This window comes from Lynx rufus, unplaced genomic scaffold (assembly GCF_022079265.1).
Source record: "Lynx rufus isolate CCGP_SWC_20201006 ecotype Redwood Valley unplaced genomic scaffold, mLynRuf1.p SCAF_1, whole genome shotgun sequence".
Taxonomy (NCBI): domain Eukaryota; kingdom Metazoa; phylum Chordata; class Mammalia; order Carnivora; family Felidae; genus Lynx; species Lynx rufus.
Genome location: NW_025814823.1, coordinates 106,483,259 through 106,555,347, shown reverse-complemented (window position 1 = coordinate 106,555,347; position 72,089 = coordinate 106,483,259). Strand labels below are relative to the sequence as shown.

The 72,089-nt window shown below is 38.6% G+C and overlaps 1 pseudogene; it reads left to right on the top strand.

The window, feature by feature from the left end:
• Window positions 1-40,530: 40,530 nt before the first annotated feature.
• Window positions 40,531-46,826, top strand: LOC124509408 (40S ribosomal protein S7-like; annotated as a pseudogene).
• Window positions 46,827-72,089: the final 25,263 nt, after the last annotated feature.

Sequence of the window (72,089 nt, the reverse complement as noted above, 5' to 3'; positions counted from 1 at the left end):
TGACATGTTGATTAAGGATAAACACACAGATCAAAAGAACACAATGGAGAGTTCAGAAAAAGACCCATGGGGAAAAAATCAAGGCCTCAATCATACTTCACACCATATACAAAAGGTATCTAACTATAAAGCTTAAGTTTCATTCGCTGAAATTTTAAAATACCATTAAACCAAACATGACATATGAGGGATATACTTAAAATATGTATGAACTTTACAATTTAAACTACAAATATTGTACAGTTATTAAAGGTGATCTAAGTGATTACACAGGTCTATCATGTTCAGTTTGGAACACTTATATTATTAAGATGTCATTTCCCTTCAATCTGACATGTAAGTTTTAAAAATTTGCAAATTCCAGCATAGTGATTCATATAACAAGCTCATTCTTAAATTCATATAAAAATGCAAAGGATTTAATACAACCTGCACAAATTTTTCAAGAATAAAGTTGTGGGCTGGGGACTGGGGAAGATAGCCACGTTGGAGGACGCTGGGCTCATTACAGGGGACTTTAATACTCCACTTACAACAATGGATAGATCATCTAGACACAGGATCAATAAAGAAACAAGGGCCCTGAATGATACATTGGATCAGATGGACTTGACAGATATATTTAGGACTCTGCATCCCAAAGCAAAAGAATATACTTTCTTCTTGAGATCACATGGAACATTCTCCAAGATAGATCACATACTGGTCACAAAACAGCCCTTCACCAGTATAAAAGAATTGAGATCATACCATGCACACTTTCAGACCACAAGGCTATGAAACTTGAAATCAACCACAGGAAAAGTCTGGAAAACCTTCAAAAGCATAGAGGTTAAAGAACACCCTACTAAAGAAGGAATGGGTCAACCAGGGAATTAGAGAAGAAATTTAAAAATATATGGAAACAAATGAAAATGAAAATACAATAATCCAAACACTTTGGGATGCAGCGAAGGCAGTTCTGTGACGAAAATACATTGCAATCCAGGCCTATCTCAAGAAACAAGAAAAATCCCAAATACAAAATCTAACAGCACACCTAAAGGAAATAGAAGCAGAACAGCAAAGACACCCCAAGTCCAGCAAAAGAAGAGATATATAAAGATCAGAGCAGAAATAAGCAATATAGAATCTAAAAAAACTGTAGAACAGATCAATGAAACCTAGAGTTGGTTTTTTAAAAAAATAAACAAAATTGATAAACCTCTATCCAGGATTCTCAAAAAGAAAAGGGAGAGGACACAAACAGATAAAAACATGAATGAAAATGGAATTATTACAACCAACCCCTCAGAAATACAAGCAATTATCAGGGAATACTATGAAAAATTATATGCCAACAAATTGGACAACCTGGAAGAAATGGACAAATTCCTAAGCACCCACACACTTCCAAAACTCAAACAGGAAGAAATAGAAAATTTGAACAGACCCATAACCAGAAAAGAAATTGAATCAGTTATCAAAAATCTCCCAACAAATAAGAGTCCAGGACCAGATGGCTTCCCTGGGGAAGTCTACCAGACATTTAAAGCAGAGATAATACCTATCCTTCCTCAAGCTGTTCCAAGAAGTAGAAAGGGAAGGAAAACTTCCAGACTTACTATATGAAGCCAGCATTAGTCTGATTCCTAAATCACACAGAGACCCAGCAAAAAAAGAGAACTACAGGCCAATATCCCTGATAAATACGGATGCAAAAATTCTCAATAAGATACTAGCAAGTCGAATTCTACAGCATATAAAAAGAATTATTCACCATGATCAAGTGGGATTCATTCCTGGTTCAGCATTCACAAATCAATCAATGTGATACATCACATTAATAAAAGAAAAGAACCATATGATCCTGTCAATCGATGCAGAAAAAGCATTTGACAAAATTCAGCATCCTTTCTTAATAAAAACCCTCAAGAAAGTCGGGATAGAAGGAACATACTTAAACATCATAAAAGCCATTTATGAAAAGCTCACAGCTAATATCCTCAATGGGGAAAAACTGACAGCTTTCCCCCGGAGATCACGAACACGACAGGGATGTCCACTCTCACTGATGTTGTTTAACATAGTGTTGGAAGTTCTCGTATCAGCAATCAGACAACAAAAGGAAATCAAAGGCATCAAAATTGGCAAAGATGAAGTCAAGCTTTCACTTTTTGCAGATGACATGATATTATACATGGAAAATCCAATAGACTCCACCAAAAGTCTGCTACAACTGATACATGAATTCAGCAAAGTCGCAGGATACAAAATCAATGTACAGAAATCAGTTGCATTCTTATACACTAATAATGAAACAACAGAAAGACAAATAAAGAAACTGATCCCATTCACAATTGCACCAAGAAGCATAAAATACCTAGGAATAAACCTAACCAAAGATGTAAAAGATCTGAATGCTGAAAACTACAGAAAGCTGATGAAGGAAATTGAAGAAGATATAAAGAAATGAAAAAACATTCTGTGCTCATGGATTGGAAGAATAAATATTGTTAAAATGTCAATACCACCCAAAGCTATCTACACATTTAATGCAATCCCAATCAAAATTGCACCAGCATTCTTCTCGAAGCTAGAACAAGCAATCCTAAAATTTATATGGAACCACAAAAGACCCCGAATAGCCAAAGTAATTTTGAAGAAGACGACCAAAGGGGGAGGCATCACAATCCCAAACTTTAGCCTCTACTACAAAGCTGTCATCATCAAGACAGCATGGTATTGGCACAAAACTAGACACATAGACCAATGGAGTAGAATAGAGACTCCAGAATTGGACCCACAAAAGTATGGCCAACTAATCTTTGACAAAGCAGGAAAGAACATCCAATGGAAAAAAGACAGTCTCTTTAACAAATGGTTCTGGGAGAACTGGACAGCAACATGCAGAAGGATGAAACTAGACTACTTTTTTACACCATTCACAAAAATAAACTCAAAATGGATAAAGAACCTGAATGTGAGAACAGGAAACCATCAAAACCCTCAAGGAGAAAGCAGGCAAAAACCTCTCTGACCTCAGCCACAGCAATTTCTTACTTGACACATCTCCAAAGGCAAGGGAATTAAAAGCAAAAATGAACTATTGGGACCTCATGAAGATAAAAAGCTTCTGCACTGCAAAGGAAACAATCAACAAAACTAAAAGGCACCCGACGGAATGGGAAAAGATATTTGCAAATGACATATCAGACAAAGGGCTAGTATCTAAAATGTATAAAGAACTCACCAAACTCCACACCCAAAAAACAAATAATCCAGTGAAGAAATGGGCAGAAAACATGAATAGACACTTCTCTGAAGAAAACATCCAGATGGCCAACAGGCACACGAAAAGATGCTCAACATTGCTCCTCATCAGGGAAATACAAATCAAAACCACACTCACATATCACTTCACGCCACTCAGAGTGGCTAAAATGAACAAATCAGGAGACTATAGATGCTGGTGAGGATGTGGAGAAACGGGACCCTCTTGCCCTGTTGGTGGCAATGCAAACTGGTACAGCCACTCTGGAAAACAGTGTGGAGGTTCCTCAAACAATTAAAAATCGATCTACCCTATGACCCAGCAATAGCACTGCTAGGAACTTGCCCAAGTGATACAGGAGTGCTGATGCCTAGGGGCACTGGTACCCCAATGTTTATAGCAGCACTCTCAACAATAGCCAAATTATGGAAAGAGCCTAAATGTCCATCAACTGATGAATGGATAAAGAAATTGTGGTTTATATACACAATGGAATACTACGTGGCAATGAGAAAGAATGAAATATGGCCTTTTGTAGTGATGTGGATGGAATTGGAGAGTGTTATGCTAAGTGAAAGAAGTCATACAGAGAAAGACAGATACCATATGTTTTCACTCTTACGTGGATCTTGAGAAACTTAACAGAAGACCATGGGGGAGGGGAAGGAAAAAAAAAAGTTAGAGAAGGAGGGTGCCAAACCACAAGAGACTCTTTAAAATCTGAGAACAATCTGAGGGTTGGTGGGGAGTGGGAGGGAGAGGAGAGTGGGTGATGGGTACTGAGGAGGGCACCTGTAGGGATGAGCAGTGGGTGTTGTATGGAAACCAATTTGACAATAAATTTCGTATGGAAACCAATTTGACAATAAATTTCGTATTAAAAATATTTTTAAAAATTAAATTTCAAAAAGCTTAAAAATAAATAAATAAATAAATAAATAAATAAATAAATAAAGTGTTTTTGCTCAATTAAAAAAAAGAAAAAAGTTGTGGGAATTACATTATGTCATCCCAAAACTTATGATTATAGTATAGTAGTCAAAACTTCCTATAGATACCTATAGAGATCAACTGAACAAAATAGGAAGGTCAGAAATTCATCCACATATATATCAATTGACTTTCTATTATATTTTCAAGAAAATTCAATGTATTAAGGAAAACATTCTGAGCAAATGGGACTAGAATAACCAGATATTTCTATGTACAAACACATTAAACCTTGACCTTTTCCCCACAACACACATGAAAATCAACTTTAAGAGCATCATTAACGTGAAGGCTAAAACTATAAAAGATAGGTTTGCTTTTTCAAAGTCACTGTTAAGAAAATGAAATGTCAGGACACAGATAAGGAAAAAATATTTCAATGCATATGTGTATATTCAAGTTTTATGTCAGGAAAAATTTATAGAAATCTAAATAAACACTGACAACATAAGAGTAATCCATAATAATAATGTCTTGTTTAGTTATTAAAACAAGGCTTAAAGGCACAGCAACTCTGAGCTCTTAAATAGGTAAGGAAATGAATAAACTCAACATTTTCTAGTATCCTTATGTCATCTGCAATGGATTCTTAAAACTTGACTTTTGATCTTGTTATATATTAAGATAGAAGCATAATGACTAATTTTCAAGAACCAGAGTTTATAACTTCCAAATTAAATAGTTATAGTTATAATTATGTAATTAATTATATTAGCAGAATTAAAATAAGTGAGAAAAAACATTTAATCATCCCAGAAGTCAAGAAAGGAAAGAAATAGAAATGCACAACCTGGAGGAAAAAGCATATGAAATAAGTCTAAGATTGTCTGACTTGATATTTCGAAAATCAACTTTAACATACTTATAAGATGACACATCAAAACATAAGGGTCAAGGTAAATTGATGGAATGAGTTACACCATGCAAAGTGTCACCAAGAAACAGTTCCACTATTAATAGGAACTTAAAGTAGACATCAAGGAGTGGTGCCTGGGTGACTCAGACCATTGAGCATCCAACCCTTGATTTCACCTCAGGTCATGACCTCAAGGGTTGGTGGGATCAAGCCACGGATCAGGCTCTGCACTGACAGTGAGGAGCCTGCTTGAGATTCTCTCACTCCATCTCACGGTGTTCCTTCCCAGATCTCTCACATATGTGCGTGCTCGCTCTCTCTCTCTCTCAATAAAAAATAATCATAAAAAAGTAGACATCAAGGAGAAAAGCATTATAAAGAGAAACATAATCACTTCATGAAAGAAATTCTATTCCCTAAGAAGAGTTCAGTTCTAAGTTTTAAATCTAGATGAACCTAAGAATATATCAAAATATATGAAAACCTAGTGAAAGGGAAGTAGGATTTATGTTCTTAACAAGTTGGCCAGGGTTCAATGCTCCCAAAATAGAAAATATTTTCTAAAAAATGCCAACTACATCCTGATGGAATCCAATTCTCTGATTTAAGGATATTCCCTATTCACACCATGACTAAAGCATCTTGTGTCCAGTTGGCCCCAGTAACCAGTCAGTCTCCTTTTCACAAAAGTCCCACAGATGCAAAGTCTACAGAGTGGGTATGTTTCACTCCATTCATTACTCCTACTAACTGTTTAGCACAGCACATTCCTCAACTAAATCCCTCTTTAACTGATGTTGCAAAAAAACCGTGACCTAAAATGATCAATGCTGCACCACTGAAGTCTAAAGATGAAAAATGAGAGTTGAAATGTTTATTCTGGATTCAATACTGAATACACTGAAAAAGATTTAAAACATTGATAAAAATAATTTTTCTTCATCTCTCCACTCCCATTTCTGTAACATGGTGATCCCCTCCTATAAAACATACAATCTGCCAGGGTCCATACCATGTGTCAATCCTAAATTAAAGAAACTTGCTGCTGTTTGGGTGGTAGATAATCTTTAATAAATGTCCTGTGATGTAAACCTGGAAACATATGCAACTTTGTTTGTTCTAAATTTTCTATGGTTACAATTTTTTCAAGAAGCAGAACAACATTCTGCATGATTACAAAATTCAAGTACGGCAATAGTCTAAGGAATTTTATGCCCTTTATAAGGGCAAATACTGATGAAAAATTGAACAGTTTTAAATAAACTAAGTCTTCTAAAGCAACCTTTATGTTAAAATTTCTCTGGCAGATCTTTTGGGGAACCGAATATTTTTTAAACAGAAATAACTATTCACAATACATACAATTTTGATGCTCCTATTTTTACATTTTACATACATACACTAATGCCACACTGGTTGCTGTAAGCTATCAAAGGTTTAAAGAATTATAAAAACAAATTTTAACATGAAAGTTCTTATATTTAGTGATTTTAACATTTTTCTGCATATGTCTTGGTTTTGATGTGGTGAAAACACAGCTTAACATGTGAATCATGACAATGTCTTTCAAGTGTATATACATAGGCCTTATATCTCAGACCTTCCTCTACTTTTCCTGGAAAACATTTGGAAAAATGTTGATTAAATACAACTTTCAGCCTTTGGGCAGGAATAGAGCTAAATTATCTCCAAATAATTTACATTATTTTCCCTTTAAGGACACTGAGAATGCCGATTTCAGTTTCCTCCATAAGGTCTTACAAATTAAAAATCCCCAGAGTCCTGAAATTAATACCAAGCAAGATTCTCTCAAACAATAATCTCTTCTCTTAAATGTTGGTCACTTACTGGGGGAACAAGAGTTTCTCAACCATGGCTAGATATCAAAGAGTCAAGGGGATTTTAATAAAATTACATGATCTCTGAAAACAAATAGCCCAAATCAGAGTGGCTGCTTCTCCATGTTTCAGCAATATGCCCTGTAGTATACAAACTCATTTTAGAGTTATGAAAGAAACACAAATCAAACTGCATCAATCAAAATGTAACTCAGTCAAAATCTCCCTATCAATGGAGGGAAAAACACTTCCAGGAACCACAGGAATAACCCAGACTTGGAGGTACAAGTGGTTAGGACTGCCTACTCGTTTCTAATCTTTTCTTCTTTTACACATGGACTTTATCCTCTTCTACTATATGTCAGCTTTTTCTGTATTATCAGAGTTATGCCAATAGATGTCTGGGTTCATGTCTCAATCACAGAAGCGATTGACCAAGGTAGCAAAATAACAGCAACGGCACCTGACAGAGAAAGTGAAAGTCTTCCTCTGAGGTTTTGGGGGAAATACGCTGGCAATTTTTTTCTGAACTAAAGGACAAGGGTCTCAAAATTGTAACTCATCATCAAGTGCCTAGCAAAACAGATGGAAGAAAAAAATGACATCATCTTAATGAAAAATAAAGATCCCTACATCTCCGGGGCATGGAGAGGATCCATAAAGAGAATGAGCATGAGAAAATATTTTGGCTTCTCCAACACTGCATACTAGGAGGCAATACATAGTACCAAGCGTGTCATTCCATATGCATCCAAACTTTCCCTCATGAGAAGAGATAGAATCAAAGTATTTTTCAGTCAAGCAAGGATTCCAATGTATTATCTTTCATGTTCTCTTAAATACTTACCAGAAAAAAATAAATCAATCAAGTGACAGAGCAAACTAAGAAAAAGGAAGGCATAGATCTACAAAACACTTAATCTAATTCCCCTCCTTGTTTCCAAATTATAGATATCTTATTGGAAATTGGTTTGGTGCTTCTCCAGCTCTCCAAGAATAGGACAGGAGAGAGCAAGAAAGGGGATCCGAAGGGAAGACTAGACCAATAGGGTTAGTTTGGAGCACAACAATGTAGGACTACACAAAGGTAGCCCTCAGTGGGAAGAATTAAAAGCTGATAGAGATTTTCCAACTGTAAGCAAACATTTGGATTTATAACTATAAGATGTATTACTCAGCTATGTGTATATATGGGGTGGGGGGGAATGCACTAAGCATAGAAAGCAATCATTAAGCTAAAAAAGCACAAGGGTACAGCACATTCCCTGAATCAGCAAAGAGCAGTATTTCCATAAACATGTAAATGCTGAGTAACTGACTTAGGTAATATCCAAAAATAGCAGTGTGCACCTACAATTTAGAAAAATTGAGTTAAATGCGAATAAAGAGAAGTGGAAGTTCAAAGTAAGTGCCTTTATAAAATTTATAGAATGGTTCTGTGTATAGTTGTTTGATAAAAATAAAAGTTTAAAACAAACAAAAGTAGTGTTCCCTAGCCCATCTACACTTTCTACAGGACCACTGATAACAAGGTCTATTTTAATTCATTCTGATACTTACTATTCAATTTCAAATAATATACTTACTTTGTATGTTTGGATTTATCAAAATATGAGCTGATATATTAATGCCCATATGTGAAATAAGAGGAATTTGTGCACTTAAGCTAGCTTCTAATTCTTCTGCTCCTTCTCTTCTCAGTTATTAGTAGTTACATTACTATTTGTTCACATATTTTAAAAGTATTTATAGAATCCCTACTATCTTCTGGCCATTTATGATATATAAATGAGCAAAACAAGTATCTGACATTGTGTAGTGTACATTCTAAAAGATGACAATTAAACATATACTGAATGTAAAAAAATAATCTACTCATGTCAGAAAATGATAGGCCTGTGTCCTTGTCAGGCCATGAATGTGGCAACAGTTTAATCACCATTATCACTGGGCAAAATGCACCAAATGCCCCCATCGCCTCTCTGCCTACAGCTAGAGCAATATGCTAATTCAGTTCTTGGCCTGATAGTCTATTGGCAGTGACCTCAAGTTTAAAGTGTCCAGGTTGTAGTCATAGTCATACCTTCAAGTTCAGTAGAACCCATATTTTATCCCCTGAGAGCATTCTTCTGAAAATCCACAAATGCCCCTAAGTGTAGGCACAGAAACGGCAGTTTCAGAGTGGGTCACCCCCAGGGGATAATAAGAGGGGCCAATCTTGCTTCTTCCCTTTTAGTTCCTAAAGCAATGCGTTATAGCTGATGGGAAAAGGCTGATGGGATGGGAAAAGGCTACTGCATACTGGTGACTGGTTCAGTGCATGTACCACAGCTTGCAGTACAGCAATCTAAACCCTCAGTTTGGTCCTCAAGCTAGTTTCTTACCTGAGCCTGTACTATAGGCCATTCCACAATCGTACCTTTGGGTCATGATGTAGATAGAAAGACAGATTCCATAGTATGAGCCATTTATAATACTTATTGACACAGAATGGTCAGAGGCACTGTAGGCAGTCAAGAAAAATACATATCCTTATAATGATGAACTGCTGCCCCCTCCAGGATGGAATATCAAATAAAATCAACCTACCCCTAAGTGGGTAGGTTGGGTCTTTGAAGGACAGTGCTATAGTGAGGAATCAGTATGGGCTACGACACTGGCACGCTGAACCCGTAAGCGGATGTTGCTAGTTCCATTGTGTCAAGACCAAGTCCCTGCTCTGAGCCATCACCAGTACTCAGGTCATGGGTAGCACAATGCACCAGCACTGGAGAGGCAAGGTTTTCTGAAGAAGACTTTCTATCTCCCCACTTACTGATGACTTCTTACCAGTGAGGCTTTTTGTTGGACATTAACGTGAAGCACTAAAATTTACATCTTACAACTACTCCCAAAAGACCATCCAGTGTCCAATTTCCTCTATATTTATAACTCTCATATTTTAATTTTATTCCTTCAGGACTCCTAACCAAGCAGCTCAGCCACTATTCGCTCCTCAGGTGTCCACATATATCCATACCTCTTCTTCACCTATGCAAAGTGAATTTCCATGAATTCAGGTCACAGCTTTGCCTCCTAGGGAAATTTCCCTTTTCCAATGGTCTGAGTGCAGCCAGAGTTCACTTCTGACAAGGACTCAAGTGTTTCCCTCTGTTTCAGTTGATCATAGGGTATCAGCCCTAAGTAGGATAACCTTACACCCAGTTAACTTATAATAATTCTAGTGTATGCCAGGTATCCCATAGTAATTATTAGTAACAGTAGATATATTTACCTTGGGCTTTGTTCTTTTTCTGATTCTTTAGGTCTAAGTTTAGATTGTTCATTTGAGCTTTTAATTATTTCTTGAGGTAGGCCTATATTGTCTTCTACTTCCCTCTTAGAACTGCTTTTGCTGTGTCCCAAAGATCTTTGACCATTGTATTTTCATTTTCATTTGGCTCCCTGGTATTTTTGTTTCTTCTTTCATTGTTTCATTGACCCACTAGTTTTGGTTGGCAAAGATGCATGGTGTAATTTCCATCTTCTTAAATTTATCAGGGCTTGTTTAATTCCCTATATGTCACCTGTTGTGGAGAATGTTCCATGTGCTCTTGAAAACAACAGGTATTCTGTTGTTTTGGGAAGGAATGTTCTATTCTATATATATGTTATGTGCATCTGATCCAATGTGTCATGCAAAGACATTGTTTCCTTATTGATTTTCTTCAAGAATGGTCTAGCCGTTGGTTTAAATGGAGTGCTCAAGTCTCCTACTATTACTCAAAAAATATATACTACATTACTACTGGAAGAAAAAGGAAATACAATTTGTCAAGGCTTTTAGTATAAACAAATTATGTGAAAGATCTTGATTATGACCACATAGTGACTTTGCTAAAATGAAGGCTAGAAAATACTATTATTGTTATTATTATTATTATTATTATTATTATTATTATTATTATTATTTAATGAAACTCAAGTCACAGTAAGTAATAGCAGCTGCATAGTCATTTGGCATTGCATGGTCAAGCACTAAGTCTACCAACATCCCATAAAAGGCCAGGAGCTATTTTTGAAATGGTAAATAGTTATCCACTGCAGAAGAAAAGGCCTTCCTTTAAATTCTTAAAGTCTGTGCTACATCTCTCTACTGGGATTACCAAAGATACTCAAGCATCCTTTTCTATCAAGGAAACTTCTAGCACAATCACCTATTTTATGGTAGCAAACCGTTGTAGACCCTCCTCCTTACTGCAAGCCCCTAACTTAATAGTCTTCTAAATCACCCAAAAAGTGGGACTGCACATTACTGCCAAGCACTGTGTACCCTGCCAGCTGATTAGTTTTAAGTAGTAGGGATGATCTGCAAAGCCATAGACTTCATGGATGTTGCTGACCCTGAGCCTTCACGGGGCTTATTATGCATGTAATAGCATGAGCCTTCTTGCTAGTTTTGGAATACTTGTGCAATACTTGTCACCTCCCACTACCTGATCTATTTAGCATGATGCCATCAATATACTTCACCAGCATGATGTCCTATAGAATAGCAAGATGACAAAGGTCCCTGCAAATTTTGCTGTGACACAAATCCATGAGAACATACCCAAAGCAAGAAAACAAGTATCTCCTGCTTCTCTTTCCATATGAATGTAAATTATTATTGACTCCCCTTATAGGAATTGAAAAGAAAGCACTTAACAAATAGCACATTCCAAATGTCAGAGCTGTTCTCAGTCTGTTTCAGTAAAAACATCAGGTCCAGTACAGCATCATGATGGGCATCAAATCACCTATGGGTGGGCCATACCAAAAGGTGAATTTGAAGGATATCATATTGGGAACCCCTGTTCCTAAGTCCTTTAAGTCTGTGAAGATGGGGATTATCTCAAAATTTTGGGTGGCGTGTGATGTTACTTCAGACTTAATTTTTGAAAGGATGGAACGTTTCCCATTTGGCACTTTTTATTTGGCTTTTATTGACTGTTACTTTATAGGTCAGTTAAAAAAAAAAGTGACTCTTCTGTTGGTCAGTGTGTAGATCCTTATTACCCTACGCACAGGTACCCACCAGAAGCACTGTAAAATTATCTTGGCAGGGAAGTCCAGCATCTCCATAGCTTCCTTTCTACATGGAGAACCATGATGGTGTTTCAGACTGTCCAAGAGCAGCAGCAGCTCAAGAAATTCTATCTGAGAATCTGCAGTCACTTTAAATATTGCACTCATTCTAGTGCATGGTTAACCTGGCAAAAACCAGTGCATTCCTTTGGGAAAGGATCAGAGGAATGTTTATCACATGTACTTGAGGTTTTGCAAGGTCCTTCCAGAAGGATCTTTAATCAGTGGGTTCTGGGTCAGTGAACTGGCTTTGATCTGGAAACTGGGTGAAGAACTGATTTTTCCATTGCAACAGCTGACATCAACCTCCTGCTTGCCAAGACTGGATTTTTTGGGGGCGGGGGGAAAGGGGTGTTTCATACAAGCCAAGTTACATCCGAATTAGTCATTTACAAATCTTGCCATTTATACAACAGAATTTATTGGCCATCTGCAGGTATCTGTGGGTCAAGGAACTCTTGAAATAATTATGTCCACTTTGCCTCATAGAGTTAAGCAGCACCATCTGGCCTCTACAATTCCTGAATAACATTATCCCTCCCCTTCATACTAAAAAAGCCATGCATCCCTAAGAGTCAGCCCAGACTGCACAGGAAAGCCATCTCCAGATTCCTCAAAGATGCTGATGTTTCCCTCAAACATTCCACTGCCTTAGTGAATCACATCTGTACAACGTGGTACAGCAGAAGGCGGTTGGGCTTCGTAATTACTTGGCTCATGATTCAATACCGGCTCTGCTATTTACTGTGACATTAACTTTTCTGAGCTTCAGTTTTCTCAGAGTCAAATAAGGAGGCAAAAATACCTTGCACGGTTGCTTTTACAGTTCAAAAAACTCTAGCAAAGCAAGAGCCTGAATTTAATATTCAAAACAAGGAAAAGTCTCAGTAAAAGTTTTACTATGACAAATTCTGTTTACAAAACATCAACAGCAAGAACAAACAACTGTAGCACAATGCCCAAGACTTATACACTCTTCCCCTTCCTTATTCCTTTCCTGTCCTAAGGAGATGTCACATCTCCTTCTTTCCCATACCCACCATTCACCACTTAGACACAATCTACACACTCTGCCTGCAAATTTTACCTACCATTTTTTTCAAACATAGTAAAGGCAATAAGTAATGTCAGGGATGCCTTCCCTTTCTCTGCTGGTATCTCCCCGCTTTTCCACTGCAGGACAATATACCCATTTTGTACTAAAGCCTTGTCCTATTTTTTAAACAAACTGAAATAAGGAAATTAAGATATGGTTAGGACTTGCACAAATGGCATAAGCTTATATGTAGTACATATTGTAGAAAACAAATCATGTTTTTCCTGGCTAAGAAATAGATAATAGGGGCACCTGGGTGACTGAGTCGTTTCATCGTCTGACTTCGGCTCGAGTCATGATCTCCTGGTTTGTGGGCTCAAGCCCTGCATCAGGCTCTGTGCTGACTCTCAGAGCCTGGAGCCTGCTTTGGATTCTATGATTCCTTCTCCCTCTGGCCCTCCCCTGCTCATTCCCGGTGTCTCTCAGTCTTTCAAAAATAAATAAGCATTAAAAAAAAAAGTTTTAAAATAAAAAAAATAGATAATATTAAGATTTTTAAAAATTAAGAGTTTTATTCTCATAGAATTATTAATTCCAATGGAGGCTTTTTCAAAATAATATAAATAATTCATGCTGGTTTTTTTTTTTAATTTTTTTTTTCAACGTTTATTTATTTTTGGGACAGAGAGAGACAGAGCATGAACAGGGGAGGGGCAGAGAGAGAGGGAGACACAGAATCGGAAACAGGCTCCAGGCTCCGAGCCATCAGCCCAGAGCCCGACGCGGGGCTCGAACTCACGGACCGCAAGATCGTGACCTGGCTGAAGTCGGGCGCTTATCCGACTGCGCCACCCAGGCGCCCCTGGGTTTTTTAATCCTATCAATGTCACACTAAGAATAGAAAAGTGTAATGTCAACTATGGCCTGAAGTTATGAAATAGCCAATTCTCTACTTCTTTCACTTTGTTCTCTATTTGAGGTCCTCTTAACATAAGGATCAGGGTCAACAAACTGGTCTGGGAAAATTGGGCCCACCACCTGTTTTTGTCAAGTTTTCCTGAGCACATTCACATCCCTTGGTACGTAATATCCATGGCTGCTCTTAGGCTACAGAAACAGAGCTGAGCGGTTTTTACAGAGACCATCTATCCCTTCTGGAAAGCACAAATTATTTACTATCTGGCTTTATACAGAAAAAGATTGCCAATCTCTAACAGAGATCAGGAGGAATGCCATGGATAACCTTGCTCAAATTCACGTTACAGATGGTTAAACCAACAGAAACACGATGTAGACCTTTCTTTGTTTAGGGAATAAAACCCGAGATAAAATGGTCAGATTTCTTGTTTTCTTCTTTTTATTTCTAACATTATGAATCTGTGGGAATGAACAGTCACCTTGCTAAGGGGGAACCAAAATGGTGTCTTTTCTAACACTCACAACTAAAATTACAGGTATTATAAGGGCACCTGAGTGGCTCAGTCGGTTAAGCATCCAGCTCTCAGTTTTGGGTCAGGTCATGATCTCACGAGTTCAAGCCCCACCAAGCACTGTCAGCATGGAGGCTGCTTAGGATTCTCTCTTTTCTCTCTCTCTCTCTCTCTCTCTCTCTCTCCTCTGCACTTCCCCTACTTGTGTCCTCCCTCCCACTCTCTCGCTCTCTCTCTCAAAATAAACAAACTTTAAAAAATAAAATTAAAATAAATAAATAAAAATAAAATTACAAGTATTATAGATCATGTCTTCCAACAGACTAAAAAGTTACCTTAAACATTTCTTTTCTGTACTAAATACTATATTTGAAAACTAGGCATAAATGGCCAATTCTATAAAATTTCTAAAGCACACTCAAAGCTGTAAAACACAACTTGCCCTTTTGGGATTGCCACAAGTAATCCAGGCAACCGCAGATTAAAAACTCTACTACCTGGGTTTCAGCCTCCTCCCTTTCCAGCCCAAGTTCTGGAATTTAATATAAGACCTAAGGCAAGTCATTTTCAAGTTTCAGCACTGCAATAATCAAGCAGAGAAGCTGATCACACATACTGTTTTGCTACAAGAGGACTTCAGCAATTTATGGAAAATGCTTATCCCCATTCTCATCAGTTATGCTTGGCAATTTACTAGTCAGATTCTCAATATGTGAAGAATCAATAAAAACGTTGAAGCAGGGCCCTGTCACTTTGATTTTCCTGGATGAACTTGGGTTCTAGTGTCTTTTTTTTTTTTTTTTTTTTGTAGGGAGGGTGATCTTGTTCTTTCCATGGTCATCATTTTGTCAATCTCTTAGAAATTCTAAATCATATTTTGATTTCTAGGTATATGTCACTGGTGCTTATCTCATTTTCACAAGTACTGGAACAGATGCATCTCCTGAATTCAAAGCAACTTGCTCTTATCATCATTTGCTATGCCTTTTCCTACTCCCTTAATAATTCAGTTCCTCTCTGGCCTCCACAGAGAATAAAATAAAAATATTATTTTCAGTAATATTTGAGAAAAGCATCTGTAAAGCAGAGATTATTACTCAACGAGTCAAAAACCACACCTAACACTGACTAGAGACAACATCCCTGGTTTTTATTGTAAACTGATTAATGAATGAACTGATTCAACTCAGACATTTGAAGCTTCAGTTGTTTGGACAGTGGTCCCTCACATGAGTGGCAGAAAGCTCTCTGTTTTAAGGAGAAATTTTCACCCCTATAACGCAGCCCCATTCCACCTTGCAGCCTCTGCGAAGATGCTGCCCACTGTTGTCCAGTTCAATCACACTGTTGAGATTCCAGGAGCACCATGACCTATGACGTCCTTCCTCATTCCTTCAAACCCCCACAGCCCTTATGCACTGTACTCCCTCTCTGGGTTTCTCTTCATCCTTCCCCATGTTACCTGTTCTTCAAATGTCAGCATTGCCATAATGCTCTCTCTGACCCTCCTAGTCCGTATCACTGTCTGTCAAAGTCCTATAGCACTATTTCTTCTATTTCCCAGACAACACACAGCTACTTTACAACCCAACTCTTTTCCTGTATGTTGTCCTATCTCCCCCAACCAAATTAAAGGCTCTTGGAAGACCAAGGATGTGCCTTTTCTTCCCTTCCATTTTCCTACTGTGCACACATCATCTGCTGCCCACACTCTATGCTCAGTAAATGATGGCTGATTCACTCCTAGGCGTATTTACCTGATGAGTGCACCCCTGATCTCATCTGTCTTACGTGGAGATACAGCAAAGATGTCTGAACAATTGATACTGGCATTGATGTCAGACATTGATGTTTTGACATCGGGTTTAATTACAACTATTGTGATGCTTTCCAATAGACTAAGAAGTTACCTGAAATACTGCTTTGCTACCCTGAACACTATATATGAAAGCTATGAATGAATGGCCAATTCTATAAAATTTTAAAGCACACTTAAACTCTTTTTTAAAAAGGCAGGTATTAGAACAAAGAAAATTACAGTCTATACATTGTGTAAAGTTTAGATATAAATATGCTGATTGCAGCATTCAAGATTCCCTTCCCCCAAGCCAAAAGAGTAAGTTCTCAAAATCTAGTTTTTAAGATTAAAAAAATTTCAAAACATTTCCAAGTACATGTTCTTTTTCAATACAATACAAGATATATTTCTTATCAAGCATATAGAATAATAGTCCCAAATAAGAACATCTGGAACTAAAGAGAACACAGTGGGGGAAGAGGAGACTGAAACTATAAAATAGTATTTTATATGAGTTGAAATTTTTAGAAAATAGACAAAGGTATGATGAAACAAGAGCTAAAAAATAAAGTAATAAATTTATGGTTTTTAATTGTTTTTAATTTTTTTTTTTTATTTTGAGAGAGAGAGAGAGTGAGAGTGTGTGTGTGTGCCCCTGATATGAAGCCCGACACAGGGCTCGATCCCACAACCCTGGGATCATGACTTAGGCCAAAACCAAGAGTGGGATGCTCAACCAACTGAGCCACCCAAGTACCCCAAACTTAAGTTTTAGAAAAAGGAAGGTTGAGGATATGTACTGGTGTTATGTTATTGGAGAAAATAGAGCAGTCTAATCAAAAACCTTAAACCTGTCAAGAATACTGAGTAAAAATTTCCTCAAAAAGTAACATACGATTTTATTTTAATCATATAGATTTTCTTAGCATTTTTTATTTGCAGTAATAAAATATTCAAAGCAACCCAAAAACCCAAGAATAAGAGATTTGGGTGCTTTGTGTAATAAAAACATTAAGGGGCACCTGAGCACCTCAGTCAGTTAAGCACTTGACCACAGCCCCACTGACAGGTGCTCACTGCCGTCAGCACAGAGGCCATTTGGAATCCTCTGCCCGCACCCCCACCCCGTCTGCCTTTCCCTTGCTTGCACACATTGTCAAAAATAAATAAACATTAAAAATTAAGAGAAACATTAAAATTTATTTACTTTTACAGACTACTATGAGGCAATGCTTATACCTAAGTAGGAATTCATAAACCATAGGATGGTAAGAATATTTTATTTCTGTCTGTGCACCTTTATGTAATTTCTAATATAAGCCTCTATTTTTTTCATGAGGCATGACTAGCAGGTGGGGAGGAATAAGTCAGCTATCTCAATGCACTGGACATTATTGCAGTTCATCTGTTCAATGTCCCCTCTCCATTATGTGATTACTGACTCTCTTTTATCCTCATTCTCAATTTCCATACCCCTGTCCTACTTCACAGATAGTTGTTCTAATGAATTTATCGTGTGTCTTTCAGTTATGGTATGTTCTAAAAATTTTATTGTTCTTTGTGTGTCTATATTTAATAAATGTTATTAGGTTACCTATTTCATACTATTCTTTTTCTCCTGAGCATTATACTTCAAGGTGGACCCATAAAGCTTTGTGTGTATGTGTGTATGTATATTCCCTAAACACTTAACATATATATTATATAAGCAATATCACATTCGACTCTGGCATGGTATTATGCTTCTATATTCCACAACCACAAATTACTTATCCTATTTTCTGTTTTTTTTTTTAACATTTATTTTTGAGAGAAAGAGACAGAATGTGAGAGGAGAGGGACAGAGAGAGAAGGAGACACAGAATCGGAATCAGGCTCCAGGCTCTGAGCTGTCAGCACAGAGCCTGACGTGGGGCTCAAACTCACGAACCATGAGATAGTAAACTGAGCTGAAGTCGGACACTCAACCAAGTGAGCCACCCAGGTGCGCAGAATTTTCCTATTTTCTAACATGACCGGTAGATAAGAAGAAATACCAGCTTTAGGGGCTCCTGGGTGGTTCAGTTGGTTGAGCGACTGACTTCAGCTGGAGTCACGATGTCATGGTTGGTGGGATCCAGCCCTGCACTGGGCTCCCTGCTGACAGCATGGAGCCTGCTTGTGATTTTTTCTCTCCCTTTGCTCCTCCCCGGCTTTAAAATAAATGGATCACAATGCTGAGGGTTTAGGTGATTCAACATCGTTTGGAGTTTGAACATTTCAATAAACAACAACAAAAAAAATCAGGCAGTTAAAATTGTTCTTTCACACATCTCATGGAGGAAAATAGAAAAGGGGTTATTAAGTTCCTATTAATACACAAGAAACGTGATGTGAGGCTTAATAGGATGGCTTTCTTATTTAGACAATTTACACTAAATAGTATTTCATCTTTTGGAATGAGAAGTAGCCTGTAATATCCATCTCCTATTATAAGTAACCTAAGATAGTGGTTTAAAACCCCATTGGGACAAATATCATAATACCTCAATACACTGATTATTGTGGCATGTAGGGACCTCTATCATGTTTTCAAGGTGAACCTGAATGACAGAAAAAGAGAAACACCAAGAATAATCCATGCCCCCATATTCTGGTCTGTAATACTCCAAAGACACTTCACTGCACTGAGATATCAGCTAACAAATGTCCTTTTAAAAAGCTCATGTTACCCTACCAGGTGATGCCAGCAGATTAGTCATTTACAGGGTAGGTTATGTCAACTTACCCTGAGTGATTCTTTTTCAAATTTTTTAAATTGTTTATTTATTTTTGAGAGACAGAGAGAGACCAAGAGCATGACCAGGGGAGGGACAAAGAGAGAGGGAGACACAGAATCCGAAGCAGGCTCCAGGCTCTGAGATGTCAGCACAGAGCCCAGCACAGGGCTTGAATTCACAAACGGTGAGATCATGACCTGAGCCGAAACCGGATGCCCAAATGACTGAGCCACCCAGACGCCCCTGGCCTGCGTGATTCTAAAGGTTTTGATAATTTAGAGGAGCATGTTTCCTTCCTTCAGTTAAAGATAGCAGTATCTACGGACACCTGGGTGGGTCAGTTGGTTGAGCCTCCAACTCTCGATTTCAGTTTAGGTCATAATCTCAAGATTGGTAGGATTGAGCCCCATGTCAGTCTCTGCACTAACAGCTCAGAGCCTGCTTGGGATTCTGTCCTTTTCCTTCTGTCCTCCCCCGCCCACAGATGCAATCTCTCTCTCTCAAAATAATCTTTAAAATATTTTTAAATCTTAAAAAAAAAAAGACAACAGTATCTATTTAGTTGTACAGAGCTCAAATCCTAATCATCACTCCTGACACTTCTTCCTCCCATCCTTCATTCACATCCAACCTACCACGTAAGGTGGATTTTATCTCACAAATCTTTCCACTTTCCCCCCATCCACTCCGACTTTTACCATGACTCCATGATCTGTCCTTCCCTCACCACACCACACCACAGAGTCATCTTTTCAGTACACAAAGCAAAACACATGACCCTAGAAACTTCCATGAATTCTATATGCTCCAAGATAAACCAAACTACCCCTCACTGTGGAGTCTCTCCTCAGGCTCACGTGGCATGATGAAGCCCCCTGCCCACCATTGGTACCATCCTGGTTTTCTCTAAGTCTCTAATAAGGTAGATGGACATTCCCTTCCTTGGATCTTTGAGCATGTCCACCCTTGACCTCACATTCTCTTTCTGTCTCTCGGCCCCTCAATCCCTCCCATGCTTCCTTCAGCTTCAGTCTTCAGCCTTGTGTTACATCATCCTGACCCCTCCCTTGTCCATTCTTATTTCAGAGATGTATGTAACACATTTGGTCTCTACAATGCTTGTTGAGAAGGTGCTTTGTGTTTGTGTCTCTTTCTCCCAAGAGACTATCAGTGCATGAAGTCAAGGTTCTTATCTAATGTGTAGCATATAATAGGTCCTTAATAAATAAGAGTTCAGTAAATGAACGGAGGGATGAAAATTAGTGAATGAAAAGTCTGGAATAGAGGATGGGAAGTCTGTGAAGGTCAAATAGCAACAGGAAAAAGAAGACTGAGATTTCAAAGGATTAAGCAAGTCTTTCTTTTAACCTCTGATAATCAAGAACAAATACTTCCTCAGGTTTTATGAAGTAACATTACAGAATTGGTAAAAGAATAGGTTTTAGAGTTCTATAACCAGTAGTTACAAATCAAGGAAATTGGACAGATTTTGTTGGCAAACTCTATGAAAACATCCTGGTAAAATGTAAAATCACTCTTTTATTTTTACTATAATTGACAAATATTTCTATTTCATCTCATAAAATCCACCCTTAATACGGAAAGCATTCACTTTCTACTTAATGAATTTCACTGTTTTGTGTAAGCTAAAAATGCATGTACTACTTTGTTATCAAAAATAAAGATATTTTAGACTATTAAAAACATTAATTGCCCCTCTCTCACGTGTTCTTTCTCAATAAATAAATAAATAAATAAACAAACAAACAAACAAAGAAACAAACACAAGCTTTTGGATGTGAGCATGATTTATGCCCTGAAAATTATAACAATATTTAACTACATTAAATGGAATTCAAAAAAATTTTTTTAATGTTTATTTATTTTGGAGAGAGAGACAGACCATGAGTTGACAAGGGGCAGAGAGAGAGACAAGGAGGCACAAAATCTAAAGCAGGCTCTAAGCTCTAGCTGTCAGTACAGAGCCCGATGCAGGGCTTGAACTCATGGACCGAGAGATCATGACCTGAGCTGAAGTCAGATGCTTAACCAACTAAGGCACCCAGGTGCCCCAAATATAGTTTATCACTGAGGGCACAAAGAGCTAATAACATTTCCAGCAAGGATTTCTCATTCAGTCTGAAACACAGTATAAGAGATCCTGTTACACATCCTTGTTTCAGTAACCAAAATAGAACTCATTTCATTAGGGTAGAATTATCAGAAATGAAATCAAATATATGCAGTTTGATGGAGAAGCCAAAAACAGAAGCATTCATTATCTAGATTTCCAGATGCAAAACAAATTGTATGTGTCACAGTCATTTCACCTTCAAAGGATGGAAACCTGCCTCAAAGTAACTTCAATAACAGGCCCGCTATCTCCTTAGGGGCACCTGGGTGACTCAATCAAGTTAAACGACCTACTCTTGACTTTGGCTCAGGTCATGATCTCACAGTTCCTTGGTTCAAGCCCCAAGTCAGGCTCTGTGCTGACAGCATGGAGCTTGCTTTGGATTCTCTCTTCCCCTTTCCCACTCACGCATGTTCTCTCCCTTTCTCTTTCTCTGTCTCTCTCTCAGATGAATGTTTAAAAAAAAATAAAAAAGGAAGTCCACTATGTTCTTCGATACTGATAGCAATTTCCTAAAGGACTCTAGTCTTTCCTGAGCACATGAACACTACCACCTCCCATCACTGTTGTGGCTCCATCACACTGGCTCATGCTCCCACCCCTCTAGCAGGGGAAAAGGGGCCACATGATTGACAGTCCAATCACAATCAAGCAGAATTACACAAGCTAAACTCACACAGGCAAAAGAATGTAGGTCAGGCAAAAGATTCAAATGTTACCTACAAACATTAAATTCCATAATTAAGCAGATAACTCTTCATCTTTGAAAATAAGTAAGCAGGACCACTGGAATTAGGAACAAATTCCTAATTTTACTGCTGGTTTTCAAAACACAAGTTAATGCTCATGCATCTGCCAGGTTGCTTCAAGTAACTGATGGCTTCTTAAGAGATAAGAAAGTGCAGTAATAACATGACTCCTGCTTCTAAGTAGCTTCCCTGCCAAGTAATATATAAAATTTAAGCAACCTGAGTCCCCAACGAAGCAGACTCTTTCCTTCCCCACATCCCTCTCCCACTTCCAACTCAGAGGACAAGAAAGAGGGTCCATTTTAAGGATCCAATGAGATTTACAATTTCATTCCTTTCTTACAAATAAAAACATCTACAAGTGACATCATTTGATCCTCTTACCCAAAATCTCCCACTGCTGGCTTTGACTAATCAAGAGGCTAAAATCACAAGTCGAAAAACTGATGATGGCTCTATACAAAAGGTAGCCAGAAACACAAGTTCCTGGTCCAACAGTCTGCAAGGATTTGAGTCCTAGCAAGATAGACATTAAAATCTTACATAATGTAATCATAAAGGTAATATCCCATCATTTTTTGCTGTGCTCCATGGGTCAGATTCAAGTCAATGGACATGTTCAGATTCAAAAAGAAGGGAATTCACAAGGTCAAGAGCTCCAGGGGGTGGAGAGAAGCAGGATCCACTTTAGAATGTGTCTGCCACAGGCAGCGGAAAAAAAAGTAGAAATTTAGAAACACCTTTTACTCATCTTTCATAATAATGATTATACTAACACTGTCAAACTTAAAATACACACTTGGAAAACTAGTAACCCCAACCTAATGGCTCCTGTAACTTTTTATGATCTTAAAACACTTTTAAAAATAGCTTTCACGGTGGAGAAATACTTTGCAAACACCAACATTTGCTTTGATTTCGATTATTTAGTTACTGTCTGCCACATTTAAGGATATTAAAAATTTAAATATTGATTGAAAAACCTTAGGTGCAACATAAGGTAGGTATATTTAATAAATCAACATTGAAAATAGCTTGTTTTGCTCTTTTTATTCTTTTACTTTAAATTTTAATGAGCGTGTATCATTTTTGTTAAAAAAAATTCCCAAATTATGTCTGTATCATCATTAAACCATTTAGCCTTATCATCATTATGCTCTGTATAAGAGTATTATAAACAGTTATTTCGCCAATATTCATACATTTTATACAGCATTTGACAGTTACCAAGACTCACAAAATTGTTTTTACTCAGTTTTACCCAAAATGAATATTTAAAATTACTGTAAGAAATCCCATGGCAAAAAAGCTAAGAAAAACAAAGAGATTAGAACTATACATGACTGTTTTGGGATCACTAAAAACAGCCACTGTTATAACATATTACAGAAATCCTAATTAATTACCAAGATTCCTTGATAAGGAAACACAGCAAAGCTACTAACATGAAAATTCAGCAGTCCTGAACAGTCAAAGTTAATCTACAGGGAGTAAAAGTTTAAGAAACAGTTTTCATACTATGAAAACACACAAATTATTACTTTTGAATCTTATCCAAACTTTAAATGTTTATGTAATGGTTGGTAAATTTTAATAGATGGCTCACTACAGAATGGAACAGAATAGCTGGTATAGACCTTGAGACAGAAGTGAAAGCTCAAAGTGACAGTGTATATAAATATACTTTCCATGTGCTTTTATGTATTTTGCTAACTGGGAAGGATTCTGAAGCCAAGATGGGTAATTATCATCTCAACACATCTTAAAGTAGTATTTTCCAACTTTTAAAGTATTTTTGGAAAATTATCATCTTTGGCATATATGTTCATGTATCTACACTCAAATACATACATGTATGCCATTATATAGATGTATATACATACATGCATACGTATAATGTTATGTGGCAGACATAACATTCCGTGCTATTAAATTATTTAATAAAAATTCTCATGCTAGAATTCTTTAGTTATGAGTACGATTATAAAGTCTCCTTGCCTCTATTTGTTTTGTATCTGGGCTATAAAAAATGATGATAAGGGCACCTGTGTGGCTCAGTTGGTTTAGTGTCCGACTTCTGGTCAGGTCAGGATCTCGCAGTTCACAATTTTGAGCCCCATGTAGGACTCTGTGCTGACAGCTCGGAGCCTGGAGCCTGCTTCAGATTCTGTGTCTCCCTCTCTCTTTGACCCTCCCACACTTGCTCTCTCTCTGTCTCAAAAATAAAATAAAAACATTAAACAAACTTTAAAAAAAAATTACAATAAACTTAGTGGCTTAAAAACATTTTACATTCCTGGAGGTCAGAAGTATGAGACTGATACCAGTCTTAATGGGCTAAAAATCAAGATGTCAGGGGGCTCCTGGGTGGCTCAGATGGTTGAATGTCTGACTTGATTTTGGCTCAGGTGGTGATCTCACCATTTGTGGGACTGACCCCTGAGTAAGGCTCCATGCTGAAAGCATGGAGTTTGCTCAAGATTCTCTTTCTCTCTCTCTCTCTCTCTCTCTCTCTCTCTCTCTCTCTCTCTCTCTCTCTCTCTGTCTCTCTCCCTGGCCCTCCCCAGGTCATGCTCTCTCTCTCCCTCTCTCAAAATACATAAACTTAAAAAAAAAAAAAAAGATGTCAGCCCACCATATTCTTTTGCAGAAGCTCTAGGAGACAGTAGATCTTCCTTGTATTTTCTAATTTCTAGAGGCTACCTATATTCCTTAGATTTTGGCACCATCCCCCATTTTCAAGCCCACAGTGTCTTGAAATTGCCTTAGTATACCCTAAGAACTTTCCATGAAGTACAGTGCTTTATCCAGAATAATTCCTTCTATAGCTCTTTTTAATTTTTTTTTAATGTTTTATATTTTTTTGAGAGTGAGAGACAGAGTGTGAGTGGGGGAGGGGCAGAGAGAGAGGGAGACAGAATTCGAAGCAGGATCCAGGCTCTGAGCTGTCAGCACAGAGCCCAACACAGGGCTTGAACCCATCAACTCTGAGATCATCATGACCTGAGTCGAAGTCTGAGCCTTAACCGATGAGCCACCCAGGCGCCCCTCTTCTACAGCTCTTTATGAATGAAGCTTCTAATTTGAATATTCAAGGGAAGACAGTTTTGAGGACCCTTGTGATAAATCATCTTTATGAGGCCAGTGTTCTTGGGAGTGGGGAGACATCCTTTAATTCGAGGAAATGAGCTAGGTAGACATGTCGAGGTAAAAGTGCCAATAGCCATGTATGGGGATGATGAAACCAGCATCCAAAGAGCTATTGAGAAAATGCTTTTGTTTTGCTGAGATTAAAATTTTTTAAATTTCCCAGGGAGGGACTGGAAAACCTAATCTTAAAGGAGAGGCAGATTTAGATTGGCTGTAAGGAGACAAGGAACTGAATTAGTTGTAGAAATTGTCTCTTAAGAGCATAATCTCTTAAATCAACATGGGAGCAGGGTAAAGCTTGCTAGTCTGAAACGGGACTTAATTTACTTTTTCCAAGAGATAGCACACACTGGAGAGAATGATGAAACTTGTTGGTATTAGAATCTACCTCCACTTAACACCAGCACTGTGAAAAGGCAGAACCTGAAAAATCTCTAATAAACTAGAACAGAGTTTCAAAGTCAGAAACAATAAAGACACCTCAAAGCCTGGAGATAAGTGATAGGCTAGTACATTTAAGAAGATACAACTATTAGTGTGATGGGTGGATCCACAGGCTGCAATAAAGCAAGAAGAGTATTTTGATTATGTTACTATTTTTACGTGGCCAAAAATTTAAGTGCTTATATCATGCTTTGGGTTAAAAGATTATTACTTAACACTTTAATATCAGAGAGAAACATACTAAGAAACTTTTTAAAAGCTATTAAAAATTTAGGATATGGTCTTAACTTAGCAGGATGTGAGAAAAAGCAATGAAGTAAATGGAAATTTATCTACACATTCACATATATTTTACACAGAGGTACTATGTAGAAGGTAGAATTAGGGAAATGTGTTATCCAAGACTGACACATTTCTACAGACACTACTGACACATACTAAAAACTGCGAAGTTGTCTCAGCCTCTACCAAGTGTCAGGGAGGAAAATCATGCCTCAGAGGTAAAAGGAAGGGCTGGATGAATTGCCTGTGAAGTCTGGTCAGCTGCCCAAGGGTCCCAGTTAGGTCTGTGTGGGGTCATTCTTTGCTGAGCCTGATCAAGTATCCCCTAGAAGGAACAGAGAAGCTTTTTATCAGGAGGCGAGGAGAAAGGGAAATATAAATGTCAGTCTTTTCAAATTCAGGGCAGTCGTGTGTTTGTAAGGCACCCAGGTAGCATTCCATAGGCCACCCTCAGCTCATGTTTTCTTTTTTCTTTCCTTTATAAATAATTTGGCTCAATAGCTACACAACGGTCCAAGAACAGCGAAAATGTTCCTTGTAGCCAAATCTTGTTCTCTGGGAGAAGAGACCACAGGCAGGCAGCAGCCTCTAGTTTATGAAAGGGCTGTATTTTAAGTGTTCCTTGGAATATAAATAGTTGAGTACTTGGAATTTATTCTTATAGAAACCATGCTATAAGATTTATTTCCCTTGAAAGGCTTCAAGAATCTATTTAACTTATCTTGTTCTGTAAGCATGGTTTCAATTACACTATTTTAATTAGTTACCTATCACTTCATTTTTTACAATTATCACGCTATTTTTTCTTTCACAAAGTTGTAGATGTATATTGTGATATAAAGGTTTATACTATCTGAAATGACCTTTCCCATACGCCAAGAGACCGCCATTGCTAAAGACGATCCCGTGACAAGAGGTGAATTTATCTATAATCTATAGAACTATGCTTAAGATCTAAGAAAAGATCTATTTATCTAGATAGAGTCTTAAGACGGTAGGAGCACAAATGTGCTCAGGTATATATCCTACCCTCCATTATTCCTCCCCGATACTATCAACTTGGTATTGCACTGTAACTTTAGAATCATGTGAAACAAAGTGCTTTGATCAATCATCTTCTTCAGGGGTCCCATCAAGCAGGAAACCAGAAGATTAAGTCCAACATGGTATTTTATTTGACCTATACAGAATTTTAAAACATCTTGAGTGAATGAACTGACATTTAAAAAATGGGTGGATCTCATATACAAACCTAGATTGCCATCTGCTCTTAATAAATTGGAAGAATGGCAAGACCAGGCCTACATTTTCAATGTTCTTTAGTAGGTGAATGACTGTCTAACAATTACTGAACGGCTGTTGTGCTTTTTAATGGCAGGGACCCTAGGTACTTACCCTCCTCACTGTTCCTTCTCATCTGACAGTAGGCAGTGTTCCCTGCATTTATGTTAACAGCCTTCTCTGTAAGCTTTTGAATTCTGTTCTGAAAGGGAAAACAAGGGATAGTTCCTTTCCAAGAGGAGGTGGGACACTGGCCTCTGAATTCTGTCCTTTCAAACACAGGCATGGGCCATTTTTTAAACCAGGAGACTATACACTTGCAATGTCTTCTACCGCTCAACAATCTGTCAGTACTAAAAATTCACAACAACTTTGCTCACTTATTAACATTCTAAGAAAATTAGAAAATGCTTTAAAAATGAATACACAATATTCTTGCTTGTTGCAGAAATAAAAATACAGATAATCACAAACATTTTTCTTTGGTATCCAACATTGTGATTTGTTTACTTTGATATACTTTGTATTTTCATCTATACTCTAAAAATTTATATTTAAAATCAAAGAAAAGATAAAAAATGATTATATTTATATCTAACCCAGAAGCGGTTTCAAGCGGCCTTAGGTCTGCATGAAGTAGATCACACTTTCCAAGCCAACCCTCTGAACAAGTGTGTTCACCAGGCAAACATGCACTCAAAAGAAGCTTTCTGCACCCACATCTTCTTATGAGATCAGCATCCTAAGACTCTAGCATATCAAAAGTCTGGAGCCTCGGGGCGCCTGGGTGGCGCAGTCGGATAAGCGTCCGACTTCAGCCAGGTCACGATCTCGCGGTCCGTGAGTTCGAGCCCCACGTCAGGCTCTGGGCTGATGGCTCAGAGCCTGGAGCCTGTTTCCAATTCTGTGTCCCCCTCTCTCTCTGCCCCTCCCCCGTTCATGCTCTGTCTCTCTCTGTCCCAAATAAAATAAACAAACATTGAAAAAAAAATTAAAAAAAAAAAAGAAGTCTGGAGCCTCCTCTTTAAATGTTATATAATCAATCGAAGTGGAAGTCAATTCTCAGTTAAACGCCCAGTCCTCTTCCTGTAGGGCAACCGCTACTACCTATCTATCTATAGCTGATCTAATCTTCCCTGTCACTTTTCACCAGATGGCTATGAGGGATACACACACACACACACAAAAACTGTAGTCCAAATGGGATTTTTAGGCTACATTCCCTAATTTGAACAATCTTTTCCAGTATCTCAGACTATTAAATAAAAGCTCAATCTTTTCACTGTCATGACTGTGAGGTAAAGGTATCTTCCACGTGGGTTCTCAAACTGGAGACAATGAAGTATGACCACCCCTGGAGCCAGGTGACTACTAACATCTGCTGCTGTGATTCTTCTCATAGGTTCTCATTTATTCATTGTATTAGGAGCATACTGAGTAGGAGCATACAATACACTCAACGCTTTCATAGCAGGTGAGGATGCAGTTAACAAAAATGAAAACTCTAACATGTAAGGACTGTACATTCTAATGAGGAGTGTCTAACAACAAACAAATGAATAAAATGTGTAGGTCCTTTAACTATAAGTTCAATAGGGGAACAAAAAGAAGAGAAGGAAGTGGGGGGGGGGAAGGGTGCTGTTCTTAAAAGGAAATCAGGGAAGACCTCTACTGAGAAGGTGACATTATAGTAAAGATGAGAGGTAGTGAGCCAATCATTACCTAGAGAAGGGGTGTCAAGAAAGGCACACAGACTAAATATGGTCCCTTTCCTATTTTTGCACATTCCATGAGCTAAAAATAATTTCCACCATTTGTGCCACATCAAAGTCATAAAATTCCAGTTTCATGTACATAAATACAGTTTTCTTCAAACACATTTGTGTATTGTTCATGGCTATTTTCACAACACAATGGCAAAGGTGAGTGCTTACAATAGAAATCTGACCTGCAAAGTTGAAAATATTTACTATTTGCTTTTTGAACCCTTTACAAAAGAAATTCCTGACTGCTAATCTAGAAAGCAAGAATATTCCACGAAGAACTTTCCTCATGTTTATGCCATTTTGAAGTATCTACAGACTTTGAAGTTCGATTTTAATTATAAATTTTATCCTTTTTTATTCACCTATATTAAGCTAATTTAAGGTTTTACCTCGAATTAAAATTTTTTAATATTATGATCCATTACTTAGTTTTGTTTGTAATTACGTAGTAGGTCTTTGCCCATTGTAACTTTCATATTTCTTTTTAAAATTTATTTATTTTTGGGGCGCCTGGGTGGCTCAGTCGGTTAAGCGGCCGACTTCGGCTCAGGTCACGATTTCATGGTCCGCGAGTTCGAGCCCGGCGTCGGGCTCTGTGCTGACAGCTCAGAGCCTGGAGCCTGTTTCAGATTCTGTGTCTCCCTCTCTCTCTCTGCCCCTCCCCTGTTCATGCTCTGTCTCTCTCTGTCTCAAAACTAAATAAACGTTAAAAAAAAAATTTTTTTAAATTTATTTATTTTTGAGAGAAACAGCAAGCAGGGGAGGAGCAGAGAGAGAAGGAGAGAGAGAACCCCAATCAGGTTCCACGCTGTCAGCAAAGAGCTTGAGGTGGGGCTTGAACTCATGAACTTTGCTTAATGACCAAGTTAACCAAGTGCCCCATAACCTTCATCCTTTTTAATTCAGGTGACAATGCTCATCAGCCAAAGAGACAAGTAACTCACCTATAGTTGAACAAAGTTGGCTTTATAACCTGTTCCAATGGCAGGGGAGACCACACACCATGGGGAACCATGAAGTGTCTCAGTAAGAGGGTGTAACAGGATTTGGATGCTTTGGAAGAGGGCTCGGGGCGCCTGGGTGGCGCAGTCGGTTAAGCGTCCGACTTCAGCCAGGTCACGATCTCACGGTCCGTGAGTTCGAGCCCCGCATCAGGCTCTGGGCTGATGGCTCAGAGCCTGGAGCCTGTTTCCGATTCTGTGTCTCCCTCTCTCTCTGCCCCTCCCCCGTTCATGCTCTGTCTCTCTCTGTCCCAAAAATAAATAAACGTTGAAAAAAATAAAAAAATAAAAAAAAAAAAAGAGGGCTCAAAGAAGAGGTCTTGGCTAGGGATTACATGATGCCACACAGGGGAGGAAATTTTATGATTCTATCTTAAAAGCTCTTATCTGTGAAACAGAAAGAATGAAATGAGGCAAACCTGTACTTGATGAACAGGCAGAAGTCACTCATATTAATCATTTTAATCATGGGAAGGAAAGGTCCGGGTATTTGTGTGTTTTGGGCAATGTTCTCTTTTTTTAATATCTGTGTTCAGATATGACTACACAGTTTTGTTTTGGTCTTGATCCATATGGTAACTAATTTTATGATGCTGGTGTTCCATGCAATTGTTATGTTCAACAGAAAATTATTATAGACTACTTCTGAAAACAAGTCTAGATCCTCCTAGCAACACTTGGCCTAGATATTTTAAAAAGGGCAATTAAGAATTCTTTATTCAAACCATTATTATTATTATTATTATTATTATTATTGTTATTGTTATTAGAGAAAGAGAGAGAGATCAGCATTGAGCCCAACACGGGGCTTCATCCATGACCCTGAAATCATGATCTGAGATGAAATCAAGAGCCAGACACTTAACTGACTGAGCCACCCATGTGTCCCAAAGTATTCTTTAACAAATGGATAAATTTAGACGTTTCCAAATAACCAAATACTGAGAAAATTCATTGCTGGCAAACTTGACTTACAAGAAATACAGAAACCCTTCAGGCAAAAAGCAAATGGCATCAGAAAGTAAGTTAAATCCAGGAAGGAATTATGAGCACCAGTAAAGGTATTTGTTAGCTATATATGAAACCAAGTCTGAATATATTTTTCTCTCTTGACTGATAAGAAATGTATAATAAAAATGATCAAACTCCTTCATAACTTCTAGCCTAGTATTTTAAAATATAATATTTATGATAAGAATATTACAAAGGAGGGGCACCTTGGTGGCTCAGTTGGTTAAGTGTCTGACTCTTGATTTCAGCTCAGGTCATGATCTCACGATTTGTGGGATCAAGCCCTGCATCAGGATCTGGTCTAAGTATGTAGCCTGCTTAATATATATTCTCTCTCTATCTTTTTCTCTCCCCCCACCCTACCTGTCTGCCCATTTGCCCCTCTTCCCAGCTTGTACACTCTCTTTCTCTTTAAAAAAAAGAAAAGAAAAAAAAAAAAAGACTAGCCCAAAGGATAACTGAGGGGAGGGAGCTATATATGAACAAAGTTTATTTAATTTTACTTAGGTTAGTATTCACCTGAAGCTGATTTTAAATTAGCATGTATATTATAACTTTCAAGGAACCACTGAAAAACTAACCCCCCAAAACAATTTTTAGGTGATATCTGAAAATAGATCTACTTAATCCAACATAAAGTAGTAAAGGAGGAATAGCAAATAGCAAAATGGCTGACAGAAATTCAAACATATCGGGGCACCAGGGTGGCTCAGTCGGTTAAGCGGCCCATTCGGTTCCAGTCATGATCTAAGAATTCGTGAGTTCGAGCCACCCATTAGGCTTTGACCTGACAGCTAAGAGCCTGGAGCCTGCTTCGGATTCTGTGTTTGTGTCTTTCTCTGTCCCTCACCTGCTCACTTTGTCTCTCTCTCTCTCACAAAAATGAAAAAAAAACATTAAAAATATTTTTAAAAATTCAAACATATCAATAATTATACTCCATGTAAATGGATTAAATCTTCCAATCAAAATGCATAGATTCACAAAATTCAAACTATATAAATATGACACACTTGTACTATCTCTCCAAGAGAAATTCAGTTTTAATTACACAAAGAGACTGAAAGTAAAAAATGAAGAAAGCTCTAATAGGCTAGCAGAAACCACAATAGCTACACCAGTATCAGAAAGAAAAAAAATACAGTGTCAGACCAAAAAAAATGCTAAAATGGTCAATTTAACAAAAATACAAAAATATAAAAACCTATGAATCTAACATACTATCTCCAAAAACCAAAATAAAGAAAATGATGGAATTGAAGGAAGAGAGAGAGAGATTTCAACAACTGTAGATTGCAGTACTATACTCTCAATAATGAAGAAAGCAACTAGATAGGAAACCAGCAGGTATATAGACTTGAACAACACTATCAACCTACCTTACCTGTTATCTGTACAACACTCCATCCACCACAGAACATACAGTCTTTTCAAATCCAGATGGAGCAGTCTCCAAATAACACTATATAACAGACCACAAATCCTATCTCAAATTTTTTAAAATCAAAATGATACAAAGCTCAGTTCCAAATCAACCAAAGAAGGAAATTCAGATAATTCACAAATAGAAAATAAACCACATACTTCTAAATAACCCATTATATTTCTATTGAGAGAAAATGCCCACAAAAGTTGATTCTCTACAGACAGAATGTAGATTAGTGATTGCCAAGAGCTGGCAATAAGCACCACGATTTACTGCAAATTGACATTAGGAATCTTTTCAGACAGCAGAAAATGTGGACAAACTAGACAGTGGTGATTGTTGTGTACTACGTAAACTTAAAAAAAAACCCATTGAATTTTAAGCTTAAATGGAAGAATTTTTTAATAAATTTTTTTAACTTTTTTGAGTGAGAAAGCACAAATTAGAGATGGGCAGAGAGAGAGAGAGAGAGAGAGAGAGAGAGAGAGAGATACCAAATCTGAAGCAGGCTCCAGGCTCTGAGCTGTCAGCACAAGAGCCCAATGTAGGGCTTGAACTCACAAACCGAGATCATGACCTGAGCTGAAGTCAGACGCTTAAGTGACTGAGCCACCCAGGTGCCCCCCCAAATGGAACAATTTTATGGTACATAAGCCATGTGATATAGACCACTTCTAAATAATCCATAAGTCAGAGAAGAAATTAAAAGGGAGACTATTAAGTGTTTTTCTCTAAATCAAAATGTAAAGACAACGTATCCAAATTTGTGACAGGATACCAACACTTACCGAAGCCTTTATAGAAATAAGCTCCTACATTGGAAAAGAACAAGGTATGAAAATCAATGAATTAAGCTTCCAACTGAAGGCTAGAAAAAGAAGAGCCAATTAAACCCAAATCAGGAAGATTAAATAAAATAATATCGGAAAGGGGAAAAAATCAGTAAAAATGAAAACAAAAAAAAATAGCAAAAAATAAACCAAGATGTGGTTCTTTGAAAAGTTCACTAAAATTGATAAACATGTGGCCAGACTGAAAAAGAAAAAAGGGATATGCACCGTATCAGAAATAAGATATAGCATCAATACAGATTATATAGACATTAAAAGGATAAGAATATATGAAAACTTTATGGAGAACTGAAAAACGTATGAGAGAAATTCCTTGCAATATATACACTGAAGTTCACCCAACAAGAAATAGATACCCCGAATAGCCTTACATATGTTAAACAAATTTAGTTTATAATTAAAAAGGGAAATTCCATACCCAAATTGCTTCAATGGTGAATTCTAGTCAACATTTAAGGAAGAATTCATACCAATTTTACAGAAAAATCTTTAAAAACAATTGAAGAGAGGGAATACTTTCTTACCTTACTCTATGAGGCCTTGCTAACACCATCAGACAAAGACATTGCCAGAAAATAACAAATATTTCTCAAAGAACATAGATTTTCGGGGCACCTGGGTGGCTCAGTCGGTTAAGCAGCTGACTTCAGTTCAGGTCATGATCTCGCGGTCGGTGAGTTTGAGCCCCGCGTTGGGCTCTGTGCTGACAGCTCAAAGCCTGGAGCCTGTTTCGGATTCTGTGTCTCCCTCTCTCTGACCCTCCCCGTTCATGCTCGGTCTCCTCTCTGTCTCAAAAATAAATAAACGTTAAAGAAAAAAAAAAAAAGAACATAGATTTTCAACAAATTAAACTATAAAGATGGTTAAGTCATGACCAACCTGGGTTTCCCCAGAATGTCAGGCTGATTTAATGTTCAAGAATTTAACAGTAATTTGATAACTAAAAAGATAACTAAAAACCATCTGATCAACTCAAGTGTTAGAAGGGTATTTGATAAACTGCAATACGCATTCAAATTTTTTAACATCCCAGCAAATCTGAGATAGAAGAAAACTTCACCAAATGATAAAGCAAAAATCACACAGCCTGGTGAAATACTGTATCCCATCAAGTAAAAGAGATCCCAATTGCCAAAACTTGAACAATTTGAGTAATCGAATAACATAATATTGGGTGGGGTTAACCAAAGTATAAAAAAAAATCAAATAAGTCCATATTAATTAATAAGTGGTTATGTTGGGGCGCCTGGGTGGCGCAGTCGGTTAAGCGTCCGACTTCAGCCAGGTCACGATCTCACGGTCCGTGAGTTCGAGCCCCGCGTCAGGCTCTGGGCTGATGGCTCAGAGCCTGGAGCCTGTTTCCGATTCTGTGTCTCCCTCTCTCTCTCTGCCCCTCCCCCGTTCATGCTCTGTCTCTCTCTGTCCCAAAAATAAATAAACGTTGAAAAAAAAAAAAAATAAGTGGTTATGTAAATGAATACAGAGGAATAAGAGAGGAAGCTCCTGTACAGTAGACTTCCAAAGAATTTTACATAGATAGCCTCTCCTTAAAGAGGTAGAGCACAACACCCTGTGCAGAAGTACAGGCTACAATGACTTTCCTCTCGACCACAGTATGTCAAGGAGGAAAAAAGTGATTATTCAGAGGCAAAAAACTGAGAAACAGTCAAGATTTCAAAATTAACATTAGTGATAATACATGTTAATAACTAGGTTTCTTTTATATGCTAGATTGGAGAACCACTTCACCTCTGTGATTCTATTCTGAAAAACCTCAACTTTAGCGTAACCATGAGAAAGTCATCGCATAAACTAAAACAGGACACTGTCTAAAACACCTGATCAGTACTTATCAAAAATATCAAGGTCATCAAAACAAGTCAAGTTGAGCAAGAGTTATAGCCCAAAGGGAACCGAAAGAGATATAACCACTAAATGTAAAGTGACATTCAGTATTGGATCCTAGAAAAAACATACAGGAAAAACTAGTAAATTTTTAAAACATGGAATTTAGTTAATAAATAAAAACAAAGGGGCATCTGTGTGGCTCAGGGCATTAAGCATCCAACTCTTGATTTCAGCTCAAGTCATAATCTCACCATCCGTGAGTTTAAGTCCTACATCCAGCTCTGTGCTGACAGCAGGGAGCCTATTTGGGATTCTCTCTCTCCCTCTCTCTGCCTGTCACCCAACGGCACTCATGTGTGCATGTGTGCGCCACGCTCTCTCGCTCTCTAATTAATAAATAACAACGAACAAATTACTGATACACGCAACAATGTAAGCATGATACTAAGTGAAAGGCACAGAGAAGTATGCATTGCATCATTCCTTTTGTATGAAATTCTAGAAGTTATAACTACAGTGACAGGGGAACGACTGCCAATGGCCAGAAGTGAGGGGATAGGGCTGACAGCACAGAGACACTGTGGGTATTTTCAGTCATGGAAACGTTCTACATCATGAAACACCATAGTAGTTACTACAATACATACAGTTGACAAAATCAGTTGACAAAATCATATTATATATATGCATATTATATATTATACAGAATATACATAATATACACATTATGTGTGTATATATTGTGTGTATATACATTTATAAATCTTAAAAGGACACTCTTTTAATAGTCTTTTTATTGTCTTTAATGCTCTTTAACATTTAGTGAAGCTCATACCCTCATGTAAAAAGCTAATACCAAAAGATAATACTGGCACGACATAAGCAGCTGATAGAAATAAGGTTGCCTATTACTTCAATATTTCAGAATAGTTTCTGGACACAGTTGTAGGGATTAGGATCTTAGGGAACTCTTCCCAGAGGCACAGAAAAGGATTTTACTGTACCATCTTTTTGCAGGTTTTATGGGTGGTCAGTTTGTTCCAGAAAGACATTGCATTCTATATGGCAAACCCCAGGGAAACTAAGTTTTTTCTGAAGAACACAGTAATTTAATAGAATATGAGGTATCTGCTATTTGACCTTACTATACATGCCTCAGCCAGACGCTAAATTAGTTATTATGTGTTAGTATCAGGAATTATAATTCAATTCAAGTCATGACATTGTTAAAGGAGAATGGGGCTTTAAGGATTTGGGGGGAAATGCTGCAAAGAAAGGGGCAATTGCTATTCCAAGTTCATGTAAACAGAGTTTGGCTTGCTGTGAAGCTTTTATCACTTTCCTGAATGTTGTCAGCACCAGAAATTATCTTTCTTGGAATATACTTATGTGAGGTTTTCTTTTTTCCTTTTCCCCCTACTCCCCTTCAACCATGCTATAGCAGCTGGTTTCAATGAACAATTTGAAAGTCAGCAGATTATCTTCAAATGAAATGTTCAGCGTTGATCTTGACCCTTCTGCCTGGTGCTTTTGTGTCTTCTGACTGCTTCTTTCCCTAATAATAATTTGCTTTCCTCACACATAAAAAAAAAAAATCACCTCTTATTTTTGCCAAAGTTACAACCACCCACCAGCCTCCCAGGCTCCCTTATTAGAATCACTTTTCAATCCTTTCTCGCCCTTGATGTCATAGACAATTCATTAAGTCTTTCCAACTCCTTACCCAAATCTAAGGTCATATTGACCTCCATACTCCTGAGATGACCTTCCTTCTCCTGCCTCCATTTCCTCTGTCCTCAAACACCCTGTACACACTGATGTGAGACCTTTTAAAAGTATCTTTTAATGTTTTTTTTTTTTTTTTTTTTCTTGAGAGAGAAAGAGAGATCAAGCGGGAGGGGCAGAGAAAGAGGGAGATACAGACTCCAAAGCAGGGTCCAGGCTCGGAGCTGTCAGCACAGAGCCTGATGCGGGGCTCGAACTCATGAACCCCGAGATCACGACCTGAGCCAAAGTTAGACACTTAACTGACTGAGCCACCCAGGCACTTCAGACCTTTTAAGTATCTTTTCACTGATTCCTCCTTCTATACAAGAATCTATACTTCCCATTGCCTGCTATAAAAAAGCCACACTTTATATAAGGAACTGTATGCTGGACACTAAACTGTTCTTTTAAGTATTTTAGGTACCTCCAGAAAATTGGTTGTTTCCCCATCTGGAATTTAATGTTGACTAATTTTAACATAGGATTCTCACAATAAGCCTATACAGTAGATCTTCTTACCTCTTTTTTTTTTTTAATTTTTTTTTAACCTTTATTTATTTTTGAGACAGAGAGAGACAGAGCATGAACGGGGGAGGGTCAGAGAGAGAGGGAGACACGGAATCTGAAACAGGCTCCAGGCTCTGAGCAGTCAGCACAGAGCCTGACGCGGGGCTCGAACTCACGGACCACGAGATCACGACCTGAGCCGAAGTCGGACGCTTAACCGACTGAGCCACCCAGGCGCCCCACTTCTTACCTCTTTTTTACACAAGATGAAACCAACCATCAAAAAAACCAAAGTAACCACTCAGTTTGTAAGTGGTAGAGTTATTACTTTATTTCAGGTCATTCTGACTCCAAAGCCCATAATCATTAACCATTTATACTGCTTGCACATCAAATACCTATTTTTGTAGGTATCATTTTGTGCACCTAAAATCTCTTTTCCTACCATCTTGTCCAAGTTGGCTTTAATCTAAGTAGCAACTTGGGGGGGTGGGGGATGGTGCCTGGGTGGCTCAGTCAGGTAAGCATCCGACTCTTGGTTTCGGCTTAGAACATGAGCTAATGGTTCATGGGATCCAGCCCCATGTGGGGCTCTGCCCTCACAGTACAGAGCCTACTTGGGATTCTCTGTCTCCCTCTCTGTACGTCCCTTACTTGCGCTCTCTTTCTCCCTCTCAAACAAGAGGGAAGGAGGGAGGGAGGGAGAGAGGGAGAGAGAAAGAGAGAGGGAGAGAGAAAGAGAGAGGGAGAGAGAAAGAGAGAGGGAGAGAGAAAGAGAGAGGGAGAGAGAAAGAGAGAGGGAGAGAGAAAGAGAGAGGGAGAGAGAAAGAGAGAGGGAGAGAGAAAGAGAGAGGGAGAGAGGGAGAGAGGGAGAGAGGGAGAGAGGGAGAGAGGGAGAGAGAAAGAAAGAGAGAAAGAGAGAAAGAGAGAAAGAAAGAGAATAGTAAATAACAACCTGACTGAATTCCTTTTCCTGACTCTGGTCTCTGGCCTTACGTACTTGATCTGTTTGCTCTTGTTTACAGGTAGTCTATAATTCACCTGCACAAGATGTAACTTTGAGAATTAGGGATGTCTTGTATAGCCTATGGCCCCAGCCATTCATAGCATGTGTGGTCTATTGAATGTGATCAATAAATATCTGTCCCATCAAAAAAAAGAACCAAAGTTCTTAATTTTTGGCATCGTCTGGGCTCTTTATCTCTGAATCCCTTTAGTCATTAGTACACTTCTCAGCACAAAGTAAATACTCAGTAAACTGAATAAATAAGCAGTAAATACACAGTAAATACTATGTAACTAATACTTTGAATATTACAGGCGGGTACTTGTAGATACCATTTCCTCTGAAAAATACCTTGCAGTTGTTGGGGTTCTCTTGGACATTAGCCCTTTCTTTCATGAAGGTATAAATGTTAGATAAACAATGGTTGTGCCTGAAAAAGCATTCAGAAGCTAGAACTACTCTTAAACCCAACAAACTTCTGGGTTTGGCAACTTACACCTCACAGACATAAAACGGAATTAAAAAATAGTCAAAAAATAGTTGACTATATATCCAGTGGGAAAATAGTATCATTTATGAGTATCAACCTTTTAGGATCCAACAAGATGACCACCATTGTTGCTCTTAAGGAGCCATCCTAAAATAAATGAGAGCATAACCAACGATTGTTTAAAGGATAAGTATTTGCCATTACATAGCATTGTTTCCTTCTCAAGGATGTCACAGTCATTTTGCTTCACCCTTAAGAATAATTGTCCTGGTTTGTGATGTTTTATCTCTGTCTTACTCATGATTTTTAAGTAGAGAAGATAATTTTTGCAAAATGATGTCAGGGTTTCTGAATCACAGTTCCATATTGTGACATATTGAAATGGTGCTGCAGCCAGGAATTCATTCACAAATGCTTGTTTTGTGATCAGAGATGTATTTGTTAAACAGCGCTACCACCTGCTGGTAAGTTTTCCAATAATGCACACCATAGCAAATCTAAAAAAGGCAAAAAAAAAAAAAAAAAGTAAAAGGAAAACCAGGACAATTTCTTATTAGAACTCCATTTACCTACGACATTCTATAATTGCACTTTCTACTGTACTATCACATCCACTTAAGCACTCCTTTATAAGATAGCCCAGTGAATCTTCCAAGATTAAATGTCCAAACGTTTCTTTTCTCAAGAACCTAAAATTGGATTATTTTCACCTACTTCCTAGAGTGTGCATATTTGGGTGAACATTTTACTCAATTTTTATACAGTAGGGAATCAAATTTCTTACGGAAGAATAATGTGTACACATGAAAATCATCTGCTGAGGATTACTAAAAAAATATAGATTTCTCAGTGTGATGGTCAATTGTAGGAGTCAGTTTGGGTGGGTCAGTGGGTGTCCAAATCATACATGGTATCCAGAGGTGTCTATAACACTGTTTCCAGTTGAGGTTACTATTTCAATCAATGTACTCAGTAGATTGCCCTCCCCATTGTGGTTGGGCATCACCAATCCAGTAAGTCTTGTATAGAAGGAGGCATTCACCCCTTTATTTTCCTGCCCCACTGAGTAAACTGGGACATTTCATTTCACCTCATCTCATCCTGCCCTAGACTAGGATTTGCATCAGCAGGTCTCTTAGACCTTCAGATTCTTTTTGAATGACACAATTTGATTTTCCTGTTCTCCAGCAGGAAGGGGGCAGATCCTGAGACTTTCCAGCCTCCATTATCATGTGAGCTCATCCCTATTACATCACATATTACACGTATGTGATATATATGTATATACACACATATATATATCAGATAGAGGAGAGAGAACAGATATTTACAGATGATGAAATGATACACTCAGATATATACAAAGAATACATATATATACAATTTCCCCCATTGGTTCTTTTTGTCCAGAGAATGCTGATTACTACAGATTTAGGTATCAAGAGTGGTTTCAGAAGAAGAGAATTTTCAAGATGATTTTTCTAAATTGGTTCCAGGATTTCTAGTAACAGAGTACATGGATATCCCATGGCATGATTTGGCATTAGAGATACATAAAATAGTTGGCATTGTATACTCCTAACCAATCCCTTACAAAAAGTAGAAACCTGGGTGATACCTTTTAAACTCATATTTTCCAAAAGTATCAGTCATCTGGTTGTTCCTAATGTTTCTGGACAAAGTGGTACAAAGGAGGAGCTTAGGGATTTGAATTCCTAGCTTGAACACAGCATAAATAACCTGAGAGCACCATGTGTGTCCTAAGAAGACCCCGATCTCCTATCCCCTCAGGGTTGAAATTCCTGAAAATCCAGGGCAACATCTTATCGTATCATCAGTTGAATTACAATGAAAGTGCAGCTGGGAATACCGGACCGGTAATTCTGATGAGACTTTATGGTCAGTAGAAGTGGCCTCTCCTCACCCCCATTAGTGGTCTGCCTTCCCTCCACTTCTGGTGAGGAAAACTGTATTGTGTGATGTAACTCTAACGGCCTCCTGTGATTCTCCTCAGGACCCACTCCATCGCCCTCCTCAGCTTTTGGATCTGGAACTAGACACAAGCCCCAGCAGCTCCCTACCAGTGAAGTAAAAGGTGTGATCTTGGAGGACACGTGTTATACTCCAACAGAACTTTCAGACCTTTGTAACTTTTACAGACAGAAATCTGAGGAATGTGCATAAATGGATACTGAGTCCAGAAGCAATCACAACAATCTGACTCATGTAAAACCTATTACATTGACTAGCTACTTTTAGTGTTCTTACAAGTAAAATAGACACGAAGCTTATTAAATTCTTATTAAATCTGTGTAACCAAAAAAGTCTACGTTAAATGAACCAAAGTGTAAACCCAATCACAGAGAATCATAGCTCCTCATTCTCAGAGGTTTCTAGACCTAAAACCCACTCAAGAGGGGAGGCCAGGACCTCATTCCAGCAAGGACCTCATTATGCTACCAAAAAGTTACACGGTTCCTCTTTCACCCAGCCTTCATAAAAGGCACCTCTAGCCTTTTCACAGGGTAATAATACAAGGAAATAACCACAACTTTCAGGAACTACTAGACACTGGCTCTGAATTGGCACTAATTCCAGGAGACATGAAACATGACCATGGCCCACGAAAGTAAGGACTTAGGGAGGTCAGGAGATCAATGGAGTTTTTCCTCTGGTCCATCTCTCAGGTGACACAGTGGTCCCGAACCAATCCTATCAGTATTTCCCCACAGTTTTAGAATGTACAAATACAACAGACGTACTCAGGAACTGGTAGAAACCCCAAACCCTAGAAACGTCTGACCTACAGAGTGGCTATTCTGGGAGGTGAGTCCAAGTGAAAGCCATTACAACTGCTTCTACATAGGATAATAATGCAAAAGTAATACCACATTCCTGGAAGGACTGCAGAGACTGGTGTCCTCATCAGGGACTTGAAAGACAGATTCACACACCACATGCTTATTCAACTCTCCTATTTTCCCAGAGCCAAAGACAGATGGGCCTTGGAGAATGACAGTAGGTTACTCTAAGATTAACTAGGTACTGACTACAACCGCAGCTGCTGTACCAGATGTCATTTCATTACTTGAGCAAATTAACACATCCCCTGGTACCAAGTATTCAGCCATTCATCTGGAAAACAGCTTTTTCTCCATCTCTGTCCATAATGTCCACCAGAAATGTATTTTTTTCCAACTGGCAAGGCCAGTAATACACCTTCACTTATGTAATGCCATGATGTTAGCTGATTAATCTTGGTCCTACCTCAAGTGTTTATCCCAACTCTCCAGTCATATGTCATAATTTAATTGAGAGATACTGACCACCTTTACCTTCTGTAAGTACATATACAATGGTCTAGTATATTGATGACAATAAGCTGCTTACAGCTAGTGAGCAAAAATAGCAACTAATTTAGAATGGTGATACCTGATCACCAAGCCATTAAGTTGGGTGTGCACAGCAATAGTCCATCATCAAATGGAACAAGTACACATGACCAGCCCTGAGCAGCTTCTTAAGGCACAAATAAGTTCCGAGAAGTGGCTCAAAAGCCCCTGATCACTGTTCCTGTTAAAGTGCCTTCTCTTTCCCAGCCCCCATCTAGGGCCTTATACATATTTTCTTACAATCACTGAGAGAAGATGACAGTCTAGTTTAAAAATGATTCTGCAGGATATGCAGCTCTCACCTTAAAGTTGACAGCTGTAGCACTATAACCCTCTGTGGGAAATCTCTGAAGGAAAACAGGGAAGGGAATCTTCTCCATGGGGGGTGCGCGTGGTTTTTCACTTTGCTTGGAAGGAGAAATGGGCAGATGTACAATTATATACCAATTCATGGACTGTAGCTAATTGTTTTGCTGAATGTCCAGGGATATCGAAGGATTATAATTAGAAAACTCAAGATAAAAAAATTTTATGATGAAGTCTGGGGCTTATCAATCAGCATAGTATTCCACAAAGCAATGCTTTAGATCAAGCAAAGTTTTTTATAGCAAAAGAAGGACAGTGATGGACCCAGGCTCATAGAATTCACTGGTCTTACTATGTTCTTCACCACCCCAAGGCAACTAGCTAGATAAAACAGAGTAATGGCGTTTTGATGACTCAGTTACAGTGCCATTTAAGTAGCAATTCTTTGTAGGTCCTCAACAAGATACCCTAGAATGCTACATACACTCTCAATCAGTATCCAATATATGATGCTATTCTTCTAATAGCCAGAATAAATAGCTCCAAGTATCAAGGAGGAGAAATGGCAGTGGAACCACTCAGTACTACCCTTGATATCTACTAGTAAAATTTTTGCTCTTTGTTCTTGACATAATATGCTCTGCTGGCCAAGCAGTTTTATTTCCACAGGTAGGAAATCTATCAACAGACATAAAATGAGTCCATTTATCTGGAAGGGAAGATTGCCACTGGCTGGCCACCTTGGGCTCCTAATGTTTCTGAATGACCTGGCCACAAAGGGAGTTTTACTGTTAACTGGGGTATCTTGATCTAATACCAAGATAAAACTGGACTCCTACTCTATAACAAAAGCAAGGAAGAGTTTGTCTGGAACAGAGGCAATTCCTTAAGGGCATCACTTAGTAGCATCATGTCCTATGCTTAAGGTCAATAGAAAACTACACTAACCCAATCCAAGGAAGACTTCTAACTTCTCAGAATCAAGATCAACTGATGTGCTTCCTAAATACAAAGGGAATACAGAATGAGAAGGCAAAGAAAGTAATTATAAATACGAGTTACAACCATGGGACCATCACACAAATTAGGACTATTTCTGTACAATACACACACACACCTTTTCTTTCCTCTTATTCCCTTACCGTGTAACATAACATGTATTGATTTTGTACCTTAGTAGTCAAGTATTATTAATTCAACATCTTAGGGTAAGTTATAGGATATCAAGGAAAAGATAAAGCGTTATTCAAGGATTTTACTTCCTTTACTGGGAAGCAGCCACTCCATTTTCAATTGTACACAGGACAGTTGTTGCCTAATAGGCAGAATTAAGACCTTGTTATTATTATTTAGAAATTAGATATGGTTTAAGGAGATGTGGTGGGGGGGCCAAGTTGATAAGATGTGGACTGGTGGTTCATTTTATGTGTCAGTTTGAGTGAACCATGGGGTGGGTAGATTAAATTACTGTGATGACTTTTGGAGCAGATGTGTCCAGATGAGATTAACATTTGAATCAGTGGACCCAATAAAGTAGACTGCCCTCCCCACTGTGGTGGGCATCAAGCAATCTGAGGAGGGCGTGAACACAAAAAAGGCAGAGGAAGGAGGGATAGGGGTCTTTTTTCCTGCCTCATTAGTTGAGCAGGGACATCCCATTTCATCTCTTTTGGCCTCAGACCAGACTCGTATCATTAGCATCTCTGCTTCTCAGGCCTTCAGACTTGGACTGGTGGACACCTGCCAGCCTTTCTGGTTCTCTAGCTTGCAGGTGGCAGAATGGGAGACTTCTAAGCCCACATAACCACGTGAAATAATTTGTTAATCAACTTCCACATAGAGACCTCCCAATGCATATGTACACATACATGTACATATCCCGTTTCTGCTTCTTGCTAGAACCCAGAACTAGGTTTCTCTCCTGAACATTCTAATTTTGTCATTGCATACAAAGCATCAGAAAAAAAAAAGTTCTTTGAGGCGAGCACCTCAAACGACTCTAAAGATGACAACGGTTACAAAGCTCAGACTTGAGCAAAGAAGTCATCATGGCTCTAAACCACAGTCTGATCAAGTACAAGATTCCTCTCAAAATGTAGTTCTTCTGAAGAGAAATATGGGGGATATAGCAGAATCCAAGGACTAAATTTCTCCAAGAACCTTCCATCGTGGACATACTCTTCCCAGTGTAAACATTTTTTGAGAGCCCTAACATTTATGTGTGCAAGACAAGCCCAGGTACCAACTGAATTTGCACAAATGACAATAATGGGACAAGCTTATTTAGTCAGCAATGTTGCTACCCCCAATTAGCTATCTCACTATACCAGAGAGGATTGGTAAAAAAAAAAAAAAAAAAAAAAAAAAAAAAGTTAATCTTACTAAATAAAAAAAACAAAAACAAAAAAACCTCAACATCAATGGATTTAGCAAAGTAAGGGGCAGGAAAAAAAAAGGGGTGAATGCCTCCTTCTATGCAAGACTTACTGGATTGGTGATGCCCAACCACAATGGGGAGGGCAATCTACTGAGTACTAAGTACTGAATACTAAGTTTTTAACTTAAAGGAAACCTGAATCTGGAAACCTAGGCGGAATATTGTAGAATAATGTACTCAGAAACTTGGGTCCATCAGTCTTAACCACTACCGCCTTCACAATAAAGCTGGGATTGGCAATTAGGGAAGAGGAGACAATCCAAAAAGTAGTATCTCAGAAAATAAATTCAAACCCAGGTGAACAGTCTATGAAGTTGTTAATCTTTTTTTTTTTTTAAATATACTTAATGTTTATTTTTGAGAGATAAAGAGACATAGCCTGAGCGGGGGGTGGGGTGGGCAGGGAGAGGAGTCACAGAATCTGAAGCAGGCTCCAGGTTCTGAGCTGTCGGCACAGAGCCTACACGGGGCTTGAACCCACAAATTGCGAGATTGTGACCTGAGCCGACGTCGGATGTTTACCGGACTGAGGCAACCAGGCATCCCAGAAGCTGTTAATCTTAAAGTGGCAGTCAACATGGGCACTGACATCCATATTAGTGGGACAGACAGGGAGTCAATCGTATGGGAGCAAGCTGGTTTTCAGTGGGACAGAGAACAGGCAAAACTGCACTGAATATAGTATATAGCTTATAAAGAGAAGTCTGCAGCCATACCTGCAGAAGGTATGGTTTGGGGCACCTGGGTGGCTCAGTTGGTTGAGTGTTGGACTTCGGCTCAGGTCATGATCTCACAGTTCATGAGTTTGAGCCCCACATTGGGCTTGCTGCTGTCAGCCTGCTTCAGGATCCAAAGCAGATCCTCTGTTCCCTTCTCTCTGCCCCTCCCCACTCGTACTCTGCCCCAAATAAATAAAAATTAAAAAAAAAAAAAGAAGGTATGGTTCAAGGAGCGAAGAACCCAACTGTTCAAAACGTTATGCTTTTCTGTTCTCTTTCAAGGCTATTTTCTCTTCCTCCTCATTTCATTCCTTTCATGTATAGTTTCCACTTAATGCAGAGGAGAATTTCACATTCCAAGTCATTTGCCTTTTTAAAATGCTGTATCCTCTATATAGCTCTGTGGATAAGGAATTACTGGACTTCCAGAGTGGATGCTAGGAAAATCAATGTCAATAAGCCAAGCTAGTAATTATGAATATCTAGACAGAAATTGTGGCAGTCAAGGTGGAAAAGATGGGACACATTTGACTGACATTATGAGGCAGGGTTGTCAAAGTAGACTATGAACTGGAATACAGCCTCATTGGTCATCTTGTTTAATACCACAGTATCTGATGTTTCTAATACATGGCTGAGGAAACTTTAAAAATAAAGTATTCTCTTCCTGGGCCAGCGCTCAACCAGGAGGACGTAATTCAGGCAGGGCCCTAAAGATGGTGAAGCCTAAAGGTGAAAAGCCACGCCACTTCTTTTCTATATCTCTCAGACTCTCCTTAGGCTGGAGGTTAATTCATATGTGAAGGCCCAGCTATGGGAGCTGAATATAATAGCAGCCAAAGAAATTGAAGTTGACGGTCATCAAAAAACTATTACAATCTTCTGTTCTTTCTATTCCTCAACTGAAATCTTTCTAGAAAAAAAGTCTGTTAAATCCATGAGTTGGAGAAAAAGTTGAGTGGGAAGCACAATGTCTTCAATGCTCAGGAGAATTTTGACTAAGCCTACTTAAAAAAGCTACATAAAAAAAAAAAAAATGCATTCAAGAAACCACACTCTGACAGCTGTGTACATGTGGTCCTAGAGGATGTAGTCTTCCCAAGTTACGCTGGGCAAGAAAATTCAAAATGGATGCCATGCAGCTCACAAAGGTTTATTTAGATAATGCATGATAGAATGATGTGGAACATTAAGTTTCAACTGTTTTTCGTGTAAGAAGGTCGTGCAAAAGATGCTCATTTTAAATCCCCAGAGTTTCAGCTGTAAAAAAAAGATGACAAAATATCATTCACACAAAACCCAGAAACATTTATAATAAAGACAAGTTCATAGCCCAAACAAGCTAAAACATCATTTTCCTTGTTTTATGTTGCCAAGAAAACAACGGCAGAGACATCTTATTAACACCTCCTTATTTCTGCATTAACATCATGTGCACTCAGCAAAGACCAAAAGCCAACTCTGGAAGTAAGGCCCAAGGTCGAAGGTAAGGCCTACTTTAAATATAACCTGAGACAAATTGAAACCAAGTCCTTAAAGATTAGCAAAGCACATTTTGAAAATTGACATCCCAAGTAACAGGGGCTTGAGAAACTTCCCTAAGCTTTCCAAAGATTCTAAGAAAGCATTAAATCAAGACTACACAAGTCCTAAATGTTTAATTAATAATTTAACTGCATGCTCAAAAGAAAAAAACCTTAGCGTTTGTACAAAATGTTTTCTCAGTAATGTGCTTTCCACATGAAAAAAAAATGCAAGAATTACAGTATTATTAAACATAGCTAAAAAAAAAAAAAAAAAAAAACCCAATCAGTAGATACCTAAACTAAATTGGCTAAGATGGTAAATTTGTTAGACAATATTTAACACAGGACGTATAAATACGCTCAAAGAACTAGAGGAAAGGATGTTCTCATAAGTAGATGAAAATACAGTCTTCATAAATAAACAGGAAATAGAAGCTGAAATACAAAAATTATCAAAACTAACCAAGAAAACTCTACTTCTGTCCATCAGTGGTTAATTTTGAGAGGATTTCACTTTCTCCGTAAGTAGAAAACCTAACAAAATACATAAAACAAGTGATATGTATACATTATACATTTGTTACTTCAACATTACATTGTTTACCTTCATTGCCTTAATTTTTTTTGGAATTTTTAGTTTTTATTTACTTTGGAAAGAGAGAGACAGAGCAAGCAGGAGAGGGACAGGGAGACACAGAAACTGAAGACAGGCTCCAGGCTCTAAGCTGTCTGCACAGAGCCTGATGTGGGGCTCAAACCCATGAACCTTGAGACCATGACCTGAGCCGAAGTCAGACGCTTAACCGACTGAGCCACTCAGGTGCCCACCTTCATTGCATTTTTAAAAGCACCATTTCAGGCAGCCCTTATTAAAGCAGACTGTGTTAAGACTTTTAGATATAAAATATAAATATTGACTAGAAAGTTCCAATTGTGTGTATTTTTATATAAGTAATAAAAAATTTCTCATTTTTTCTAGAGCAGTATACCTTATAGGTAATATAATTTCTCTTTCTCCTGTCAAGTATAACCTTTTACTTCCAGAGGAATTTAAGTGTGTCTTTAAGAGAAATAATCTGGGGCCTTAAAGTAGGAAACAAAGAAATTGGCTGCGATCAGTAAAAATAGCAATTGTTGATTTAGAAGTGAAATTTGTAATTTGTCAATTCTAGGTCTTAAACCCATTTTTCTTTTTTTTTTTTTTAATTTTTTTTTTTAATTTATTTTTGAGACAGAGAGAGACAGAGCATGAACGGGGGAGGGTCAGAGAGGGAGACAGAGAATCGGAAGCAGGCTCCAGGCTCTGAGTGGTCAGCACAGAGCCCGACGTGGGGCTTGAACTCACGGACCGCGAGATCATGACCTGAGCTGAAGTCGGACGGCCAACCGACTGAGCCACCCAGGCGCCCCTTAAATCCATTTTTCTTAAAATGTTAGCATGAAATATAAAGGAACCAAGATTATTTCATAAAAAAGTACAGAATATTTAAACAATTTTAGAACAGAATTTGGAGTAAGTTTTTGAAATAAGTATTTTAATAACTTAAGTTCCCATAGTGTATTTTAAATATCTAACCTTAAGCAAATTTTAAATAAAAATTACAGCACATATAAGAATGATGCTTTTTGAGAAAAAAAAACCCCATTGTTCTTATTAATTCATTCATTCAACAATATCTATTGTTGAATAACTACAATGCTCTTGGCATTGTTGGAGATGCTTGTAGAACATACTAGAGAAAGATCTCTTCCGGCACATACCTTATATTCTACCATGGAGAGAAAGAAGTGATTTATACACATGATAGATTAGTAAAGTAACAGTCTAGTAGTTAATAAGTGATTTGAGAAAAAGTATAAAGAAAAAGTAAACCAGAGTACGAAAGATCAAGAGTGCCAGGGTTGTTTATGTGTAAAATCATCTTACCAAATCCACTGTAGGTATTTTTTCCAACATACCAGTACTTTAATAAAACATTTTATAGTGCAAATATAGGGCAAATCCTTAGATCCTATCTTAAGAATGCAATATCCAGAGGCTACCTCTGACCCAAGGTTTATTACAGAACAAACATTCCTTTAAATTGCCATCTCTTTTGGAATTTCAGCTAAACAATGTTCAATGCTTCATGCCTTATATGTCATGTGAAATAATTTTAAGAGCCATTCTGTTAAAATTTAAGAAATACGTAACTTACTTTTCTGGGAACCTTTTTTCGGGTAAAACAGAATTTTCAGGTAAAGCTAGAATTGTATCACCATCTACTTCACTATGCAGAAAACCAAAAAATCCTTAGATATTAGCCAGTTAAAGGTTAAAAGTAAACGATTACCTTGTACCGGAGAATAGTTTGTAATATTATTTATAAACATATATAAAACATTATTTAATGCTGAAATTTACAAAATGGTCAATAGCTATAGTTTACTACCTTCATTTTTAACACCTATAATTTTTATTAATTTTTAGTACTGCTTAATTGCAAACCCGAGTAGATTTCGAAGCTGCTCAGCTTAATAATATCCCTCCTTCAAGGGTACTATTGGTTCACAGATCCACAATAGCCAAGAACATGGGTGTTTATTAATGTGCCCTGGGAGTAGTCATTTGCCTGTTGAGTCAGCTACCAAAGAAGAGGCCCAATCCTTCTGAAAAGAAGCTGTTTTAGGTACCACACTGATAGTTCAGTAGAATGTTCATACTCTAATAAACTTCAACCCAGAGGGCACCTGATCCAAAGGCACTCCTCCACCTGCAGAAGTTAGACAAGTCAGGCATCATTAATTTCTGCTCTCCACAGCCCAGAACCCTCAGATGGCTCAAGGTAGCATCAGTCATTAAATTTTTTTAAAAAATGGTTTTACCAAAACATAAAAGGACTAGTCTTTATAAGCTTTATAAAATTATTACAACCTTCTGAAATTTAATAATGGAAAGAAACCTTTGAGAGAACCAAACGTACCCTGATTATATTAAATAGGGCACATTGAACATAACAAAACTAGAAGCCCTACATGTCCACAAATAAGCAGCTGAAAATCTGAAAATGTGGCCTCCTCCCACTTAGCTGTACCCCCACTATACTCCACCCGCCTTGAGGTCTTTACACTTACTTGGTTTTAATTTTGCCTTCTTATACACCTGTTAATAATAATCAAACAGCACCGTAAAGCAGTTGAATGGGTCAGCAGGCAAGTAGAAGATACTGATGTCTAACAGAACACATCAAGAGGCCCCCGGGTGGCTCAGTCATTTAAGGGTCCAACTTCAGCTTGGGTCATGATCTTATGGTTCGTGGTTTCAAGCCTGGTGCCTGCTTCAGATTCTGTGTCTCCCCGTCTCTTTGCCCCCTCCCCTGTGTGCGCTCTCTCTAGCTCTCTCTCTCTCTCAGAATATTAAAAACAAAAAACAAAAAACAAACAAAAAAACAGACCATGTCACAATGACAAAATGGACAAAATGACATTATTCTTGAGATCCTGGTCACACAAACACACCCAGGTTCCTCATTCTTCTGTCACTTTTACCTTCACTATAAATAGATATGAGGTTAACTTGTCAACTGAAGTTAAACTTCTAAATGCTCCTACCAAAATCACCAATTTTCATTATACCTCATGTTTATTTCCATAATTTCTTCAGGGGCACCAGGGAAGCTTAGTCGGTTAAGAGTCATATGCTTGATTTCAGCTCAGGTCATGATCTCAGGGTCATGAGATCAAGCCCTAGGTCTGGTTCCTCTACTGGGCATGGAGCCTGCTTAAGATTCTCTTTCTACCCCTCCCCCCACTCCGTTGGCACACGTGGTCACTATAAAAAAAAATCCTTTAAAAAAATGGAAAACTCTTCAACAACTGTCAAGGCATTTCTTGTGTTGCCCACAAAAAGTTCAAGACCTATTTTATGTTCTGCATTCCATGTACAATTTAGCAAGGAATTCAAGAGGTACAAAATTAGTTCCTTAAAACTAATTGTACAGGGCAAGAAACTTAGGTTACAAACAAGACTAGAAGCTGGTTGGCTGAGGTAAGACAGGTATGTCATTCTCCCCTCTCCAACCAAGAGATGGCTGCTAAGAGAGGTGCACAAATTTAATTCAAATGCAGGCTTCCCATAGCTTTGGGTGTCATTCCAAATGCAAGCAATAGCACCTCTCTCACTGATTCCATGGAAATTTGTACCTCTACCAAGTCTTTCTGTTTTACCTCATGCTTACTTCTTACTGTTTCTTCTACTCAACTGTCATCAGCTTTAGTTCAAGGATAATATAACCTCTTTAACTGTCGCAGTCAATACAGTACTTTTCACCCAGAAGACACTAAGAAGTGTTCATTGAATGAAAATGTTAAGTTAGAGGACCCCGACCTGAGGCGCTCCTCAGTCACCAAATGTTCCCAGATTGCTTTTTAAAAGGCTGAGTATCATCTTCGGCAAAATAAAATACCAACTGTTTTATGGTATAAAAAAAAAAAAAAAAAAAAAAATTAATTTCAGCAACTTGCCTAGGAATTCTAAGACACTACACTAAACAACATACAGCACTTGACGATTACCAAACTACATGAAATAGGGAATATTCCCTCTGCCTAAGAACCTCGACTGCATAGGTCATTCCAAACATATATTAATCACTGCTTATACCCTAAAGGTACTTTTCTCAAAATGTGTGCTCCTAACTCCTTCTAGTTTCAAAAGATTTACACATCAAGACAGACTACAAAAGGTACATACAGAAGGGTTGCGTTAAATCACACCTTAAATGAAGGCCAATTAAAACACAGGTATTAGAAATTAAGTTACTTATGCTTTGACTGTGGATCAACAAACTCCTAGGCACGAGGTTGAATGGCTTAGGTATGTCCTAGCATATACTCTCTTGAAAACTTCGAACTTGCTTTACCCAAAGGGAAGAAAAAAAAAATTTTTTTTTTTTTAAGTTTACTGACTTATTTTGAGAAAGACAGAGACAGCATGAGCAGGGAAGGGCAGAGAGAGATAGGGAGAGAGAGAGAATCCCAAGCAGGCTCCACACTGTCAGGGCAGAGCCTGAAACGGGGCTCAAACTCACGAGACCATGAGATCATGACCTGAGCAGAGGTCACGACTGAGCCTGGTGCCTCCAAGTGAAGAAAATATTTCAAGGACCATCCAAGTTTCATTGCCTTTAAGGAAAGAGAAAATTAGAAAGAAATTAATGGTTTTGGGAAATGTAACTGACCAGGAGGGCAAGTGATTTTATAAATTACTTAAACACCATCTGTTGCAGGTGGCAGAGGGAGGCAGTGCCAAGAGGCAGCGGGAGTCGTCTGTTTTCAGAAGTCAGTAATGAGGGTCTATCCGGAAGTGATCTTAAACACTCAAGCTGGAGAAGGGGAAGACATTTTTGTTATGAGTAACTGATACCAAGAAAAAATTTTTTCGTGTCAAAAAAACAACACTGGGGCACCTGGGTGGCTCAGTCGGTTGAGCATCCAACTTCTGCTCAGGTCATGATCTCACCATTTGTGGGTTCATGCCCCACGTCTGGCTCTGTGCTGACAGCTCCGAGCCTGGAACCTGCTTTGGATTCTGTGTCTCCCTCTCTCTGCCCCTTCCCATCTCACACTCCCGTGTCTCTCCCAAAAATTAAAAAACAACAACAACAACAAAAAAACACACCACCACCACCAGCAGGCTTATCTCAGAGAGAAGGAGCATAAAAAACAGGGCCTTGTCAGAATCAGTGTTGGATATGATCTCACTAGATATTGAAGTTTGCAGATGGCCATAGTAAACACCTCTGGACATTCAAGTGTGTAACTGATGAGAGAGTGCTCCAGAGCTATACGGATACAAACAGTCCAAGCAAGGTCAAGTTAGTGGGTATACTAATATATAGACAAGGAAGTGAATACAACTCCAGAGTCCATCAGCCTTAGTAAACCAGAATAGGGATCATTTCCATCCTTGCTAGCACCTGAACCTGACAGTGGACAGTGGTCATTAAAGTCATCAAGCAGACACGAGGGGAAGGAAAAGCGAGACCCATCACAGAGAACCCCATCTGTACCCTATCAAATACAATGAAAAAGGGATTATTTAAGCAGTAATAGCATTATACTTCTTTTCATTATAGATTTGTTTTTAACTGAACTATTAACTACTGAAAAAATGTTCAAGTTTTATAGAGATTCATGTATGTTGATGATCAATGAGGATCATCAGTGTATTTTGGCTCTTCAAGTAATTTTTTGACACTGTTAGGACAGTAATCAAGCCCTCCCACAATAATCTTTTGATGTCTCTGCCAGAGACAGAGCCCAGACCTAGATGGAAAAGATCATTTAATCCAAATCGTGGAAAGACATAAAGCAAAGCTTAAAGGTTGTACCTCTTCTTTGGTTAATAGCCTGTAAATTTTATACAATAAAAATGTTGCTTTGTTTGATGTGAGTCCTCTCTTTACCCCTAGATATACATGTTTTATATGTTAAAAAAATGTATTAAGAAAAAAAAAAAGTTTCCCTAAGCGTCACCTTTCCTCTATCAACCCAGTGAAGTGAAAACACGTCCTGCCTGTTTGAGAGTGCCCAGAGTATGCGTCCTGCTGTTTCATGGTTATTTAATTATGTAATGACTCATCAACTTCTCATTTAGTCACAGAATTATAAAAAAGCAATCATCATGAAATCAACACTGAGGATAAGTTATACCAAGGGGCAGGATTTAGCAACGTTATATTGCTGTTTTTCTTCTCTGTTGGCCCCTAAGCCTAGCATTCTGGATGTTGGTCAGGAATCACTCACCAGTGAGACTGATGAAGAATTTTCAAGATGTGTTGATGGAACATTGGAATATTCTCAGTTTACCTCTGCCTGCTGGCATTTTTCTGCATCTGCTTATGGTCTTTAAGACAAAGAAGGTTATTTTAAAATCCTAAGACAGTTTTAGAAATGCTATGGCAATGAAAATGAAGTCATATTCAGATTACTCTATGCAGTAGACAGCAGTAATAATCTTGATTGTGTCCTGGCTGAGACACAAATTAAGCCATTCTTCTCAAGTGGTGCATTAGGCAGAGTTGGGGGCCAAGTATAAAACCCAAGAAATTGAGCCTGCAACTACTACCATTAAGAAACCCATGTCCACAAGAACATCGGCTACCGGCAGGTAAACAAACAACTATGGAGGCAAGTCACTAACAAGCAACACAAAAATAAATCAACTTGTAAGAGTCAAGAGAATTGTAGGTGGTCACGAGGGAATTAGAGACTAATAATTGTCTCCAACTGTGAAAGTCCATGGAAATATACTAATGAAAATAAAGTCCACAAAGGAGTTAAAATGGAGGTAAAAGCCAAACTACCCAGAGGAACCCCTGAATAGCCCCAGCTCAGTGCATGCAGCATAAAGCGTAGGAATGAAAGGAGTAAAATAAAATACAAGTTTTCATATCATGTCTGTCTACAGAGCAAATACACCAGCCAAGTACACACATACACATAGCTTACCTCCCTCTTGCAGCATAAGACACTCTTAGCTTCTTGCAAAGATCTGTGCAGAGTATCAAGAGCTGCCTGGAAAATGCTGCAGTACTTTTGTGGGTGTGGATATTCCAGAAGAAGTCCTCATTCTGGCATGTGGGGAACTCCTAATTTACAAGGCAGTTCTCTGGCTCCGACCACATGAACTGTTAGTCAATAAGACTTAACTCAGAGAAATACAGACAGACAGCCTTTACACTCAGCATTCTCATTCAGGGGAGAGTCCTAATGAGTAAAGCACATGTACATATACAACAGAAACCCGTACCAAATACTTGCTATCATCAGTTTTTTGTTTTGTTTTGTTTTGTTTTTAGGATTTTATTATTTTTAAGTAATCTGTATACCTAACATGGAGCTTGAACTCACAACCCAGATATCAACGTTTGCATGCTCTACTGACTGGGCCAGCCTGGTGCCACATTTTTTTTTGTTTTTTCTTTTTTCAAGATTCTATCATCACAGTTTTAGATTTCTAAATTTGAGCAAATAATGACTCATTATTGGCCATATGAAGATACTCAGTAACAAAGAAGAGTAAGATAAAGAAAAGTGATCATAATTAATAAGCAATTCAACAATAAAGAGATTTTATGTAATAAGCCGTCCAGATTCTATATATCTTAGCATATATCGCATCTTAAGACGCAATTTGTTCATCAGGCCTAGAATGGATACGGTCCAAATGAGAATAGGAATCAACACACTCTAAAATGTCTGTCTTCAAATAAAAATCTCCTGACTATATTCAATAATAGAAATAACTAAATGTTTGGAGAGATTTGGGTATTTCTTTTTAAAAAGTAAAGGGTTTTAAATACAATCTTTACAAAATTTTTTAACCAAATCTGAAGCAAATTAAACTGTGGTCTGATTTTTGAGCAATAGAGTAGGAGAAACTAATATTCACCTGACTTGTATGCTTAGAATGTAAGAAATAGGATCCTTGCACCTATAGAAATTTTGCAGTAGAGTATACATGATAATAATGCCCTGGATTTATTGCTTTTCTACATTTAGCTTCAATCCACAGACAAGGCCCAGAAGACAGTGTTGATAGCAAAAACAAAATGTGTTAAGTATTTGTATCAATTTCCTGTCATTTGGAGCCATTTATTTTTCATTGTTCTGTAACAAATTAACTAAAATCTCCCAATTGTTAGAGGCCACTCGCAGTTCTTAACCATGTGATGCTCTCCCAACAGGGGGCTTACTTTTTCCAATCCACCAGGAACATCTCCCTTCTGTCTCACAGAGCAGAGCAGTCACAGGATGGACTATGCCATCACCTTCACTGTTGTCCCCTTCTATTCATGAGCCCTGCCCTCATTCAAGGCGAGGAGACTATTTAACTCCGCCCACCACACTATTTAAAAGTGGGCACTGGTTCAACCTAATGACTGGTTTCCAAAGAATCAAGTAAGAACAACACGAAAAATAACCTGACAGTAGAGACACCTGACCAACACTACCGTAACCAAGGATGAAGACTAGTATCACCAGGGATTTCGTGGGCATGTCATGTGGCCCTGACGGGACGTGGACATTTCACTCCTGTGGTATTCTTCCTCAGATCTCGTAATGCTAATATAATCCTGAGAAAAAGCACGATTCTTCTGAACATCCAACAGCACTCAAAGCCATCAACGTCATTGAAAACAAGGGAAAATCAAGAAATTGTTGCAGACTCAAGGAAAATAAGGAAACAGGAGTAAATTCAATCGCAGTATCCTGCATTGGAAACTCAAACAAGAAAGGGCCAGTAAGCAAACTAGGGAAATACACATCGAGTCTGGTATTTAGTTTTTAGTGATGTACCAATGTTGGTTTCTCATTTTTGACAACTGTACAAATGATAAAGAAGTTAACAGTAGTGAGAAATGTACCTTCTACCTCTGCAATGTTTCTACAAATCTAAAACTCAAAATAAGTTCATATAAAAAATATGTTGTTAGTCACTACTATTTACATCTGACATAGAAGACACATAAGGGAAATTGCTTAAAGGTGACAGAGGATACACATACGATATTAAGTTAAAAATATACTCAACAGAAGAGATAAATTACTCGTAACTTTTGGAGAAAGGTGAACAGGGTGGGTGGGTGCAGTTAAGTGCATATACAAGGTTATCAGTCGTCATTTGCAAAGGAATGTAATTGCTTTGAAAATCAGTTTGGCAGTTTCTAGTACATCTCTGTGAATGTACTACTTACAACATAGTAATTCCATTCCTATTAATCTACCTAATGGACATCTGAGCATATGTCCACCAAGAAGATATACCAAGATCGTTTGAAGCAGTCCTATTCAATGTTCCTTAATATCAGGGCCGCTAAAAAACTGTTCAACAACAGGCAAAACTCTATTGTATTAGACGCCAGAACAGAATTTACTTTCAAAGGGAGGGAAAAAAGAGGACAGAAAAACAAAGAGTGCTTCTCAAGAACTGATCATCTATTTCTCAATTTGCTGATTATGTGAGTTTGGCCACTTTGTGAATTCATTTAGACATTCAGGTATGATATGCATACTTTTCTGGATATCAGCTATTAAAAAACATTGATTTTTTTTTAGGAATTGGGGTGGAAAAGAAAGGAGCAGTCATGTTGTTGGGTTAAAAGATATTTTAAAATATTTTTCAAATCCGCATTTTAAAGTTCATGTCAATTTTTACTTTTTTTTTTAATGTTTCTTTTTGAGAGAGAGAGAGAGAGAGAGAGAGAGAGACAATGAGAACACGCACACACGCGAGGGAGGGGCAGAGAGAGAAGGAGACACAGAATGCAAAGCAGGCTCCAGGCTCTGAGCTGTCTGCACAGAGCCCAATGCGGAGCTCGAACTCACAAACCGCAAGATCATAACCTGAGCTGAAGTTGGGCGCTTGTTCAAACTACTTAGCCACCCAGGCACCCCCTGGTTGACCTTTTTATCTCCAGCATAAAACATGGCACCTACTAATAGTACATACCCCAACATATATGGAATGAGCCAGTGAATGAAGCAAAGACTAAGAAGCAACTTCAGAGTAACAGGGAAATCAAGTGCGCTGAGAATATGAAGTAGCTTCAACAAAGAAGCAAAAATCCTAGGCATATATGATTAACCCGGAAAATAAACATTCATTTGTATTTGACTTAAAGATATGAAGGGAACCATCACACACCTATTAGAGTGACCGAAACAAAACAAAGACACCACCATGAGCTGATAGAGGTAGGCATCAGCAGGAACTCTCTAGCTCACTGTTGGTAGGGATGTGAAATGGTATAGTCACTTCGGCAAAACATTTGCCTATTTCTCTTTTTTTTACAAACTAAACATATTCTTACGTATGATCCAGCAAATGCACCCCTAAGTTACCTTAAGGAGTCGACAATAAATGTCTACATGAAAACTGTACACGGATGTTTACAGCAGCTTTATTCATAATTATCAGGACTTGGAAGCAATCAGGTGCCCTTCAGCAGGTGAGTTTAATAAAGAAACTCAGACAATAGGATGCATTTGGTGCTAAAAGAAAAAAAAAAAAGCTATCCTGGCCTGAATAGACAAGGAGGGACCTTAAACACATATTACTAAGTTCAAGCAGCAGATCTCAAAAGCCAATCATACTGTAGGAGTGCAACTATATTACAATCTGGAAAAGGCAAAACTAGGCTAACAAAAACATCAGTGGTTGCCACAGGGGGGTGAATGTGGGAGGAAGCGGGGGAGCAAGAAATGACAAGGCAGAACATAGAGGATTTTTAGGGCTGTGAAGGTACCCTGTAGGATACTATAATGATAGATATATGTAATTCAACATTTGTCCAAAACCACACAAAGTAGAACACAAAGAGGGAACCCGAAGATAAACAATGGGCTTTGGGTAACGACGATGTAGGTTCATCCCTGATAAAAATTAAGTCCGTCAGTACCATTCTGGTGAGTGATGTTAGTAATGGGGAACAGGCTATGCATTTTTGTGGCCATGGGGTATAGAAAATCTCTATCTCCCTCTCAAGGTTGTTATAAACCAAAAAATGCTCTAAAAAAATGAAGTCTTGAATAACTTTTCTAGAAAAAAGAGGGCAAAAAAAAAGCTATGAGGGAAGACAGAAATGGCACTAAAGCTGAAGATTAATACACTAATATTAGAGGACATAAAAATTTTTATCAGGTTCAACAACAGGGAAAACTCATTATATTAGATATAAGAATTTACTTTCAAAGTGAGGAAGAAGGGAGAAAAAGAAACACAAAGAGTGCTTCTAAAGAATTACTAATATGGGGCACCTGGGTGGCTTGGATCCAGCTTCAGATTCTGTGTCTCCCTCTCTACCACCTGCCCTGCCCCACCCACCTCTGTGTCTCTGTCTCAGCAATAAACATGAAAAAGAATTGGTAATGTTGTATTTCTTAATTTGCTTAACCTCAGGTTTAAGCTTCATCATGTGATATTTACGATTTAAACAATTCCTAACATACATGAGGTCCAACATTGGAACAAGTTATCAAAAATAACTTCTCTCCAGGATCTTTAAAAGGATACAAATTCTTTGCCTTCAGTGGTTTAAAAGTGGCTCTATTTTCTTGAGTCAATGAACCACAGAGACTATTTTGCTAACTATACCCTAAACCACTCTATCACACTGTTGCATTCGCCCACTGTTTGTCATACGCAGAGGGTCTGAAGAGACAAAGGAAGCATCAGACCACCCCAGATTGATAGGTGGCAGTTCTAACAAACAAAGGAAGTCACAAGGCTTGGCTGGGGTGGCTGCAAGGTGAGGAGGTATTTATATTTATATTTATATATATATATATATATATCTTTGTGTATTATATGTATACATGTATGTATCATACACACAGTTGTGTATAGGTCAAGGTCTCAATACCTTACTCTTAAGGTTACATCCTTGAAATGGCCCCCAGCTTTGGCAACAGTGCTGGACCTCCATTCCAAGGACCAGGAGGGGATGAGCTTGCCGGGATCCAACTGTGGGGTCAACTTCTGGTCATGTCATCTCAACGACCCCACCCCCACCCCCGCAACATGTACTTGCTATTCCCAGAGCTGGCTTGTTAGCAGTCTTGATTGACCAAGTCCACCTTTACTCCACGTGTTCCCTATCAGAGCTCATCTCATTCTGACAACTGTAAATGGCACCTCTGACCTAGCCGATTGTATACTCTTGATCTTTGGGAGAAATGCCAGCTTGTCCATTGTGCACATACCTCATGGACAACTATCCCAGACAATAGTTTGTCAACTGATTATCTAGGAACATAGTTCATTTTAGTAACAAGGGCTCAGGAAGAGAGGGTTGGGGGTCTGACTTGGCACCTGTGTGTGAAAGCATGGCCAAGTCTGCTCATCTCCCTAAACGTGGGTTTCCTCAACAGTAACATCAGAGCATTACCTCGATACTCTTTCCTTCTCTAAATGTCAAGGATATGTTTTCATTGTCAAGGGTGAAACATCATCTTCTTTGGTACGTATGGCTAGGTATAACAATACAACTAGCTCAACTCCTACTATTTTGGTAAATCCACGTCTCAAGCAGGTTATGAAAGCACGCCTCTTCTGCCTTATGTTGGTTCCAAGTCTTCATCATGTGGAAACAAAACTACAGTGTCTTTCCCCTTTTCCAAGTCACCTGGCTCCATCTGGATGTTTTTCCTCTCCGTGAGATGTATGGTTTCAACAGACAATCTTTTGGAGGATATGAGAAAAATCACTCATCAAGGTGAGAATTAGCTTCCCTTAATAATTTACTACCTTTGAACACCTGGGCTTATTGAATTTTGGCCTGTAATTTAGGAACTTTACTTTTCATTCTTAAGATTTTTTTTTTTTAAGTTTACTTATTTTCAGAGAGAAAGAGCATGCACACATGACCAGGGGAAGGCACAGAGAGAGAATCCAAAGCAGTTTCCACGCTGTCAGCACAGAGCCTGATGCAGGGATCGAATTCACGAATCATGAGATCATGACCCGAACTAAAATCAACAGTTGGACACTTAACGGACTGAGCAACCCAGGTGCCCCTAAGGACTATTTTAAATTTGAAAAATCCCATCAATTTTCCAGTTTTTTGTTCCAAATTAAAAACTCCCAGTGACTGACAGTTTGAGATTGTACTCACAAACTCAGATATCAGGTTTAAAAAAAATCAAGAATGAGGCACGTGGGTGGCTCAGTCGGTTAAGCATCCGACTTCAGCTAAGGTCATGATCTCAAGGTTCGTGAGTTAGGGTCCTACGTCAGGCTCCATGCTGACAGCTCAGTGCCTGGAGCCTGCTTCAGATTCTGTGTCTCCCTCCTTCTCTCTCTCTGCCCCTCCTTTGCTCATGCTCAGTCTCTCTCTCAAGAATAAACAAACAGTAATAAAAAAAAAAGGTTTTTTTTAAGCTAGAATGGTAAAGCCTGACAATTTTGGCTATGAGGAATCCATGTATTTTTTTTTTTCTGACTTGATGCATCTAGTTAGATAACTACTCAAGTTTCACACATTGGATGGAAGCTCACTATTTCCAAAAGATTAAAAATGGGAAAACCAAAATATTTCCAGTAAGAGCAACCTTACCTATTGTTCTAGTAGAGACCTAAGAAAGCTCAACATTCAACAAGAGCTGATACCATGACGATCAAAAAGGAAAGGGATTCTACTCTTACTAAATGTAGGTCCTAAAAACCAACACTTAACTTCTCTTATCATCAGTGTCCCCATCTGTTCAATGGGCTATTATTAAATTTCAACCACACACAGTCTTTGAAGGGTTAAAAAGTGAGCTCAGAACTATTGGCATCCTGTTACACTCTGTAGAAATTGAGGGTATTAAGTGAAAGTATACACTTAAGAGCTGGGATGAGAATCACCAAGTTTTGCTCCTAATTATTTACTGCCAATCATCTGACCCAACTGGGCCTCAGGTTCTCTGTCTGTAAAAGAGGGTGATGTATTAGTGTGATTTCTCCATCAACTTCGGAATTTTAGAACTGAATAATTGCAAGCCGGGTAAATTTATCATCTGATGAGTATTTCAGTCTGTGTGAAATCAATGTAGCCTCACATAGCCTGCCAGGGACAGGACTTAACCCAGGGTACTTTCCACCTAGCCATCTCAGAGTCTGTAGATACCTAACACTTCCTGAATCCATCATCAAATGCCTACTGACAGCCTCCTACAGGCCAGGGAACACAAGAAGCTCTGAATTAACAAGTTTTAATCATGCATGTTTTTACAGCAGCCTACCTCTTATATTCCATCTATAGACTCTCAAAATGAAACAAAACAAAACCCTTTCACGAGTAAAAATCACTAACTCCACGTAAGAGCTCCACTATCTGATGGGTTGACAAAACACATCGGTACTATTTCACGGATCAGTGCAGCTGTTTTCTTGCTCTTTTTACCATAGCACATTTTTTTCCAGCAGGATATGTACTTATGACACCACTGTCCTAAGTCTCCATGATAGAAGACAACACATAGCATTCTTGCACAGTATAGTCAGTTCATGCAAAACCCATTACTTGAAAGTCATTTCCATTTTCATAGCACTTTATAGGAAATATAGGTAAATGTTCATACACACATGATTCACAGGGTTTTATACAGATTCATCTCATCTTTCATTTGGTTTAGGAAACTGTAAAAGGGAAACAGAAGTAAACATTTATTCAGAGGCCCATTCTAATTCTTTGAGGAGGAAGCTATTTTTCTGACTACCCTATTATGCCAATACTGAGGAAAGAATATCAAAAAGGTCAGGGTGGTTTCACAGGAGGTAAGAAGAGTCTCAAGGATTTTTATTTCAGAGAAAAACCCCAAAGCCCCTCACCAATGTTTTCTGAATTCTTGCTAACATTCAACATCCTTCTTGAAGAGAGGCTGGTGGCCCCATTTCCAGCAGAGGGTCATAATCAACACTTTACCAAGTACAGCATCATCAGCAAGCAGAGGTAAATAACCTCCTCCATCTACTTCATAAATCTGATCCGATGTTAGGTCATGACCATGCTTGAAGTATCACCTTTTAAATAGATTTAAAAATATCCCTCAGGGCGCCTGGGTGGCTCAGTCAGTTAAGCATCTGACTTCAGCTCAGGTCACTATCTCGCGGTTCATGAGTTCGAGCCCCGTGTCAGGCTCTGTGCTGACAGCTCAAAGCCTGGAGCCTGCCTCAGATCCTGTCTGTCTGTCTCTCTCTCTCTCTCTTTCTCTCTCTCGGCCTCTTACCCACTCATACTCTGTGACCATCTCTCTCTCCAAGATAAATAAACATTAAAAAAAAATTTTTTTTAAGTATCCCTCAAACCGGCAGCCAAGGATCCACAGGACTTACCTACACATTTAGGAATCCCTAAACTCTACATGTATGTTTACTTTTCATGCATTTATTTTGATGTTGAATCCCAGGACAATGTGTTCTGCTAACCGTAAAGCCAAAAGTTCCCTTTTGCTGTTACACTTCCAATTGGAAAACATTCTCTGAGAATTCAGTATCCGTTTCTCAGGTTAGTATCTATCCAACAAAGTTATCTGGAAGACTATTAAGCCTGAAAGAGGTTTCCCCTTTGAGCACACGTGGCTCAAGTTTGAGACACAAAGACTAAGTAAGGAAAACTTGCAACTGTTCATGCTCTAGGTGACCTAGTTTTGCAATCAGTCTGAATCTATCAAGAGAAAAGAAGAGCACCTCAAACAGACCTTAAGTAATGCTCAGCATTTAATTGTACCGGTGATTCGAAAGGCACCGGAGAGTAGGCCGGAGGCAAAGGAGCTTGGAAACAATTCCACACCCTCAAGTTGCTGGTACACATGCTTCGAGTCCCAGGGCACTTATTCTGTGTTTTTATTATGTAGCTACTGCCATCAAAACGACTTCAGACAACCTGATAAAATTTGAGGCTTGGCCCAATTCCAAGCTTACAGTCTCACAATTTCTTGGGCCTGAAAATCTGCTTTACCCTAACTTCCCCAGGTCATTCTGACACCCAGATCAGGGTGAACAGGTAATTATGCAACAACATAGCACCTCCCCCTGATGATCCAGGGGCATCCGTGAGGAAAGAAAGCCCCTTGACAGGTGTTCTCATTCTCAAAATTCTCTCAGAAGGTATTAGGAAAACTGATATTCAGCAAGTATATGATTAGCTCAACATGATGAAGGCTATACATAAAAAAGTTAATATACACTTACACATTTTTGTACACAGCCAGGGGCTTTCAGTATCTAACATGTCCAAACATGTGAGGAACATGGCAGAGAACCATCTTAGTCAAATTAATGCAGCCTGATAAAAAGATCAACGTCTGTTTAAATATTAAGAGAGTAAGTTAAATAACCTGCTTTCTGATAATTTAAGGAAGCATGTTCAGTAGAGAAAAATGGTCAATAATGGAAACCATACGGAATAAAACCTAAGACACTAAATATTAGCCTCAACTAAAATGCACGCGCTAAAAGCACAGCTTTTTCCTTCAGGCAATCCTCTATATACAGTACTTTGGCAATGTCAAATTGGCTATTCAATAAATATTTAATGCAATTCGAAAGTCAATGGTAACTAATGGGCATGTTGACCAATTTCCTCTGAACCATGTATAGCCATCTAGGTTTCTTCCCTAATAAACAAGAAGAATGAGAAATTGTTATTTGAATATCAAGAACACATATTAATATTAATATATTATATATTTTTCACTTTACCATCTTCCCTCTGGAAAGTTTCTACCAAATAATACTCCCAACTGTATGAAACTGGCTTTTTCTTTTTGTAAACATTGTGAACAGTGGTAGCTTCCTATGTGCAATTTTTTATGATTACTGAGTTTTTTCATGCTATAGTCATTTACATTCTTTTCTGATGCCTAATTTCCTATTTGTCGAATTTATAACGAAAAAAATCTTTATATAAGAATGTTAGGTTTTTAATTAAATGTTGTAGACTTTCCCCCAGTTGCCGTTTGCTTGTTAACATCATAGGGTTTTGTCCAATAAAAGACTTTAATTATGTTGTGGTCCCATTCCTTAGTAATTTCTTTTAGGAATTTTTTCAACCCTGAGATAAGCCTGAAGTAATCAAGAGGGCATATTTACTCATTACATATGGGAGGTCATGAGTTTAAATTACAATTCTGCCATAGCTTCAAAATTATGAGCCATTAGTGACCAATACTGTTGTTGTGTAAGTTAATACATTTGATGAAAGAAATACACATTCTAAGCATCAGTGTTTAGAATATTTTTTTCATCCTGTGGCCTTTAAATAATATTTTACTATCATTCTCATTTAAGATTAATACCTATTCTTAGTCTTCTGAGTACTTCTACCACTGTAGATGAACTTTAAATCATGCCCAGTCGTCTTTCTCATTTGACTTCTAAGTGTGATTCTTTGACAGAAAACAAACACCCAATTTAGAGGATACAGGTAAGCTTATTATTTTCTCCCGAATTTGCCAGCTCATTTCTGTCTATCCTTACCGTAGGAGGAACAAAATCAGCCATTTTGAGAAGGCAATGGTATTCATTTAAAATTCATTTTTAAAGGACCTCAGTTATCTAACACTGTTACTACACTTGAATTCTAATAAAAAACTTAAATTTTTTTTTAAAAAAATGAATTACTAAAAAATAAAGGATAAAAGCTATCAGCCCATCTGGCATTTAAAATGACCTGGAAAGTAGGTCCAATTCAGGATACTGAAAAGTCACTTTTAATATTTAAGTGAAATAATGCATACTATCTTCTTTGCTGTAAAACTTAATCATCTCAGAGTATTACTCCTTGATTTTGTGTAGAGAGGGTTTGTGTAGGGTGCCTGGATGGCTCAGTCAGTTAAGTGTCCAACTCCAGCTCAGGTCACGATCTCATGGTTCATAGGTTCAAGCCCCGGCTCAGACTCTGTGCTGACGGCTCAGACTCTGTGCTGACAGCTCAGAGCCTGGAGCCTGCTTCAGATTCTCCATCTCAGTCTCAGTCTCAGTCTCTCTCTCTCTCTCTCTCTCTCTCTCTCTCTCTCCCCCTCCCCCCTCTCTCCAAAAAGAAATAGAACTACACGTGAATTCACTGGGAATAAAACACATTGGTGGATTATGGCTTTGCCAGAAATCTTTATCTGATTAAATTAGATTTCCTAGCATTCCCTCTACTGATGCAGTTTCTGTTTGCGTCAAAGAAAAATATTAACATTTCCAAATACCTGAAAGAATTTAGTTTCACTAAATTTTTTCAGTAAAAACTAAGCTTTTATTGTCTATGGTATTACTGATTACTAACAGCAGTTCCAGTTAAAAGCTTCACTTTTGCATTCTAGATGAAGTACAGTTTCCCTTAAGGATATTTAAGTAACTTCAAATAAGATCATTCTTTATTAGCGTCTTTTTCTGAGAATGCACCTGACAAGGAGAAAACACAAAACTCAAAGCTGGAGATAGAACACATCTTAGAGAAGGAGTAATTATCCTTGTCCAGTTGAATTTGAGTCTGATTTCTGGCTAGTTATTTGTAATAAAGGGAAAACCATCACAAGTCTCAGCAGAGCAATGCAGTTTTTTCTGCAATTGCTCATTTTCTACCCTTTGCAGGGACTTCTTTATTCAGGCATCACTGCATTCACAGTGCAGAGGAGGTACGGAATACAAATATTCATCACAGTGATGCACTCAAAAACAACACAAATGAGTGGGTTAAAAGCCCGTCAGGAAGTTGTATGTAACAGTATAGGATTCTTGTTAGCTAAAAATAGTAGGCATACTAATTCCGAAGTAATTTTCCAGTTTATCATTTCACATTCATAAATAATGAATCCCTGTTTTTCTTATCTTGATGCAGCTTTTCTGTATCTGAAGCTACTAGGCCTTACAAGCTTTAGTTACCAAGTCAACACCATCTACCAATTGTTTTATGGTAAAAAATTAATTCCAGCACCTTGCCCAGGAATTCTAAGACACTAAACAACATACAGCACTTGACTGTTATCAAACTACATGAAATAAGCAAGACTGTCTCTGCCTAAGAACCTCTTCCTTTAATAGAGGCCATGTGCACCAACAGGGTGAGGGGAGGGGTAGAAAAAGACAATCTTAAGCAGGCTCCATGCCCAGTGGAGGAACCAGACACAGGGCTTGATCTCATGACCCTGAGATCATGACTTGAGCTGGGGCACACTGTGGAAATAAGGCTTTCAACGCAGCCAGACTCTTAGGTTATAATTTTTTAATGTTGCAGAGAAATCTTAATTTATAGGTAAGTAAGAGTCCTTGCTTTTGTAGAGCTTGCATTCTGGAAGTAATAGAGAAACCACTTGAAGAAAATGAAAATCGTAGATCACTTCTTTACGGACATGTTTTCAACAGTCCTTTTGGATTCTCTTAAAATACCTGGGAGCCTGTTACTTAATTTCGCCGGTTTTCTCTTTTTGTTTTTGGAAAGGCATGTATCTTCTGTGTCCATGTTAGTAAACCTCCATGGTGATCTACACTGAAAGAGTGAATGTTTAATTAGAGAAACTAAAAAATTTCCAGTAAACCCATCAGAGAACTTAGCTGCCTCTGCCTTTATGGAGGAGATCCTATGAAGCAGACCTCCATTCGCAGCCGTCAATGCGTTCAGCAGGCTTCAGTGTCTTCTTAACCAGCCCCCATCAAGGCCTTTGAGATTGCCCAACACCTTTGAGGAGATGCTAGAGCTGGGGCAGATGTTTTGTGACCAGGATCCCAGTACACTTGTACTATGATATGCATTTGAGCATGTGGCTTCTCCTGGACAAATATTGTCAGTTTACCCCAGAGTGTCTTAGAGAGGTCAGCATTTCTACTACTGCTATGATACCAAGATTGGAAACCACTGTAGTACATGATAAAGATAAATTAGTAGCCTGAGGGTCACGATCTCAACATTCGTGGGATTGATCCCCACGACGGGTGGGCGCTGTGCTGACAGGGCAGAGCCTGCTTAGAATTCTCTCTTTCCCTCTCTGCCCTTTCCCTGTTGGTGCACATTCTCCCTGAAAATAAAGTTTTAAAAGTTTAAAAAAAATCTTTAGAAAAAAAAAAAGGAGAAAACTGTTACCCAAGATTAACAAGTATGACCTATGGCCCCTGTGACCAAAGAACCTTCAAGTACATTCGATTGTGGGCTCATCCACAGCATTAGCTTTCCAGCATTGCCCCAAAGGGCTGAACAAACTCAATTGTGCAGCTGAGTTAATTAACTTGTCTGGGGGGAAAAAAGAGAACTTCATTTCCACATTAATAAGGATCATTTGGCTTATCAGGGATACCTCTTGTTTCATTATGGTAAGCCATGTCATCTGCATAAACAAAGGTAATTATTTTCTTATTTTATGTGATCAGAAGGCATACAACTAGTTCATTCAAAGAAAAAAAAAGCTGCTTTCATTTGGGTTTAAATTAAAGACAGGGGAAAAAAAAAAATTAAAGACAGGGAGGCCAAGGTCCTTAATACCCGCCATTTAAAGTATCTTCCATCCAGAGAAGACATTCTGCCCTGTTGGATTAGGCTTTGAGGCATAAGACTTGATAATGTGTTCATTGGAAGAAACAGGAGTTCACAGCAGGTGATCTCCAAGTCCCCTCAGGTAAGACACCTAGCTGACAGAGTCATTCCTGTGTTGTATTATGGGCTAGTGTTGGACTACAGAATTTTAACTGATTCTTCCCTTCGCCCCATCAGAATGATCTCTATGGGCTCCATGAAAGCACAATCAATGTTTTTCAGTAATTTTCCTGTATACACAGATGAAAACCCTCCGAGTCAAGGGCTGCTGTTTACAAACTAAGGCCTACTGAGGCAGAACAGTATAAGATATGTAACCAATTATCATGTATTAAAGTACATGCACACAAAGAAAATACTCTAATGAACAGACGAACCTTGATGGAACAGCTAACGGTTTTGTTAACAACCACAATTCTCTTCCTGCCTTTCTGAGGTATCAGATGACTACGAAATGAACAAAACTGGACTACGGCTGTTATCTTCAACGCTGGCAAGACATTACCCTCACTTTGCTAAGTTTTTAAAATACTGATGCCCAGAACTTACCAAGGATCAATTAAATTACAATCTCCCGAGACAGGCTATGGATATGGGTACATTTCTAGTCCTTGGTGATTATAAGGTGTAGCCATGGTCAAGAATGACTGTTCTGGGGCACCTCAGTGGTTCAGCCTGTTGACCATCCTACTCTCTATTTTGGCTCAGTTCATGATCACAGCATAATGGGATTGAGCCCCCTATCAGGCTTCACACTGAGCATGGAGCCTGCTTAGGATTCTCTCTCTGACCCCCTTTGCCCCTCTCCCTACTTGAGCTCTTAAAAACAAACGGAACCCACTGTCTTATTAAAGCTTAAAATTAAAAGTGCAGTCCAACTGGTTACATGATCATTAGGCAATGCTGTTGAACTTTAACCCACAGAGGAATTGCCTTTGACATGAACTTCTGGTTCTGTCTCAGGAACATAGGGTAGGGCCTGACATTCTGCATTTGCCACAGACATGATGGTGATGATCTGACAGGTACACTCAGCAGCTACATCCTTCAAACACTAGTTCTTAAATTTGGCTGCACACTGGAATAAGCTGGGGAGTTAATATCCCAATAGTATCTGGGCCCCTTCTACGGAGATTCTGATGACTTTGGTGTGTGGCATCCTCTGGGTACTGGGGTTTTAACAGTTCTCCAGGTGATTCTAATAGGCACCAAAATTTGAGGCCACTGACTTAGCTTGTACCTCGTTAAAGAACCCAAGACTAACTGGAAAACCATGCATGAAGAGGAGTAAGAAAAGCATCCTGTATAGGTGATGGGCTGCACATACTGACAGGTCTCCTAGCCAAAGCACCAACATGTGACAAGTCACACTTTTCTACAACATTCAGAAGCTCTGCCACCACTGGATCTGCATTCCCCTGTGGTAGCAGGCAGGTAGGACTAAGTACAGTCTGTCCCGTTAGAAGGTAGTCCACTTGGGGCGCCTGGGTGGCTCAGTCGGTTGAGCTTCCAACTTCAGCTAAGGTCACGATCTCACAGTTTGTGAGTTCAAGTCCTGTGTCGGGCTCTGTGCTGACAGCTCAGAGCCTGGAGCCTGCTTCAGATTCTGTGTCTTCCCCCTCCCCTGTCTCTCTCTGCCCCTCTCTGCTCATGCTCTCTCTCAAAAATAAACAAACATTTAAAAACCATTTTTAAAAAGAAGGTAGCACCCTTTCCCATGTGTCAGGCCCACCTGTCCATTCCCATCATCTGTATAATCTGTCTTACCCTGTGGACAGTCGAGTCTGACAACTCTGGGTGAGGCAATGCCTCCTGAACAATGACTCCAGGTCACCTGGCACAATTAGCAAGTAGCCAGCAGAGCTTGGTTCCATCCAGACTGTATATAAAATCAATCATTGGCTTCTTCAGTTTTTAGACACTGTTTATGTACTGATGAGCTGTCTTTTCGCAAACCTATTATTGAGTAATATTCAAGGGCTCACAGTTAGTGATGAAGCCCATTCAACAGATCACCCATTACATCTGACTCCAAGTTGTTGACCTCTGTGTGTGGAGTCCATCGAGGTCAAGCTGCTATTACCCATTTTCTATCTATGCCCTTCATCTATCTGTGCAGAGCTGAATAAGCCCTGTTGAGGCTGTGCAAGTCTTTTCAGAAAACTAGACTGTAAGCTCCTTCAAAAGACTGTGAGCTTGCTGTAAAACTGTCCTTTTATTATTTTTATTTTTTAACGTTTATTTATTTTTGAGAGAGATAGGCAAGTGTGTGCAAGGGGGAGGGGCAGAGAGAGAAGGAGACACAGAATCCGAAGCAGGCTCCACGCTCTGAGCTGTCAGCACAGAGCTGAAACAGGGCTCGACTCACAAACCATGTGATCATGCCCTGAGCCGAAGTCAGATTGCCTGTTCTTTTAAAGTAAATGCCAGGAGGGGACCTGGGTGGCTCAGTCGGTTGAGCTGTTCAGGTCAGGATCTCGCAGTTTCTGAGTTCGAGCCCCATGCTGGGCTGTGCTGACAGCTCAGAGCCTGGAGCCTGTTTCAGATTCTCTGTCTCCCTCTCTCTGCCCCTTTTCTGCTCATGCTCTCTGTCCCTCAAAAATGAATAAACATTAAAAAAAAATTTAAAGTAAACGCCAAGGGTACCTGGGTGACTCAGATGGTTGAGCGTCCACCTTTAGCTTAGGTCATGATCTCACAGTTTGTGTGTTCCAGTCCCGTGTTGGCCTTGGCACTGACAATCTCTGCCCCTCCCCCCACTTGTGCGCTCTCGCTCTGAAAAATAAACATTAAAAAACAAAAGTCCAGAAAGTATTTTAACAAATCAAACCAAACCAACCAACCACCAAGCACTAAGAAAATTAAAATGCAAGCGTACCTTGGACTTAAAAAGCCATCATCCATCTGGTGAGAATCTGTCCTAAGGCATTCCCTGATTGTGTCCAATGTGTCATCTTTGTACTGACCATGCTCTGTGGCCTTTGTTTCATCTATCACTAGACTGAGTCCCTTCAGAAATAATAGCTCTCTCGGCTCTACCCCAGTGGGGAAGCTTTCACAGGGTGGGTCATCAACAAAGCAGTACTCCAAGAATGAATAAACCCACATACACTGATTCCAGAGAGCTCCTGGTAGCTCATGTCTGCTTGTATTTTTTGTTCTAATACTTCAAAATCTATGCTGGCAGAAAGCTATTGGTGGAGGATGTGAACACACAAAAAAAATCCGTGTGCACCTGGACTTCACGTTTTCCACACCCCAAGTGGCTAAAATTGTTAAAATTTGGATTGTACATCAACTATCAACAATCACAGGAGGATTGGTTTTTCCAGAACTGTGTTTCATTATTTTCCAAGTATAGACGGAAATCACTGCATACTTTCACACGCATCTTTTAGGTGTATCTTTATTAGGTCTTTCAGTAAGGAGCAGTATTCAAGAGCAAAGAGGACATGCTCAACCTACTTCAATTATGTTCTGACCAACCAAGCTGTGTGGTACCATTCAGCAAAACCGCTGTAATCACGGAGTTTGTTCCTGTCCATTTACTTAATAGAAAAATGCATCAAATGTATTTCAAAAAAAAGCAAGCAATAAACTCATCCATTTGTTCTCTGAATTTATTTTTGAGACAGAGACAGTGCAAATGAGTGCGGGGAGGGGAGGGACAGAGAGAGAGAGAGAGAAAGAGAGGAATCCCAAACAGGCTCCATGCTCAGAGCAGAGCCAGACCAGGGCTCAAACTCATGAACCCAACCCTAAGATCATGACCTAGGATCAAGAGTCGGACACCTAACTGACTGAGCCACCAGGGCGCTCCTCAACCATTTGTTCTTGAAAAACACAAACAAAAAAATCCCAACAATGCAGTAACTCTAAAATATCT